The 72,089-nt window shown below is 31.8% G+C and overlaps 7 protein-coding genes across 9 annotated transcripts; 4 read left to right on the top strand and 3 right to left on the bottom strand.

Moving 5' to 3' along the window:
- The first annotated feature begins 15,118 nt into the window (after positions 1-15,118).
- Positions 15,119-18,888, top strand: LOC149488492 (uncharacterized). 2 transcript variants are annotated; one of them, XM_089695614.1, is made up of 4 exons: positions 15,119-15,516; positions 15,603-15,748; positions 15,899-16,475; positions 18,455-18,888. In XM_089695614.1, the coding sequence occupies exons 1-4, from the start codon at positions 15,312-15,314 to the stop codon at positions 18,757-18,759; spliced, it is 1,233 nt and encodes a 410-aa protein (XP_089551740.1). In that variant the 5' UTR covers positions 15,119-15,311; the 3' UTR covers positions 18,760-18,888. The 2 variants fall into 2 exon arrangements, with proteins under 2 accessions (XP_089551740.1, XP_089551739.1); XM_089695613.1 differs by lacking the exon at positions 18,455-18,888 and adding an exon at positions 17,110-18,312.
- Positions 18,889-19,235: 347 nt separating this feature from the next.
- Positions 19,236-22,359, bottom strand: LOC149488491 (putative ATP-dependent RNA helicase pitchoune). Its single transcript, XM_089695612.1, has 9 exons — positions 21,999-22,359; positions 21,768-21,920; positions 21,504-21,665; positions 21,054-21,195; positions 20,809-20,971; positions 20,391-20,543; positions 19,987-20,154; positions 19,730-19,904; positions 19,236-19,454 (listed from the first exon to the last, which is right to left on the bottom strand). The coding sequence occupies exons 1-9, from the start codon at positions 22,234-22,236 to the stop codon at positions 19,363-19,365; spliced, it is 1,446 nt and encodes a 481-aa protein (XP_089551738.1). The 5' UTR covers positions 22,237-22,359; the 3' UTR covers positions 19,236-19,362.
- A 3,592-nt stretch (positions 22,360-25,951) lies between these two features.
- Positions 25,952-31,815, top strand: pit (probable ATP-dependent RNA helicase pitchoune). The gene is made up of 11 exons (XM_089695659.1): positions 25,952-26,091; positions 26,251-26,337; positions 26,572-26,697; positions 26,921-27,181; positions 27,618-27,767; positions 28,026-28,190; positions 28,419-28,560; positions 29,079-29,238; positions 29,543-29,695; positions 30,987-31,157; positions 31,315-31,815. Exons 1-11 carry the CDS (start codon positions 25,992-25,994, stop codon positions 31,636-31,638), a joined length of 1,839 nt encoding a protein of 612 aa, XP_089551785.1. The 5' UTR covers positions 25,952-25,991; the 3' UTR covers positions 31,639-31,815.
- An 81-nt stretch (positions 31,816-31,896) lies between these two features.
- LOC149488489 (ATP-dependent RNA helicase DDX18-like) lies at positions 31,897-35,405 on the bottom strand. Of its 2 annotated transcripts, none has more exons than XM_089695668.1 (9): positions 34,873-35,405; positions 34,646-34,789; positions 34,403-34,567; positions 33,494-33,632; positions 33,073-33,235; positions 32,721-32,873; positions 32,334-32,501; positions 32,085-32,262; positions 31,897-31,987 (listed from the first exon to the last, which is right to left on the bottom strand). In XM_089695668.1, the coding sequence occupies exons 1-9, from the start codon at positions 35,120-35,122 to the stop codon at positions 31,959-31,961; spliced, it is 1,389 nt and encodes a 462-aa protein (XP_089551794.1). In that variant the 5' UTR covers positions 35,123-35,405; the 3' UTR covers positions 31,897-31,958. The 2 variants fall into 2 exon arrangements, with proteins under 2 accessions (XP_089551794.1, XP_089551793.1); XM_089695667.1 differs by having other exon boundaries at positions 34,646-34,795; positions 34,873-35,404.
- Positions 35,406-38,063: 2,658 nt separating this feature from the next.
- Positions 38,064-40,428, top strand: GCS2beta (glucosidase 2 subunit beta). Its single transcript, XM_089695661.1, has one exon. The coding sequence runs from the start codon at positions 38,167-38,169 to the stop codon at positions 39,754-39,756; it is 1,590 nt and encodes a 529-aa protein (XP_089551787.1). The 5' UTR covers positions 38,064-38,166; the 3' UTR covers positions 39,757-40,428.
- A 105-nt stretch (positions 40,429-40,533) lies between these two features.
- Positions 40,534-46,572, bottom strand: noi (splicing factor 3a subunit 3 noi). Its single transcript, XM_089695666.1, has 11 exons — positions 46,332-46,572; positions 46,156-46,203; positions 45,915-46,073; positions 45,588-45,660; positions 45,413-45,504; positions 45,116-45,337; positions 44,718-44,878; positions 44,390-44,518; positions 43,662-43,854; positions 41,912-42,113; positions 40,534-40,710 (listed from the first exon to the last, which is right to left on the bottom strand). Exons 1-11 carry the CDS (start codon positions 46,425-46,427, stop codon positions 40,577-40,579), a joined length of 1,509 nt encoding a protein of 502 aa, XP_089551792.1. The 5' UTR covers positions 46,428-46,572; the 3' UTR covers positions 40,534-40,576.
- A 715-nt stretch (positions 46,573-47,287) lies between these two features.
- LOC149488486 (WD repeat-containing protein 36) lies at positions 47,288-51,675 on the top strand. Its single transcript, XM_089695611.1, has 8 exons — positions 47,288-48,354; positions 48,533-48,702; positions 48,959-49,195; positions 49,517-49,699; positions 49,888-50,083; positions 50,324-50,402; positions 50,664-50,826; positions 50,970-51,675. Exons 1-8 carry the CDS (start codon positions 47,411-47,413, stop codon positions 51,665-51,667), a joined length of 2,670 nt encoding a protein of 889 aa, XP_089551737.1. The 5' UTR covers positions 47,288-47,410; the 3' UTR covers positions 51,668-51,675.
- Positions 51,676-72,089: the final 20,414 nt, after the last annotated feature.

The raw sequence follows: 72,089 nt of genomic DNA, 5'->3' as shown, positions 1-72,089 counted from the left end.
CATCCGGAATATCCGGGCCACTCGTTTGGCGGCACATTAATTACCCGGCCACTTAACCGTATGGTGCCACAGCCCGACTGCTTATAATGGAGGAGAACGCTATTATCAATTTGCTATTTTCATATTTATGTGTGACGAAAATGCACCATGCACGGTTAATCTTTTACGATGCACTTTGTCATCATAATTTATCAAATTAAAAAATTGTTATCACTACTATGATATAATACATTACGTTATACCTATACGCTGTACCTACAATTTTTTCTTATACTCGAGGAATTATAATAATTAACAGACAATTTTACAGCAAAATCGAAGTAAGAATATTTTCAATATGTTGTGTAATAAATAACTTAACAGCAATAACGTGTCATGAAAATATGTTATTTGCCTCTTTATTCGCAGTTATAAAGAATAGCTATTGGTTTTTCATATTTTTATATGCGAACGCAACCGACACTCAAAAACAAACATGCTAATATTGAAAGCGTCAGCTTGGTCTACGCCATGTCTACGCAGCTACGCGGCTACAACACTTCTCACTCCTATTTCTGCAAACAAGAAACGATTAGTTTTCCTTAAACATTTCAGTTTTGATAAAGCGTATATAAGATTATTGATGACTATAGAACCGATGTAGTAGATTATAAAATTGATAGACTAATAATTTTTTATTCAATCTAAAAGTAAAATAAACAATTTTAAGAATTTTAAGAAATTAAGAAATGATTTGGTAACGTTGTTACCAAATCATTTCTTAATTGGTAGAGATTGCTACGATGATATTTTATTATAAAATTATTAATGTTATTAAGTTTGTATACTTAATCATTCCCACGGTAATAAGTCATGAATACAACTATTTAGTTATAATAACACATTTGTGTTATTACTGATTTTCGTCTAACAATGAAACGTGTTCACTTTCATTATTTACTCTGTTTAATGAACCATAGACGATGGAAGATACATGCCATGCATATAAAAGGGGTCCTACACAATCGTGAGTGACTAATAATAAATCACTTTAACCACAACCATCACGGGTCTGCATTCATCACAGTCTAGTACATTTCTGCATGCGTTACTTTTCTACAGCACGTAACAAAGCTTGTTTGGATACATGAGTACTGAGCACCCGTATGCGAGTTTACTAAACCACGCTGTTTGAATAGCGTTCGTATGCCCATAGATTCATAATACCCTCTAAAATATACATTCAAAAATTCAATATCTGTAACTGGCATTGTGCGTCATTTGTGGCATAAATCGTTTATAATCAAGTCTCGTGACGTCATCAACAACTGTCTGCGGCCTGACATGTAATTTCCCGAGCGTCAATTATCAAGATGCCTCGCGGTCGAAGGCCTACTGTCAAGTCTTTGATAACACCTTATTATTACTCTTAGACTTGACGAATAAATTATTTTATCATCTAGAAGTTACAATATTTAAGACAGTATTTATTAAGATATTTTATTGTAACCATTTATAATAAAAGCTTGAACACAATCCTATCGTAGATATATTACAAGCATCTAAGCATACTTGTGACATGCGTAATTTGTGGTCTATAGTTCTATTGTTTGGGAGTTATTCAAGAATGATTAAATGACAATTAAGGCTAGCGCTCAGGGCTAAGGTTAAACAGATGAAATCAATTTAAGAACATCAGAATCAACTGATTAGTTTATTTAAGATGGCAACAGCTATACCCGTTACCCATAATTTACAGGACAAATTCAAAGGAATGTTTTAATTGTGGTTTCAATCGAACTGGATAACATTCGAAGTATGTACCGTAGTTTCACTTACATTCACATTGAAAGTAATTGTTTATTTTATTATGCAATAAATCGGTGCACAATAATGTAGCCATTAATTACATCGTATCAACAAAATTTTGTAATTGAGATTTAAGGCCAAACAGCCGCAACTGCTAGCAACAAGGTACATCGTAGCAATATATAACGGTGTCTACGACTTCCTTTAGTACGATTCCAAAGACGGTTTCCTTGAAATTTAGTTCAGAAATGTAAGAAATTATAGACAATTTTATTTTTTATAGTGCTCTTTAATTTTTCGGAAGTGAAAATAATGTTTGTGGTACTACTTTTTCTTTTTCTACTTCAAAATGTAGCCAGATTCTGATGCGATAGATATCAAATGAGCATTTTTTTACAAATTTATTGGAAAATAATTTAAACACATACGTAATTGCTTTTTCTCAAACTGTTGCTTTCCAATAATATATAAAGTGCATGTGTACGCGTAGACCAAGGGAGATAGGCCTTTAGGTAAATGTTTCTTAACATTTGATCTAACTTCTTCAATTTATCTGTAATCAAATGAAGAAAAACAAATTAGTTGAGCTGCTACACAGGACGTCCAGAACGTCGTTCCTGACAATTATCAACGTAAACCTTATTACAGCGACCAGACAATTTTCCTACTAACCTAACATCGTTTGAGTAAGATGAAAGGCACATCCAAGGTAGCGGTAGCTTTAACCGGTTAACTGGCGGATAATCAATTATCCGTTGACCGGCTGCATCCGGCTGCAACGGAACTATGATGGAACAGATAAATGGCTCGGAAATCTGGTTCTTATATAGTTATGACTATCTTTGTGTTATGACATTTTTATTTGTAATTTCTTGTAAGATAAGTCTTGAATATAGCAGACAATACGTGTTACATATTATGCCTAAATCTTATTATTAACAACGCTTCACACAACTATGTTATTCAGTGTTATTTTGATTTGACATTATCAGCCTTTTAAACTTGTGGTTCAAATGGCGAAAGTCCTAATTGTGAGCTCGTATAAATTAACTATTAAGACGCCAGGACTAATAACAGTTAATCATAATATACACAGAGCCCCAAGCAAAGTTGAATAATATAAAAAGTTACAAAGTTTCGAACTGCTTAATTCCACTCTCGTACTCTACTATACAAATTGTATAAATAAGTATCAAGTTTTATCTCTTAAACTTCAACCACGAGACGTGTTAGAAACTTTCCGACACATCAAGTTTAAATCGCTGGCCGAACCCGAGACACTAATATATCGCCGAACTTATCCTAGGGCTTCTAGCTGAGGCAATCCCGATAAAACAACCACAGAAACTGACACCAACAAATCTCTGGCCCCTTATCTTTCAATCCGAGCCCGTAGGAATTTAACCCAAATAATTTCCGTGTCATTAACCCTCTCCTCGTCCTAAGCAAGACAGACAACATCACATTTAGATCGGTATCGTGTAAATCTTGCAGCTTAAAGATTAACTGATCTCGGCTGCAGAATTGGAGTTATCAACCACGGACGCGAAGAAATCGTGCTATCTCCCAGTAATGCAGGCTTTAGGGGCTCCAATCAAACTAAACAAAGCCTTCTAATCGCGTTTCCATTGCGTATCTACATCTGTGGAGTTTCGTGAGTGGGATTAGTCTACAGACGAGACTAGTTACTGTCTCGTTACCTCAAATGACTCTAAATGTTGTGAGATTGCTGGCTAAGCTCACTGCACTATCATTACCATCTATTTAGCTTTATTATTCATTAATTAATTTAATTCTACCCCTTTTTAAAATACCTTTCAATGCCATTTTACAATTTTTAAAACCTTGTATTTATAATGACGCTGTTGCAGAGCTTTATACCAATCTTAAAAAATAGAAAAAGTTACGAAAGTCTAAATTAAATATTTTAATATAAATCTCAGAAAATAAAGGATAAAGTTGTAATAGTTTTATACCGAACTTTCGTACAACAAAAGCTTGCCAGTGTTATTATACAAATTTCAAGAATAAAAACTTCACTTTGTTTTGTCTCAATCCGTTAAGTAAGCGCCGCGATGTTGATGCTTATTTTTTCTCTTTTTGTCTAGTTCTTCTGAGCTTGATCCATGAAAATGCCAATTCCATTTTTATCTCATTCGCAACATTTTAATAATTCGATTACGATTTTGTAATAAAAAGTAAACAAATAAGCGCATTGTCCCAAGCAGTGTCATACCCTACATCTGACCCTAGGGGACTTTTTGGTCCAGGTCTCGTTATACACATTGGACGAAAAAAATATAATTTTATGTTTTATGGTATGTACTACTTACTGCACGTTTCTTTTTTTTTTCGAAATGTAATGCATCACACATTTTCAGTTCCTTTGTCACTAGAAGTATATTTGTTAATATACGTAGAAAAATAAATAAGGCATTAATTCAATCTTTTATGAGCCGCAATATAGAAGTGGGGTACATTTAAAATATGTATAGAAATAGGAGGAAAAAACATCCCTTTTCATTTTATCTAATCTTTATATTTAATTTATTCGTATAAATCATGAGGATACCTTTTTACATAAAATAAATTAAATCAGTCTAGTGGACGTAAAATTAAATAGTTAATTGCCCTGAACCGTTCCCAAAGGAACTCTGTATTAAAACTAACTTTTTACATTTTATACTTTATCCTATGATAATTATTTTGTTAGCATCAGATTAATACGATGTGCCTATACTTAACGTATGAAATATGATAATTGTTTAAATCGTACACAAATTAAAAGCATCAAGCATCTAAAACAATATAGACAAGTAGCGTTAAGATAATAGCTACATTAAAAGGTTAAATCTTAGAAGTTTGACACAATCCTATAACTTTGAATAAATATTATCTCTCCGATATTTAATTATAAGTTCGCTTAATTACTTACAGTTTGAAAGAGGTTCTACACATTAATTATCCCTGGCCGCCGTTTTAAAACTGACACGAGCTTAACAAATATCGGAAGCGTCCCAACAAGCCTTCAGTGAGGCTGCTTAGTCACCGCCACGGAACAAAAGATAACTTTCGATGAGCACGGGAACAATTAGCCCGCGTTATCGTGTTACCACGTAAAAATACCATTGCTGTCATTTTTATAGAAAGACTTTCCTTAGTATAACATTTAAGAGGCTTATTAATTATAAAAAATTACGTGATTGTTGTGTATCATTTGGTAACTATTATGGACAGCAACAAAGAAGCCGAACAAAATTTTAAATTACATGCCCTATCTTACAAATTGACTTATCAATACTGCGACCGCGATAATTTTTATATAGCTACTCACGCGTACATCTTTGGAAGCTCTCGATGAAAGTTGCTCGTCTTGAAAGTTAAACCGCGGATCAAAGTTTACTCGTGGGACACGAAACTTGACTCGAATGATAAGATTAAAATATTACATCGGCTACAGAAACTACTGCAGATATCCTACTGACATAGTTACAGACACTTTGTATTAAAGTTATATTACGATAGTGGAGTCGAACGAGACGCTGTGTAAATAATAATAATTCTTGCTATTCCTATTGTATCGCACAATACTCAGCTTTGAAACGCTAACTTTTATAACACTGTATAACAGTTGTTATAGTGGTCTTATACTTGATATTTAACAAGATAAAAATAGGTCTTTACAAGTGTGTAACACTAGGAGTAGGAATGTAGAGTATTAACATAATATGAATGTAAGTTATATATATGTACAAATTATTATTTCCTGGTGATATTATATTTGAACATGCATTGTAGCAATTAATTTAGTTAATTACTTTCAGCTGCTTCTTGTCGCATACTAACGGAATTGTTAAAAGTCTCTTTAATTGTCAAAATTTTAGTAGATATAATTTATTTTAATAACATAAAAAATTAAAAGCCTCACAATCACCCGTCACACGCATTGAAATTACAATGTAGAATTTTATACAATGGAAATAATTATAATCTAAATAAGTGAATTCAATTAATTCATTAAATCTTATACCGTTTTATTGCAAGCAGTCTGTCTAAATTACATAGCTAAGCATATTAGAGAGGCATAATAAAACTAATTTGGCCGAGGACTGAGGATAAGAGTGCCTGGTATAGAAGGTAGCTGAGCGGTGACGGCCTCAGGCGTCATCTAATGAGCTTCCGCGTCTCACAATGTACCGAGATGATATTCCTCGGTACCCGACGACTATTATTATATTCCAAGCGAATCGCCCCGGGCGCGCTTGCAAGCCTTTTCAAAACTATGTTTCGCTATATTCGTGGGTAAGAGTTAACCACTAATTCTAAACAAGCCCTCTTAAATCATTCGGGATAAAGAGCCAAATAAACTCTCACGATGTGTTACTCACATAATGGCTTTATTTAGTGCTTCGTTAGTGTACGTATATAATACCTAGCTGTTTAAAGTTTATTTAAACTGGACTAGGAGATTAGAACGAAAGTTTAAAACTTTATTATCTGCTGAGGAAGTAATTCATTTGTTTTCAAATACTAATAAAATATTCAGATGTGATTTATTTAAAACAAATACTTGAATTTTACGTTTAGATATATTTTAATTTTTTTCAAATTTTCAATGCCAAACAATTAGTTATTTTAATTGTGTTTAAAAATATTGCGAATGCAATACTATATTGCTATAGGAACGAAAAGTAAATAATAAATAGTAGCAATAGCAAACTAAATCATATATCTGCATCTCCACACACTGAGTGAATACCGTTGCCTCGCCCAAATCCGACCTAATCTCGGCTTACGAGAGATCACAGGAATAGCTACCTCTACCGTGATAACGCTTTTCAGTTAATACACAAATAAAGTAGCATTTCTACTATTGTGATATAAAGGCGTATGGATTTTTTTAAGCTAAATAACAAGATACTTGGGTGAAACTCAAATATGTACTTTTCCGTATGCCTTTCATTTGCTGTTAATAATTTGTAATTTGGGTACTTATTAAATTATTTAATTTTATGCGATACGCATCCATAATATGAAAAATGCTATCTAATATTAGAAGAGCACGTAAGGCTCACAGTTTCTGTCAGGTTAAATTATGTATAACACACAACAACAAATACATTTGCAATTTATTGACAAAAATGTTCATGCAATAAACACGCTAAGAAAGAAAATTGGCAATTTAAAATGTGAATGTAAAAAGTAATTGTGTTGGAGTATTGGAAATCCAGGATTCGACAACGCTCTACATTTTCCATCTTGCAAGTTGATGGAGAAATAAGCTCTTGAAAGACAAACAACTTCACAGTATTCTTGGAAATATATTTTAAGCTATCTAATATTTACTTTAATATTTAGCATTTGCTGAGTAGTTAATAAATTATTTGTATAAATTGCATTTCATCATGAAGCTCCAGCAAAAACTTGATAGCAAACGCGTAACTTCAAACTTGAAAGGGTTATTCATTTCTAGCGAGCAATATATTTTCTTACTAGGTTTCCGCCCGCGGCTACGCCCGCGCAGTCAAAGAAAAACCTGCATAGTTCCCGTTCCCGTGCGATTTCCGGGATTGCGTCATTTTCCCGGGATAAAAAGTAGCCAATGTCCTTTCTCGGGTATCAAAATATCTCCATACCAAATTTCATGAAAACTGGTTCAGTAGTTTAGGCGTGATCGAGTAACAGATAGACGGACAGAGTTACTTTCGCATTTATAATATTAGTATGGATTATTCGAATAGATGTAATTATAAATATAAATAAAAAAAAATATGGTTACGTAGATACTCAAAAAGCATTTACAAAACTAAATACGTGTGTCATAAAATATCAGTGTAATCTTAAAATTAAAAAGCAAATCGGATAGCAGAATCCAGATTTTCATTTAGTTTACTTCTTTGACTTTTCATTTTTACTTAAATCAATTATTCAATTCATGGATTCCATTGGCACTCTATAAAATTCCGTACGAAGTCAATAAGACTATCGAAAACAAAAAGTTTCCAAACTTTAAGTCAACTAAACTCAACTTCTTGTTGAATAAAAAGGAACAAGGAAAACATTTTCAGTTACGTTATAATGGGAGTTTAAAATCTCCTTATTTATGTATCTGAAAAGTTTAACCGTGCACACCATTGTATTTATTATGTATCCTTTAAGATTATTCAGGATTCCAAATACATTTGTGTAGCCTATATTTCTATAACTTCCCTTCAAATATCAGAACCATATACATCAACAGTTTCGGATTCTTGGAGTAAAGCCGTATATTCAAAGCCGTTCTATTTCGTAATCAGTCCGAGCTAAGTATGTCTCAAACCTGGAAACGGTTGATTGTATTGTTGAATCTGGCTGAGAATCACCGGCAGCTTTCACACTGAGTCTAAGCGCGACCATTTCATGAACTAATCCTCTCCCAGAGAGGCATTAGCGAACCCGAGCCAATGCATTGTCATGCTCTTATTCTAACGCTTTTAGACTTCACTTTACACTTAAAGAGATACTTACCCAACATTTCTAAAAATAACGCTTAAACGGCATTCTTTTAATGAGATTTAGATGAATTTTGTTAAATTATCGCGTCAACATTTCATTGTTAAATTTAAAGTAAATAATGAATATAATATTTAATTAATATTTATACATACTAATCATAATATTATCTCTATCTCTAATATTGAGCATTTGATAATAGTATAATAGTAAATTATTTCTTCGTATTTCAATAAAAATTAAAGATAATATAATTTTAACAACTTCTCAACTTGTCTTATCTATCATCTTTTTACAAATTCTATGATTATATTTAGGTTCAAATTCTAAAGTACAGTAACAAATTCAAAACTTAATTTGTCCGTTAAATACAGATCACTATTTGATGAGGATAAGTTTATCCTGCATAAAGACTGGCAAAAACGGTGCATTTTAACTAAGATTTCAGAATGGCAAGTGACGTTAAATAGACTGGCTGCAGGGAATAATCCTCGGTATGGGAGAGAGTGAAGGGGTATTATCTTACTAGCTTCAACCCGACGTAAGCACCTGCAGAGTGTTCCTGTCTCACACTATTGAATGTACTTTTTACGCCAAGACACTAAGCTTAGATATCAACATTCTACAAGTGCTGTACGAGACGAGTGGACGGCAAAATACTGAGTACAAAAATGATTCTTGTTTATCCTAGTCTGCTGCATTATTTGTAGTTTAGAAATACATTTTATTTTAAAAGTAGGTAATGAAAAATTGTACTGTTTTTTTTTGTACAGTCCTTTGTTGTCTAATTTAAAACGCTGTACAACATTAATTTATTTATTTTATATTCAACATTTTGTGAGTAACAAAAAGATGTATTTGAAATGACCTCTTTATTTGTAAAAATCCACAATGTGCGATATCCAATCATTTACTTTCTGTTATCAAAAAGAAAAAGTCAGATTTTATTACCAAATAAATCTTCAAATACCTACACTAAATGTAACTCGTAAATATATTTCATGCTCAACTTTTAATTTATCGTGGAAAGGAAAATGTATATCTGTTGGAAATAGTAATTAAAAGGAACATAAATTAAGATATATTCAACCGGACGTATTCATTATGAGTGCTTATATTTTGGTTCAATCCCTTAAAAGCTTGCCATTGTCTCGTGTAGATTGATAGCCACTGCCTGTAACAAGCCCGTATTGAAAATATGTTCCTGTTTAATATTAAGAATGGACAGACTTTTGTGATTAAAACAAAACGTACGTGCTTTATAGCGCCGTGAGAATGACTGCAATGACTGCCATGGATGTTTTCCAAAACAGCACTCTAATCTAGACTTTTTACCTGTATTGGAAAACATACATAGAAATAACACTTAGCTCGCACACCAAATATATTAAAGTATGAATAATATAAATACTAAAAATAGATACGTATAGAAACAATTTCTGAAAAATATATATTTTCAAGCATATTATCATTTATATTTTAATCTATAAGTATCGTAGAATATTGCGGGTAAAATTGTCAACATAAATTATTTCCTTAGCAAAATATTAGAGGGCGATGAACATTTATTTTTCAATTTGTTTTTTTCCTCTATTATTGAAAGTGATTAAGCTTTATAGCCCAGAGATTTATGCTCGTGCCCTTTAATTGGAACCCATTCAAAGCAGATATTGGTATCAATGGAGTAGGTCATTTCAATTTTAGTGAAATATTGAGAAATACGGGTTTAATTTACATTTTCTTGAATTGGAGAATTCGTTCTGACATTGCCGGAGTTTATGTGCCTCAATAGTAAATTCGACTAACTTTATTCATTAAAAGAACGTTATTAAACCATTTCCAAATCTAATAATCAAAAACAAGAAGTCATCTCATGGAATTGCATATGGCGGGTAAAATCAAGTCTGCTTAAATGGCGTCTATGAAAGGCTTATGTTAGTAGTCTGAAGACGTGGTATTGAGTTCACAATGGGGCCAATCACGGTGCCAACTTCCAACACCCCTAGAGGCACGTCCTTGTACTTCCGAGTTGAAACGTAGTTGGTTTGTTCCAAAGGTTGTTACAAAGTATGATTTAAGAAACGGGTTGAATAGTTCAATTGTTATCATTTATTTGTCATTCCATTTTTTTTATGAAAAATTATTTTTAGACAAAAACCCGCGCTCACATTCCATGACACAAATTGAAATTAAATTAATTGATTGAATGTCACTTTTATCGATGTAGATAATATTATAGTCAAATTAAAGTGCTTTATATGGGTCAGTTTCAATTGTAGTTTTTACAGGGAAAACAAAAAATATGTAGAAATCCTTGGCAAGAAAGACACCGAGATAAACTAGCTTAATGTAGTGTAATAGACTGACGTCTAGCGCGCTTTACATGCATTTTCAACAATCTTTGCCTTGTTTACACAAGCATGGGTACAGAAATACGTTTACAATATTTATGTAGGTATTATGAAGCTGTGAATTTATGAAGAAAGATGCTTTCCGTCTTTCCGTTAGAATATAAATCTTACCTTAACTTAATTTACAAATCATTAACACTTCTTAATAAACTAATACATATACTTAACTGTAATCCCTACTTTAATGAAAGCGTGTTTATATCAGACGTAGAATGTTATCGATAACTTCCCCTATGAATATACATAATAAATTTTTAGAAATCACAACTAATTCATAAATCAGAATTACTTTTTATTCGTTTCAAATTGCTAGCCAACACATAGTTGACCGTAACATATACTTATTCGGTAGATATAGGTAGACGTGATACTCCGTATCGAATCGCAATTTACATCACGTTATTTGCAAGGTAAGAACTTGGTACTTCGTACATGCTCGTAGTCAAAGTATCTGCTAAATCTCCAAGATAGAGCAAGCACAAAGTTAGTGTATAGCACTCTATTCCAATGTTCCCCTGTAAATAGGTCGGCTACAAGTTCCAATTTAACTTAATATTGACATAAAATACTATACGTTATAATAGAAGATAGGTACGTTTTAACACTGATGCATGTACATAATATTTAGAACATTTTCTAGATAAACTAAATCTTACAAGATTTATTTGCAACACTATTTATAGCGGCAAGGTACACTATTTTTTTAGAAAGGAAAAATCGTAATGGCAGAGTCTTAGCTTCGTAAAAATTATAAATGCGGATTACAGTAGTACATACGTTTAAACTTTAAACATTAAACAACTTCTAATGTTTTAAAAATTGTCCACCGCATTATATTATTATTACGTAATAGTATTTTAAATAGATCTCTGGTTGATATAGTAAGTTCACATCATACCTAAATAGTTTTTACTCATAATATATTAATCTGAGTAAAACCAACATAACACAACCAAAATCATTTTACCCAACATTACGCCCTAATTCACAATCACATCGATTTCGGTTTGACATCGATTATATCGAGTAGATACACAATATGTCCAAAACTAAACCGATATCGATAGCCAAATAAACTAGCAAACCACATCGATTACCTGTCAACGACAGCCCCTGAATGACCGTAGCATCATATCCGTTGGGACCGGCCAATACCAGCTTTAATACATAATATTATTTGCGAATTGCGATAGACATTGATAAAATAATAAGATTACAGTTTTGAGAAAATATTCCTTTTATAAAATCATAAATATATCTTTAAGGCAAACAACAAAGGCTTGAATATACACAAGATATTCAAAAAAGAGCTTTAAGATTTTATTACAATTCTAATATATATTTCTCATACCGCCTACGAGTAAATAATATTTGGCTTGAAAATATTTTTTTCAGGCGGTTTTTAAACTTTCATTCAGCTAGTTTTTCTTTTATTTATCGACATGGCCTGTACATTGATTGATGCGATAAATGTTGTATGACAATAGATAGATAATAGTAAAAAATAGTATCAGGAAAATTCTCAACACTTGTAAATGAATGCGCGTTGTAAACATACTATGTAATCTACATAAATTAATACCTAATCATGTTCGGTAATTTACAATAATTATATCTAGTAATTTTTTTTCTAACATATTTTTATTCGCTTTACATATTTCATCTACCAGTCATGTACAAGTATAAGTAGAAGTAGCTATAACTACCTACTTACTGTAATAATTCTGAATTCTGATCATTTTCCATATTTTATCTTTTCGTTTCAGATTATAATCAAACTATCTTTTGAGTGTAGTATCCATTTACACTCACATACATAATATAATGTGATAATATTACAGCACGAAAAATATTATGTATTTTCAAAGCTGTTATGAAAGTCCAATTCTTTTTTCCGACTTGATGATTAAAGTTCTACGCTTTTTATTAAGAAGGCTATTCACTGCATTCTTTTCGTTCTGAGGGGTGAAAGGGACGCCTTATCGCAATAACTCGTGACACCAGAAAATTAAAAGTGCCCCGTCATGGTTCGGCTATCTTAGGAAACAGGGTGACTGCGCTCTTATAAAGCTTAATTAATTGGCGTTTCGGCACAGATGGACATCTTTTAAAGTAACTATCTATAGGGAGGTTTAATTTAAACTGCGTTTATCACTTGCGTTGACTTCTAAATTGTATCATTTGATAAAGACTGGATGGTGGGTTAGTATGAAATTTTTTTTAAGAATATAATTCTATTCTATAACAATTTTTACATGGTAAACATAAAAACAGATTTTTATGTCTAGGTTTACCTACTTAAATTATTAAGTATTTTTATTTGTTAGTTTGTTATGATTTAAGTAAAAAACAGCTCTCTCGTTTTTTTTATTATTCATTTGCTGTGAGAAACTTAATCTTTAGCGGTTAGCCTATAGTCTATACGATATAACATAATTATATTTGGTTTAAGTATTTCTCACATTATACATCAGATAACACTTTATTTATTTCTCTTAAAGTAGCCTGTAACCATTAAGCTCTGTAGAATCCTAACTATCACCAGCCACAATACATAATCAAACCTTGAAATCGATTTGACGTGAAAGCAACGTGGAAAAAAGACAAACACACCTTCGAAATTATAATTAATAATTATTGTACTAGCTGTGCCGCTCGGCATTTCATTCGCGGACAAACCCGGGGCAAAAGCAAGTATTTCTATAGAAAATGCGATATTGTGGTACACAAGCTAGGTATATCATTGCCCAGTATTATCTGCCTGTTCAGTGGTTTTACATGAAAAAGTAAGAAACATACATCCATACTAACAAGCTATCGATTTTAATAATAGTAGATAATATTTAGCAACCCACAAAAGTGTTTTTTTGCAACACAGAACCGGGCGGTTTTTCAAGGATTATTGGAAGGATTATTGTTAAAATTTAATAAATATCCATGTATCTGGTATCCACCATACACCTAACTTGGCAAGTTGGTGTGAAAGGGATAAAAAAACATACAGGCGTCATTCAACGTCATATTTTCTTGTTACAAGTTAATGGTCATAGTGCAATCTCCAGTGTATTAGATATAAGCTTCTTGCATACGACCAACAACTTTTTTTCTCCAAATTTTACAACGCATACTTTTTGCAAACTCTTTTCACAAAAACCTCATTTTCTCGAAATTGATCCGGTGTGGGTTGGTCCCTGTTTGCATAAATAGGTCCAATTGTGCCACGTGGCACGTTTCTGTAGCTAAATGTGTTGGTTTGCTACAGCTGTTTAAGCTACATTACTGCCAATTTAAAAAAATAAGTACATATATTAAAAAAAATATACCTAATTAAAATCTGTTCCGTTTTTTCCCTTGCAAAAAGAACAAACATGAAAAATGTACTATATTTCTTCTTCTACATATACATCTTTTTTTTTGTTCTTTGCTTTAAACGTTAGTAACATTGTTCTGGGACTGGAAGCACAGTCTGCTGTTCTTACAATATAGTGGTTTGCTTTATAAAAGGGCTGATAGACGTAGGAACTTTAAAACCGCGGTTTTAAAGTTCGCGTACTTACTCGGCTCGACGTCGGTGACACACGCAAGAGCTTGGTCAGTAGCTTCTCGCGTGTCACCGATATCGAATGTCTCTATGTCATCAACAGAGGGAATTTTATGTTATTCAGGAATTAAGTATAGACATTTTTAATTTAATAACCAGCACTTATTTTTAAGTAAATAGCATTCTAACAAAATAAATGTTCAAAAATTGAAGGATATATTTTCGTTTTTACTATTATATTTTGAGGGTACTTTACAAAAAAAGAGCGTGTGCGCCGAGCCCACGCGTCAGGAGTGAAACTTCCTTGGCGTGATTCAAAGATACCTTCGCCAATATTCAATTATATTATATTCATTCATATTAATTATATTAAATTATTTTCATAAAACTAAAAGAAGAAGACGAAATTAATTGAACTTTTGCACTTAGTAACACCTATTATAGCTAGACAGGCTAGGCTCGCGGCTCGCGGCGGTGACAGACGTGCGAGCGAAGGCGGGCTACGAGTAAAATTTCAAACATGTTGGATTGTCAACGAACTTACTCGACGGTTTTTAAGTACGCGTACTTGGGGTGACACACGAGCGAAAAAGGTCGTCGAGCCACAAGTTCGCGTACTTACTCGTACGTTTGTCACCCCTTTAACAATATACTGCATACTGCTGTGGCATACTGTTTCAAAACCTACACATTCAAGTTAGAGTAATAGAACCACAAATAGAACAATACTAAAGTATAGAATAAATTTCACAGGTTAATTTCAATATTTTAAGAGCTATACAAATAGGTAATAATAATATGAACTATTTTTATTTACAAATGGTAACATTATGGACGCGCTTTTGATTTTGACTTTTGCGATCTGTCACAGATTGCGTCAAATTAATTAATTTAATACTTCATACATTTTGTGAGTTCTAAAAGTTTGTTAAACCAATACGTTTTTATTTATTTACAAGGACAACGGTGCAGTAGAATAAAATAAAAGTTATACCTATGGAAATCTGAAAAAATACTCTAAATAATAATAAAGCATACCATGTAATACTCCATACTAAACTGTTCATTAGTAAACAGAAATGGACCAACAATTTTCATTGTCTTGGAACAATTTTCACGGGAATCTTAGCAAAGGATTCGCGGGCTTATTAGGCAATGGTGAATTTGTCGATGTAACGATTGCTGTAGAAGGCCACTTGCTCCAAGCACACAAAGTTATACTTTCAATATGTTCGCCGTACTTCAAGAAAATGTTCCAATTGAATCCCTGTCAGCATCCTATTGGTAATTATTTTATAACCTTTCTGCTTTAACCAAAAATTAATAATAATTCACGTTTGTTGGTAATTTTAAACTGTTTTTTTTTACAGTTGTACTCAGCGATGTTTCTCACAAAGCTATGAGGGATTTGTTACAATTTATGTATCACGGCGAAGTTAGTGTTAAAAGAGAAGATCTCACTAGTTTTATAGGTACAGCTGAAGTATTGCAAATAAAGGGATTAACAAATAAAGAGGTGAGTTATCATCAACAATTTTTTAAATTTAATATCATGTGTTGTAATTAATGGTTTTAATTAATAGTATGTTAACCATGACCATATTAATAATATTAAAACATTTAGATATAATATGATCTTGTTCAACTATTTAGTAACTTATTTCAGACTGAAGAAGAATGTTGTGAGACTGAAAAGGAACCTCAACAAAACTTAGAAACTCATAACGATAATCCTAACACTGAATCCTGTGCCTCCGATACATATGATACCTCACCAAATGAAACTCAAGAAACAAACGACATTGATATATTAAAACACAGGCAATTCATTGAAAAACTTCAACAGATCAGCACACTCAAAAGGAAATCGGAAGAATTTCTCAAAAAAAACTTTTATACAGATGTACTCAACGCAGAGAAGAGGCAAAAGTTCAATGAAAAATTTAACTACAGCAAACAATCTAACCATTCTGTACATAGTGCGTATGAGAATTTGAAGAAAATATATGACGAGAATCCTGTAGATATAACAACATCTTTGAATCCAATTCAGAGTCCCAGTAAAAATACCAATGAAAATAATATGAGTCAAATAGGGCCAGACACTCCGATTGAACTCAAAACTGAATGTGATGATAGTGATATTATTGTAACAGACCCAGCCGTGTGCACAACCCACGATACACAATCAGAAGGAAAGAAAAGCTTGATGATGCCGCTTGATCTGCAAACAACACAAGATAGTGAGTTTTACCTATTATGTTATTGTTTAGAATGTTTTTTAACACTAATTTATGCTATTTTTCATTGCAAGTGCACTCAATTCAGTCTATAATTGATATATTGGAGTGGGGGTTTTTTTGCTTGTTTGTAATATCATTTTATTTTCTCTATAGAATATCTGTTTAATCAGAATCATGAGAAAATTCAATAAGTTGAACCTTAATTAGTTAGTTACTATAGAATTGAACAAATTGTTGAAAATTTTTATTTTATAAATTTTTCAATATTACACTGATTCTGAATAAACCCTTGCTTACTTATACTAAAACCTGTATTATGAAATCAAATGCATTTTTATTATTGATTTAGTGTAAAATTACTTCTGTGCATTCTGATTTCATAAAACTGTGTAGTGTGTTTTATATACTTATTTTTTCTTTATTTTCATTTTGTTTGCTTCTATGGCTTCCGTATCTAGCAGTTTAGATTGTGTTGAAAATGCAATCATTAATTAGTTTTCATCAATCATATTTTGCATACTTTTCTTTTACAAACCTTTCATTCATTGAAAACACGATGGCATTTTCAACATCATCATATAACTGTTCTGTTGTTAATAAAATATGTAATTGAAAATGGCCATCGTGATTTCAGATTGTACCGGGTTGAGTACTCTTTTTTTGGATCTGAAAAATTTAGTGAACGGAAAGATATCAAATAAAGCAATAAGGCCTAGTAATGAAGAATATACGAGACCCGCTTTAGACCATCGCCTCGTCACCATACCACAGAAAGAGGATGGGAAAAAGAAGTATCCGCAGAGATCGTGTCGGCTTTGCTGGCGAATAGGGAAACGACGCGATACTAGATTTATGTGTAGTGCTTGTGAATTACCATTTTGCAAATCACCATGCTTTGAAGTTCATTTTAATGACGTGTTTAAAGTGTCGCACCTCCAAGGAGATTACTACGCTAATTAGTTCTAAGCCAACTTTTTTTCCTCTCAAGAGGAAATTTTTATTATAGAGATGCAAAAATAAGTGATATGATAAAATACACAAAAGAATCAAAGATTCAATAAATTTGGGACCAAATTATGCCACAAATAAAAATATATTTTTTTTAAATAATAATTTTCAAATAACAGTACAATTGTGCAAAGCTCCAAAAAGTTGCAGGGATTAAAAAATAATATTTTAAAATATGTTTTGTAAATCTTATTCTGTAAAGAAGTATGTATAATGCTCATTGTATTTTTAAGACTTAATGAGAGTTGCTTTAGCATGATTGTACTGCATTTCAAAAAATAAAAGATAATATACCATTATACACATAGTAATATACCTATTTTATATATTTTATAATGCATATAATGTACCATTACAATTTCTTCATATAAGCTGTGATATAAACTCGGCTTTTGCGTGCCAATATCTATTTTTAGAATGCAGTATTATGCATACCTTTTTGGTGCCATTATTCTTCTGCCATATTTTCAAGACTTTTTTGCTCATGTTCTAGTCTTATTTTTGTATAATATCTGTGAGTAAATGTAATTTTTACTTTGGAACTTTTTCTCTTTGTGGAAGTATTCTTATCTAATCTTAAGTGTGTTTTGTAACCCAGTGTTTTTGTATTATTGATCTCCAAATTTACACTTTCTTCATAATATGTGACTTTTCTTAGTAATATGAAGAAAAAAAACTAAATTTTACATTCCATTATGAATGTGGATTATTATATAAAATCCAATTTTTATAATTATGAGTACTTTTGAAGTGATTAAAAATTTTGTATTGTGTGATTATTATCTAAGGTTTATACAAATGCGTTTTATATCCATATTTAAATTTAATAAATAAAATTATATAAAAAAATATTATCTTCATTTTATTTCACCACATCTATATAATCATAATCTTTATATATCAAAATAAACCTAAAAACTTATAGTTTACTATTTATTTAATATGAACAGTGTTTTGTATGTTTTTTGCAGGTGCATTATCCCTTGTTATTAATGGATCATCTGACAGCCAGCTTCCAGTGAGATATAAGTATATATACAGCCGAAAAGGACACAAGCAATTAGTCCATATGAATTTTGTTTATACAAAACACTCGACGACTCATGGTAAAACTTCGTGGAGATGTGTGCAATATTTTTCACTCAATAGATGCCCTGCTACTGTCGAAACTATAGACGCAATGATATATGCTGTCAATCATCAACATAACCATGAAGACTGTTATGAAAAACTTGTGAGAAATAATATCTATGAAATGGATAATTCCTCTAAATAACTAAAATTCAAGAACTTGATAATTATTATCATTAAAAGTTTAATGACTTACCTTTATCGTTAAATAAAAATGGTTTAGTTTAAAAACATCATATATTGTGATCCTGCATGTCTTTTGTAAAAACAATTCTTTTGCACCAAAGGGCTATAGATTGATCTGATATCTTGACTATTTTATGAGTGTACAGTGCTTACGTAAATAATATAAAAGTGTAAAGTTCCTACTTTATATAAGAAACTGTAAATACATGTATTAATATTAGGATAACTATGTTAATAAGCAAAATGTAAATAAAAGTTGTACTCATTATTATAGTTTCTGGAAATATTTTGAAGTATTTGATACTTATATTGGATTTTTATGACCCTTCTATGATGACTTAAAATCGATATTATATAATATATTCATGAGTGCATACATTCTGCAAACAATATTTTTTTTATCTAGTCACAAAATCTCTGTATATTTTTATTCATATATTATTTTACTGTACTTACGATTATGAGGGTGTGTACTGTGTATGTAATGATACAACTGGATTATAACCAAAAAATGTTTTATTTACATCCATTTACAAAAATATATACATAATATTATTTCTAACTATGCCTTGGAGATTTTATCTGGGATTGGTTTAGAACCCAACATTGCTGCCTTCCTTTTTCTGGGCCTGTGCTTTTTACTGAAGCCAACCCCTAAAACAATAAAAAACCAATTTTACTAAAAATTAAAAAAATACACACTTTAATATAAGCTAAACCAACTATTTGGTATAGTGGTGAGCATCGGGATTTGAATTCGGATGAATGATAAGTACAAAAAAGGCTCAAATTATCAGGATAAAACAGGCTGATCGCCAGCCTATCCTCATTAATTTATAAGGTACACAAACACTATTTTATATACCTTGTTTTTTTACTTTGATTGATTTGATTGATCAATTATATTTAAAGTAATGTATAACTCTTACTTATATCAACATCAGGTTTTCCTTTTAGGCCAAAAGATTTAGCAACAATATCCATGTCCATGTTGAGCAAATTAAATACATGTTTCAATTTTTTCACCTCAAATGCTCTTATGTAACCCTCAAATGCTTCAACAGCCATTTTATGAAACTCTGGATCTTCCATTGCAACATCTAACTAAAAAAAAATTTTTTTTATTCACATTATAACACATGATATTTACTATTTGACATTGATAAACTTGATAATGAATTCTTACTTTTGGCTGTAAATTATTATATTTATCCCATGTCTCATACTTGTCTAAGAAAATTTTTGCTTCATTTAAATAATTAACAAACTCCTTTTCCTCTGGTCTCAACAATAGTACAGCACAGCCTTCAGCCCCTAGACCTCTTGCTGTTCTTCCAACTCTATGAATATATTCCTGTAAAAATGAACGTTCAAGTTTTTTTTTTTAATTTTCAAATTTGGTGTAAAGCATTTATACAATAAATATAATTTAGGTGATAAAATTATAAGTATATTTTTTAATTTAATATACCAATTATTAAGCATAGAGCATGTGGTCATCAACAAAAAATAAATAATTGAGGGTAGTTAGTTGTAACCACATAATAATTTTTAGTATCTTAAAATTATAATGGATAATTTAAAACTTACATTTGTATCGGAAGGTGGATCAAACTGCACTATCCAATCAACAGCTGGAATATCCAATCCCCTTGCAGCTAAATCAGTACAGAACAGTGCCATTTTATCCGCATTATAAAAGCTTGTCATTACATTTGTTCTATCTGCCTGGTTCAACTTGCCCTATAATGATTATGATCTGTGAATTAGTTACATTTTTAAATATAAAAATTAAATAAGTATTCATTATATGTCATTGTTTATTGATTTGCAATTTATAAATGATTTTATCTAAATATGAAAAAAGGTGGTAAAAAAAAAAGGTGTAATCTATCAAGGTTTTAATTAAATAAACATTTCTATTTTTACCAATTCACAAGTAAAAGGTTTTGTATTATGTGGTTTAATAATATTTAAATACTTTAGTTAATGTAATGATGTAGCTTACATGAATGCAAAGAACTGGCATATTGCAATATTTCGATAGAAACTCATGATGAAATATAACTGATTTACAGCTTGAAAAAAATACCATCACTTTTTGATTTTGAGTTTTTTTCAACAGTTTGTGTAGCCAAAATAGTCTGTATTCTGTTTCACATATAACATATCTGTAACCAAAAAATAAATTATATAAACATTTTATGTCACAAAAAAAACAAGTATGCAATTATAAAAAAATATACAAAATACCCTTGTTTAAGTCCCTCTACAGTTGCCCTGTCATTATCTTCATTAGTATTTATTGTGTGAAAATCATCTTTCATTGCTGATTTTATTAAAGCCTCTGTTGTTTCAGAATGTGTAGCACTAAATAACATTGTCTGTCTGTTCTCTGAAAATTTTCAAAGTTCATTCATTTATTGAAGTATAATGACATCAATTGGTTCACAAGCTGTTGAGATAATTGGTATACTATGTATATATTTAATGTTAAAAACCATTCACTTCAGGCTGATAAGGTATCTGGGCTAGCCACAGAAAATTATCATGTTATTAATTGATGAAGTTTACATGAAAAATTACACATTTTGACTCCTATAGAATGTGTACATAATTATAGAAACACATACAAAAAGTTTTTACATATACTAGTTAATGCATATATTTCACAAACATATAGATTACTATACTAAAACTTACTTGGAAGTCGATTGATTATTTGCTTCAAATCTTCCTCAAAACCATACTGAAATATTTTATCAGCTTCATCCAATACAAGACAACATACATGTTTATAATTAAACTCCTTGGTCCTCATGTGGTCAAAAAGTCTTCCTGGTGTTGCAACTACTACATGAACATCTGTTAAAAATAATTAATGTCTTAGATATTATAATATCTGTAAATCGTGTTTTACAAAAATAACTCTCCTAAATTTGGTCACAAATATTTAAAAGTGTCTACCTTGCGCTAATAAATTGCTCTGTCCTTTTCTACTCTCCCCTCCAATAACCAATGCAGAAGTCATTCCATCATGGAATGAAATTAAGTCTTGAAGTACTGTGTTGGTTTGTATTGCTAATTCTCTCGTAGGTGATACAATAATGCAACGAGTAGCTGAAAATAAGAAATTTTTGAAACTACCGAAAATATAATTAAGGGTTTATAATGTATATGATCCAGGTAAATTCTGACCTGTTGTTTCTTCATCCATTAATTTTTTGACCAATTCTACAACAGGTATTAAAAACGATAGAGTTTTCCCTGAACCTGTTTTTGCTGTAGCCACAATATCATACCCATCTAGGGCTTTGGGCAACACTTCAGATTGTATATCAGTCATGTATTTAAAACCCATGCTTTTGATCGCTTTCAATGTTGATTTTGATACACGTAATTCTCTAAATTTTGGATTTTTATTTTCTGAACTCATTTTTAAAGCTAAATAAATTTGCTATTAATATAATTTTCAATTCAATAAAATATTTTATATTAAAATACAAAATTGGAAAATTTGTTTATCAATTTTTACGTTCACTTCAAGTTCAACATTTCAACAAGCGTGATATTGACAGTAGATGACAGTGACAGTTGCTTTTATTCTTTTTTTTTTATGGCAGGGAGGCTATTTGGTCTTTTAGGCTTTGTACAAACGTGGCTCAAACTGAAGCTAATCCCGTGGGAACGTGGGATCATTAACGTCAAGCCGGATTTACAATAAAATACGAAACAAGAAGTTAGTGAAATACGTACCATACACTGGTTTGCGTACTTTTGTGTGGCTTAATGGCGTCGTTTTAAATATTCGCGGCGAGTTATATAACTCGGATATTTTGAAAGTACAATATAGATTTATTTATTTATTTTTTATTGCTCTGAGAATGTTACAATAAAATTTAACCTAAGAATACATTTAAACAACATATTGTGAGCAAAAGTTATTATTGAGGAAATCTCTGAACGGAGATATTTGATTATGTATTTGTTATTTATTTAGGCCGCCTATCCATCTGCAAGAAAACTTCCGCAAGAAATGTCCGACAGTCTGTCTGACAGAAGCTTGCAAGTCTAATTCCGCGTTTCCACCTGCAAGTAGACTTGCAAGCTGCTGTCGGACAGTCTGTCGGACACTTCTTGCGCAAGTTTTCATGCAGATGGATAGGCGGCCTTATTTACATAGATAATATTATAATTAATTATAATATTCTTCTGGGTTTCTTATGTTTCTGCTTTATTAATTTAAGAATTTTAATCATACCTTGAAATTAAATTATCGTGTTAGCCGCTCGTCTTGCGAATTTGCGATCGTCGTGTGGCCGTGGAAAGATAGGGCTAAGCGTAAGCGAGCGATCTAATCGCAAGGGATGCGGGACGTGAATTTATGCAATTCACCCTAATTTACTTCATGAAATTCATGTTTGAATGAAGCTCTACGCATCTACGCATCTAGTGCATCATCTTGATGATCGTGCGCGCATCAAGCATGGCTAGGGTTGCCAACTTTTATTTGAAGATATAGAGTATATCCTTAGATCATTAAGTAATGGATAACACTCACAGGCGCTTCCCCTTTTGCCGAGGTATAAGATTTTTCAAATCGAAAAATCTTATGCATTCATAAAAACTACTTGCGTAATCGATTACAAACACTGTGCGTATTCGTAAAACATCGAAAGGACGTCTGCGAGTGCTCCGCTAATAATGCCGTTTTATGCTGTCAAGTCTTGCAGAAGCAAGTCAAACACATCAAATATTAAAAAAGATGGAATAACCTTTCATTTGTAAGTATTTTTTTTATTTTTTTACGTAAATATCAATTTAAATGCAATTTCTAATAATCGTCGATGTATCGTTTAGCGATATGATCAAGACAAATAATCGAGTCATGTGTTTACTCTATCATTGATGCGGCCTCACGAGACTATCATGGAAAGAAAATATACAAATTTTATCTTTATGAACTAAGAGATAAAGTTGAATTTAAAACGCGATATTGAACCGCATTCCCCACGAAACTATAAAGCGATGTAGCGAGACTATCTTGAAGAGAAAATATACAAATTTAATCTTTATGAACTAAGCGATAAAGTTGAATTTAGAACGCGATATTGAACCGCACTCCCCACGAGACTATAAAGTGATGTAGCGAGACTATCTTGAAGAGAAATTCAAATTTAATCTTTATGAACTTAGTGATAGAGTTGAATTTAAAAACTCGTCGCTTAAAAGGTCGTAAATTTTTACGACTTTCTTAGTGACGGACTGCTTTTAACTTGAACGTCGATAAAAAAATATTTTTCTAAGTATAATTTGAAATGAGATGAAAATTAATCTTTATTATATTAAAATTTTACACAACTGCATAAAAAGGAGTATAATGTTTATTTTGTAAGTCTTGTATATATTTATTAAAATTTACGCTCGGTTACTTTTAACTGGCAGAACATTTTAATGGTACGGAAGTCGGAACCCTTCGTGCGCGAGTCCGACTCGCATTTAGCCGTTTTTTTTGTAATGTTAATCTTGTAACCTTTCTATTATGTAATCTATACTTAATATTATAAAGCTGAAGAGTTTGTTTGTTTGTTTGTTTGAACGCGCTATTCTCGGGAACTACTGGTCCGATTTGAAAAATTCTTTCGGTGTTAGATAGCCCATTTATCGAGGAAGGTTATAGGCTATATATCATCACGCTACGACCAACAGGAGTGGAGCCACGTGAAACCGCGCGGAGCAGCTACTTTGTTTATATGTATGTGTTAATATTGCGTATATTTCAGATTTACAAAAAATCCTGCTTTAAGGCTAAGGAGGATTGAATGCTGTGGGAGAAAATCAGAATGGACACCTCGGTACAGAAATAATAAAAATTTCTGGACCGATATTTATTTTATTGAATATATTATGTGATGTGTTGAATAAATACATATTCAAATACAAATAAAATGGCGTTTTATTGTTTTTTCGTATGCATATAATAATGATGAAAACGTTACAAATGACCTGTGTAGTATTTTTTATGAATATAATATTAATGTTATTTCTAATTTCAACAAAATTATTATTTTTGTAATATCGATATGGTTACATCCCTTTAGAGCGATTGTATTATTACGTATATGAACAGAGATTTTTCTGTGTAATCGATGTATGTGTGCAAAAACATGCTAGTCTGTCAATTTTGTAATAGTTTGAGTTAGTAAAGACACAAATTATTTTTGTGAATGTGTGATTGTGTTTCAAAGTGTGAGTTACCCTCCCCGCACCAAAATCGGCAGAAAGTTTAGTTAGAACATTTGCCAGCGTGCTCCATCCATTACTTAATGATCTAAGAGTATATCTGATTTTAAAGGAGGTAAATAAAGAGTAAATAAATATTTTTAAAAATGTATTTTTTTGTATTTCACACGCCACTTCACATTCATGACCGAAAAGACTCTTTCAGTAAATGCTGAAGTGGCGGGAACAGAGAGTATATTGCTAATCATTTTTTTTAAACAAACAAATTCGTCAAGACTTTTTTTTTTAAATAAATTGCCATTTTTCTGCAATGGACTTTTGCATAAAATCTGTGTTATTGAACAATTCGCCTTGGAGTTCTTTTAAAATAATAACTTCTGAATATAAACTGCCCATGTGTACTAGGTTGATCCAAAAGTAATGATAATTGGGTATTTCCTGTGTAAATAAAAATATAAAATAACTGTTTCTTGCTTACTCAGTTATCACAAAAAAATCATATCAATAGGCCACATTTCCAAGTATTTACATTAATTTCTGTTGGCAACACTGATCTGCTGTACGTCCGCGCTATTCACTGTACATCTGCACGACGTTCGCGGTGGTGGGGGTGCTCGCTGGATGAAAAATTGGTCGTGCACATATCCAGCAAGATAATAATAATAATTATTGACGTACGTCAACACTATTCACTGTCGTTTTGCGTCGTGCATCGTGTATGACCTTGGCGGGACGTACGTCAAGATGGACCGTGAATAAGACGCTTTAGGCTCTACGCATAGTGCATCATCTATGGATTTTTATTTGACATTGACGGCAAATTAACTTTAGCTGAACTGACATTGACAATTTATTCCAGTGCCCCACGTGAAACTTCGAGTAAACTTCGGTGTAAAATCAAGTGGCGCGTGTTAATAAATGAAAAAGTTTCAATTTTAACTCTTCAAAATGCCCATGCCAGACAAGATATTAATGAGAAAAATTAAAAAGCGGGAGAAGAAAAAGTTGAAATTGATCGCAAAGAAAAGTACCGGAGAAAATGAAGAAGGTAACCTATTAGTATTTCTTTCACGTTGTGTAAATTGCATTCTTGTATATAATTCTTAATTAAAGTTACACTATTTAATTGTCTGTTCATACATCTCTTAAAATGCACGAGAGTTAAAAAATAAGAACAGTTTTGAACATCTCTCTTTTTAAATTTTAGAAAACAATCAAGACAATGTACCGTCCGTTGAATCAACGAAGAGAGCGTCTGAAAATATTGAAAACAATACTGAGGTAGTTCCAAAAAGTAAGTAGCTTGTTTAGTTTTATGTTTTGTTTAAAAATATTATATTTCATAAAACTCATGCGCATCAACAAAATGTGTGAAAATATGACTTGATTTATTTAACTTTAAGTTTGCTTTATATTATTTTTGCTGTAATTTACGCTGTTTGGTATAAAAGCATTTGTTGAAATATGAACATAAGTATCTCAACTTATATCAGAGTTGAAGGTATTCATATTTAATGAATATTATCAGAAAAAAATAAAAAGAAGCCAAAATCTGAGTCAGTGGTGGAAGAAACAGAAATAAAAGAAGAGCCAGTGGAAAACTCAGATGATGATGCTAGCCAAGATGAAGATAAGAAAAATGATGAAAGTCAATGTAAGTTCTAGTCTTGAAATTTAGAAGTTATTAAATAAAATATTTTGTTACTTACAATAATTTTATAACAAACATTATATTTATTTGAAATTTGAATTTTGTGAATATATCTTTAGTTTGGTTGGAGTAGGTTAAATTCCTGATAACATATATTTTATGTGAATTTATTTAAAATTACAGCTATACTTGTTTCTGTATACTTTATTAATGTTAATTATTTCAGTACCTGGATCCAGCCTATGCCTCGGAATATTATCAGATCAGAAGTTTTCATGTTTGGATGGAAAAGTATGTGAAGCTACACTAATGGGTATTAAAGATATGGGATTCACGACTATGACAGAAATTCAGGCAAAGGCAATCCCACCCTTGTTAGAGGGAAGAGACTTGGTGGGCGCAGCTCGAACAGGCTCCGGAAAAACATTAGCATTCCTCATACCAGCTATTGAATTGATATACAAATTGAAGTTTAAACCTAGAAATGGTAAGATTTGTAACAAATAAATTACTTATATGAGTATAAATAAACATTAATGGTCTTACCACAAAACAATTTAAACACAATCTAACTTTAAACCAGGGATCTCTCACTTTACGTTGTCTATGTGAAATACGACAAAACCAGATTAGAGTCTAAAGTTATTGTGGTAAGATTTTGCAACTTTTGATTAACATGATGACAAAAAAGGCGAATGTGAAAATTGAATTCCACATGAAGATAATCAGTTTATTAAAATGAAAATAAATTGAGTCTCCGGTGAAAACTGTTGAGGCACATTTGTTATTATTTTAATAAACTGAAAAGACATGTGTTTAGAGTCATTTCATGAACGAAGAATGGATATCTGATATTTCAATTAAAATTAAAAAAAATACATTATAAAAATATCAATATTACAGTTTAATAAATTTTGTTCAAGGTACTGGTGTTATAATCTTATCACCAACAAGGGAGTTGTCAATGCAAACATTTGGAGTTCTTATGGAGCTCATGAAATACCATCACCATACTTATGGTTTAGTAATGGGAGGTGCTAACAGAAGTACTGAAGCACAGAAACTTTCTAAAGGTAACCAATTCAATTTTTTTTTGTATAATCTAAAAATATAATCTTTAAATGTTAATTTTTTTTTGTATGATTAGATCGTAATTAATTTGTTTGATGTTGACCTGCTTCAAGTGTAAGTATGTTTATGTAGGTACAAAGGTATGAAGATGAATAAATTAATTAAATGAAATAAATAACACAAAAATAAATAGAATAATAATTTTGGTTTAAGGAAAATTTTAAAAAGAAGAAAAAGCATAATTATTGTTAATTTTACAGGAATAAATATACTAGTAGCAACACCAGGAAGGTTACTGGATCATTTGCAAAACACTCCCGACTTCTTGTACAAAAACTTGCAATGTCTGGTAATAGATGAAGCCGATAGAATATTGGAAATTGGGTTTGAAGAGGAAGTCAAACAAATTATTAAGTTATTACCAAGTAAGTGTATTAACAACTTATATTTATTAACTCCTGTGAATATTATCTTTTTTATGTATGATGGGAGTTGGGACTTATCCCATAGAGTTCTTAAACTGAACATTTGATTGTTCACCCTTATTTTATTTACAAAAGAATTTATCCATTTTGATATTTTATGTGATAGATTTTTTTTTCTTCATTATTATGTCCAAATATACTTTTATTCAAACTAACCCACTTTTTTAGAACGGCGGCAAACCATGTTGTTCAGTGCCACTCAAACTAAGAAGACAGAGTCTTTAACAGCTTTGGCAGTGAAACATGAACCAGTGTATGTAGGAGTGGACGATCACAGGGAACAAGCAACAGTTGACTCATTGGAACAAGGGTAAGAATCTGAATGAACTGTGTTTTAAGTGTTGGATATTATAGAAAAAATACGTGTCACTCGGGGACTGCCGCGGTAAAGCTATTGCATAGCATGCCTTCAAGCCGTGCCGTCGGAGTGGAGAGCGTGAGGTTTTTTGTTTTTCGTTACGGAATTTCTCGATTCGGTCCCCGCGCTCAAGGCCCGCGATAGAAGCTATGCAATAGCTTAAAAATAGTCAATCAAAAGCATTGTATAGATTTTAAAATTTTAACAAAAAAGCATACAAAATCCATGTGAATGAATAACAGCCTTTTTATGAATTTTTTGATTTGATATTGAGTTAAAATTCTTTATTGTTCTTTATTTATTTCCGACAACATTTTTTTAAATTTTGTAGTAATAAATTCTCTGACTCCGAATAGGTAAAAACTCGTATGTCAGGATGTTTTTTTAAACTTTTATTGTAGTTATAATATATCATATTATTAATTTATATTATTAATAATATAAATTTAATTAATCATGTATAATTTTAGGTATATAGTATGTCCATCAGAAAGACGCATGATGGTTCTATTCACATTCCTCAAGAAGAATAGAAAGAAGAAAGTGATGGTATTCTTCTCTACCTGCATGTCTGTCAAGTATCACCATGAATTGTTCAATTATATTGATTTGCCAGTTATGTCTATACATGTAAGTTTTTCAATTTTACCCATTTTATTGATGTAAAATGATAGTCGAGTCGCCTCTAACAATGGTATATTATACATCTGTTCTTTTCTGCATACTACTTTTACAAAATAATGTCGATGTTCCATATTAGTCAGATGTTACAGCTCACATTTTTTTTATGAAAAAACCCAGTTGCTGCAAATTATTATAATTTGAGTGTTCAAAATATTATATTCCTAAAATCTCCAACATATTTTTCCTCTATGAGAGCTTTTAACTAACAAAATGTTAAGCAATAAATAATATCATTTATTGTTTCATTCAGGGAAAACAACAACAAGCAAAGCGCACAACAACTTTCTTCCAATTTTGCAATGCAGAAAGTGGAATTTTATTATGTACTGATGTCGCCGCGAGAGGGCTCGACATTCCTGCTGTCGATTGGATAGTTCAGTATGATCCGCCAGATGATCCTAAGGTAAATCTCTTATATATAAAATTCTCGTGTCACAATGTTAGTCTGCATACTCCTCCGAAACGGGTGGACCGATTCTCATGAAATTTTCTGTGCATATCGGGTAAGTCTGAGAATCGGCCAACATCTATTTTTCATATGTACCACGGGCGAAGCCGGGGCGGACCGCTAGTTTAAATATACTATATGGAATAATTTATAATTACACCCTTTTTAAATAATCAACCGAAATAGACATTTACATTTTTGTTGAATATAATATGTATGCCTTAATGTATGCGCATTACGCATAGCTTCCGAAGGTCCAAAATTATAAAATTATTTTGTTTGTTGGACAAAAGGAAAGGCTTGAATAGAATTAAAATGGTTGAGTTGTCATAACCTTTATTGAATTCTCATGAGATGGCCTTGCAATAATTATTATACAGTAGCACCTCGTTAAGTCGAACCTCGATAAGTCAAAAACCTCCAAATCTCGAAAAAATGTCTTGTTCCCTTCCCTTCAAACCCGAAAACCTCTATTACTTGAAATTTTGTCCCTCTGTTAGTCGAAATAATCACCGAGTCCCTCCAAGCCATTTTGGTACATATTTTCACTCTATAACTCGAAAAATCTAATTTGACCTCTGTATCTCGAACATAGCAACGTTTTATTTTTCAACCAGTACACATTCATTGTTTCTTAGAAAACATTTTAGGAGTATACGATAATTAATTTATGACTCACGAAACACGTGTTTGCGTTAAGTATCTGATGACGAAATTATCGATTCAGTAGCTCAGAAAACCGATACTAATGATTAAGATGACATAGAAGACGTGAATAGTACATGCGCTCCATGGGTTTCCATCAAAGAGGCAAGAACCGTATTGAATACCTTACACAATTTTATAAAGCAAACCAGTATCTTTGAAAAAGAAGAATTTTCTGCTCTTTATAGATTATAAAATGCTAGAGAACAACCAAATTATCTAAAGCAAAAAAAATACTGACTTTTTTAATGCCATATTTTTTATTTTAAAATGATTTGAAATAATATTGATATAAATAAAAACATGTTTGTGACCTCTGCAAGTTGAATTTTAATTTATTTTACCTCTGTAACTCAAAATTGATAAGAATAAACCTCAAACTCTTTATGTCGAATCAAAATCCGCCTAAGTCGAAATCCTCCATAAGTTGAAAACTCTATAACTCGAATTTTTTGGCGTCTCCCTTGATATTCGACTTATAGAGGTGCTACTGTATTATGTGTTTTCTTAAGTAAATAATTTATTTTGTATGCATTTATAGGAATACATTCACCGAGTGGGCAGAACAGCCAGAGGTTTAGGCACCAGTGGACATGCTTTATTGTTCTTGCGACCAGAGGAGCTGGGATTCCTTAGATATTTGAAACAATCTAAAGTTACACTCAATGAGTTTGAATTTTCTTGGAATAAAGTTGCTGATATTCAGTTACAGGTAAATATCACAGTATTACATTACATACTTTTATTAAATTTACATTAACTAAACTTATCGATTTTGAAATCTCTTCTGTGATATTTTCAACCAATACAAAACATTGAGCCTAATTTATCCATTATTTTTAATCTTAAATTTCATCTTTATTTTTTAGCTGGAGAAGTTAATATCAAGAAACTACTTTCTCAATCAATCCGCAAAAGAAGCCTTCAAGAGTTATCTACGCGCGTACGACTCGCACCATTTGAAAACTATATTTGATATTGATACAATTGACATGGCTAAAGTATCAAAATCGTTTGGTTTCACTGTTCCACCTGCGGTAGAATTGAAAGTGACTTCTAAAGGCCCTACACAGAAACGTAAGGGTGGTGGCGGATTTGGATACTTCAAGAGTTTAAATAATCCAGGACAAAAGAAAGACGCAAAAACGAAAATTTACAGACAAAAGGGCAACAACAAAAGGCCAGTTAGCTGAAGCTAAATTGGTTCACATTTGTGACTATTTATAATTTTTAGTTTAAAAGCAGTTTATTTCTAGCTGAATTGTTGCTAATGTTGTATAAGCAATGTTTATGATTACAATGATAAATACATTTGTATGTTAATGATGTTGTAAAATATACTATTTTATATTAAGCAGCATTAAAAACTAGCCCGGAATTTATCATTCTTATCAATATTGTTATGAAATGATACACTGTTACTCCATGTCCCATATGATAAATAAAACGAATTTTTCATAAATATTTTTTTTTTTTTTATTTAAACGAATAAGAGAACATATTTCTTCAGGTGTCATCGGGCCTTTTTGGGTTTATTATTTACTGAAATGTGTGTTAAGGAAAATATAAGTGGCAGTGAAGTTTACTAGTCTAAAAAAAATGTATAATAAACCTAAAATAAAACTTTCAAAAAGGATACAAAAATCAACATGTGGCTGTTCTAAAAATCCAAAGGATTTAGCTGCTAATTTTAAATCCAAATTGTTGATGTTAAAAACTTTACTTAGAGGGTGTTTCTTGTAACATCTTAGGAACGACAAATAAGCCTTTCTAGCTAAGAGTCTTATAACACCATTATTTTGTATTAAGTCTTCTAGCTGTAAAAAAAATACAATTAGTTACATTACAATAAATTTATAAATAAACAAAGAATCCTTTAAATACATACCATTTCCTGTACATCCTCTTGAGGTGAGTCAAACGTATATTTATCTAAATATACTTTTTCTTTCTTTAGAAATTCAACAAAGTTTTCCTCTTCAGGTCTCAATACAATAACAGCATTCCCAGTATTATTTAAGCCCCGCGCTGTTCGTCCTACCCTATGGATATATTCCTAAAAATAAAAACACTAATATAAAATTATAAATACTACAACTACACTACAAACATGATAAGGTAATTTGTAAGATTGTCTAGGACCATTCACTTCAATCGTAATTGTTACAAGTTCATAATAACATTAAAATATTGCTGATCACAAATCTTTGTTGATCTAAGTATCAGTTTTCAAACAACATTCGAAAATAATAAGTTGTAATAAAGTCTAAATTACCTTGACATCTGTTGGTGGATCAAACTGCACAACCCAATCAACTGCTGGAATATCTAAACCTCTTGCAGCTACATTAGTACAAAATAGGACTCCACTTTTAGCTTCTACAAAATTTTGGAATGCTTCTTTTCTTTTAGATTGACTTAACTTTCCCTAAAATAGAATTTTTTACTTTACTAATCTATACAAAAACACTTATGTTCAATTAATAACTCAGGCCCCGGAATCACAGACACCATAGAAAATCTATTGTGTCATGGCCCAATCGGGCCGTTCGGGGCTCAATGGGTAAATAATATTAGTACCTATGAAGCTATAAATTTTATATTATAAATAATAATATGTAACTAACATGGATACTCAAGACAGGAGCTTTGCAGTGTACCCTGAAGAATTCATAATGAAAGTCGACTGATTTACATGATGAGAAGAACACTAATAATTTCAATTTTTTCGCCTTTTTTAACATTTTGAAAAGCCATGGTATTCTTTTTTCAACAGGGCATATGAAATAGCTGAAAACAAAAAAAAGTGATCAATTTTATTTTATATTTTTAACATTTTGCATTTCCATAATCAAAAAATTATTTGCAAAAAATATTATCACATATTTTATAACCTATTTTAAAGTAGATATACATAAAATATACAATACATTTTGATAATTAAATAGGTATTTCATTGTTCTAAAAGTATTGATTGTTAAATGATAAATCATTAGATAGTAATCATTTGTATGTATTGATTGTATACATTTTGTAATAAATTATTACCCTTGTTGAAGCCCCCGTACTGTGGACTGTTTTTCATCTGTGACTGATATTAAAATTGGATTTTCTCTCAACACTAATGATGCTAAGTTTCTCACTCTATCATCTATGGTTGCACTGAAGAGCCCTGTCTGCCTTTTTTCTAAAAAGAGAATAAAAAATAACATCAACTAATCAAACATGCAAAAGATACAAGATTCCATACTTAAGATTAAATAAGATGTTAAGTTTGAGCCACTGAACAGGCCTAATATATTGCTTAGATTTATGTTACAATATATAACAATCATGGATTTTATGCACTACCAAACTTAGTAGAATAGTACATTAAAAATAAGCTACAAGTACAAGTGCAGCTTCATACATTGCCTGCATGGACGTATAAAAAAAGACGGACGCCGTATTACGAACAAACAACGTGAAGCCACCATAGTAAGCTAGCGATCGTGTAAAGACAATAAACACGCACACACTCTCACCATAGTAAGCTAGTCGGCCGCCATTACGTCGTGAACTACCGACTGATTAACTGCGTCAATGTTTCACAAAAAATGCCGTCTTGCGTGGTTAAATGGTGTCGCAACAGTACAATTTTAAATAACAAAACACAAGGGATTACATTCCACAGGGAAGCAAGTTATTTCTTTTATGTTTTAATGACAAAATTATTACGGCAAAATTAATAGAAAAAAAATACAGCCGCCATTGTCAACAGGACAGCTGTTGCCATGGCAACATGGCACACATACATGGATGTTTCGCCGCCATTACTAGGCTTCATTCAATGTTTAGGCGATATACCGTCCGTCTTTTTTTATACGTCCATGATTGCCTGGTTCTTTTTCTATTTCAATGCCTATTCAGATGACATTGTTTTATATTTGTATCATACTTCAATAGCAAATAGCTTACTTGGCAATAGTTTTATTATTCCTTTAATATGTTTCTCAAAACCAGCTTCAAGTAATTTGTCAGCTTCGTCCAAAATCAAGCATTTTAGGTTTTTGCAATTAAATTCTTTTGTATTTTCCAAATGATCCAATATTCTGCCTGGTGTTCCAACCACTATGTTTACACCTAAAATATTAAAAGAATCCATTTATTTCCTGATTAAAGATAAAAAATAATTGAAATAATAAATAGTGCTAACCATACCTTGTTGCAGAGATAATAATTCTTTATTTTTCTTAACACCACCAACAATCAATGCATGTGATAAATTAATATTGACTAGTAATTTTTTCAAAATTTCATATGTCTGCAAGGCTAGCTCCCTTGTTGGTGAAATAATGAAACATCCTGTTCCTGGAACAACAGTATAACATTGGTATTAATTAATTATGATGAAGTAATATTTGAATGTTGGTTTGAAATGTACTTACCAAGTTTTTTGTTAAAATTGCATTTCAGTAAACTATTGAACAGTGGAATAAGAAATGCTAGAGTTTTACCACTTCCAGTTTTAGCCGCTGCTATAACGTCTAATCCAAGTAACATGTGAGGTAGCACTTTTGCTTGAATTGCAGTAGGTTTATCAAATCCCATTTTACCTATAGAACTAATGATTCTGCTGTCAATCTTTCCTTCAAGCATTGAAAAAGTGGAGCGACTTATAATGTCGTCAACGTTCATCTTTTTGATGATTTTATATTAGCAAACAACTAGATAACTTCAGTATTCCTATGCTGAATCTTATTTCGTAAGAATAACTCTTATTTCCGAAGGACGTATGAACGATGAATTAAAATTAATTTATTGCCTTCTCAACACACAATACGTGTTATTATAATTTATCAAATTACTTCTGTATGATATTAATTTTAAAAAAATAATCAACATAACCTTAAAAATTATAATTTACAGTCAGCTGTGTTTTGACATTTCTGGTATTTTTTTCGTCTCTTTAGTAGAGAGACGAAAAAAAGAAAAAAGGGATGGGAGTCTCTATTGTTGCCACTGGTAAATAACCGCAAATAAAAGTAGGCAGGAAAATATTATCAGTTCACGAAAGGTTCACGACATCTAAGTTTAGGCCTTAGGGTGTATTCAGAAAGAAAGCTTGAAAGTTGAAACTTATAAGCGCTTGTCGGCGCTTGTCATGTTCATATATATTTTCTTTTGTCTTGCTTGTCAGCCTTAGATCATTAAGTAATGGATGGAGCACGCTGGCAAATGTTCTAACTAAACTTTCTGCCGGTTTTGGTGCGGGGAGGGTAACTCACACTTTGAAACACAATCACACATTCACAAAAATAATTTGTGTCTTTACAAACTCAAACTATTACAAAATGGACAGACTAGCATGTTTTTGCACACATACATCGATTACACAGAAAAATCTCTATACATATACGTAATAATACAATCGCTCTAAAGGGATGTAACCATATCGATATTACAAAAATAATAATTTTGTTGAAATTAGAAATAACATTAATATTATATTCATAAAAAATACTACACAGGTCATTTGTAACGTTTTCATCATTATTATATGCATACGAAAAAACAATAAAACGCCATTTTATTTGTATTTGAATATGTATTTATTCAACACATCACATATTATATTCAATAAAATAAATATCGGTCCAGAAATTTTTATTATTTCTGTACCGAGGTGTCCATTCTGATTTTCTCCCACAGCATTCAATCCACCTTAGCCTTAAAGCAGGATTTTTTGTAAATCTGAAATATACGCAATATTCGTACATACATATAAACAAAGTAGCTGCTCCGCGCGGTTTCACCCCCGTGGCTCCACTCCTGTTGGTCGTAGCGTGATGAAAGAATTTTTCAAATCGGACCAGTAGTTCCCGAGAATAGCGCGTTCAAACAAACAAACAAACTCTTCAGCTTTATAATATGTATTAGTATAGATTACATAATAGAAAGGTTACAAGATTAACATTACCAAAAAAACGGCTAAATGCGAGTCGGACTCGCGCACGAAGGGTTCCGTAGTCCGTACCATTAAAATGTTCTGCCAGTTAAAAGTAACCGAGCGTAAATTTTAATAAATATATACAAGACTTACAAAATAAACATTATACTCCTTTTTATGCAGTTGTGTAAAATTTTAATATAATAAAGATTAATTCTCATCTCATTTCAAATTATACTTAGAAAAATATTTTTTTATCGACGTTCAAGTTAAAAGCAGTCCGTCACTAAGAAAGTCGTAAAAATTTACGACCTTTTAAGCGACGAGTTTTTAAATTCAACTCTATCACTAAGTTCATAAAGATTAAATTTGAATTTCTCTTCAAGATAGTCTCGCTACATCACTTTATAGTCTCGTGGGGAGTGCGGTTCAATATCGCGTTCTAAATTCAACTTTATCGCTTAGTTCATAAAGATTAAATTTGTATATTTTCTCTTCAAGATAGTCTCGCTACATCGCTTTATAGTCTCGTGGGGAATGCGGTTCAATATCGCGTTTTAAATTCAACTTTATCTCTTAGTTCATAAAGATTAAATTTGTATATTTTCTTTCCATGATAGTCTCGTGAGGCCGCATCAATGATCGAGTACACACATGACTCGATTATTTGTCTTGATCATATCGCTAAACGATACATCGACGATTATTAGAAATTGCATTTAATTAGAAATGTACGTAAAAAAAATAAAAAAATATACACAAATGAAAGGTTATTCCATCTTTTTTAATATTGGACATGTTTGAATTGCTTCTGCAAGACTTGACAGTGCAAAACGGCATTTTTAGCGGAGCACTCGCAGACGTCCTTTCGATGTTTTACGAATACGCAGAGTGTTCCTAATCGATTACGCAAGTAGTTTTTATGAAAGCATAAGATTTTTCGATTCGAATAATCTTATACCTCGGCAAAAGGGGAAACGCCTGCGTGTGTTATCCATTACTTAATGATCTAAGTTGTCAGCGCAGGAAAATATATGAACATGACAAGCGCCGATAAGCGCTTATAAGTTTCAAGCTTTCTTTCTGAATACGCCCTTAGGGAAGTCTTTATGGTCTATATAATAATATACAGTGTGTCCCAAGAAGTATGGATATACTGAAGCCAGGAGGTAGAGGAAAGCCAATTACAAGGTGTTAAATTACAAGAAATATTTAAAATGGCCCCCCTGTTGCTTAATGCAAGTGCGAAATAGCCGCAAAAAGTTATTTTTTAAACGTCTGAATGCCCTTTTATTGTTTTTAATGGCTTCTTCTGCTACTCTCAATTTCTAATGTGTGTGCACAACAACAATGCACAGCACAAACTATACGAATATGTATTACATAATTATTAATATTAATACATATTTATTTAGTCGATAAAAATATTGAAATTCTAGTACTTGGTTGAACTTCTAAATGTAACAGAATCATGAAAGGCTTTTATGAAATTATATATTAAAGTTGATGCCTACATAATCACAGAAATAAAAATATTTTTAGATAGAATCACAGATGAATGATCCAAATTCCCAAGAACCTTAGCCAAGAACCCACAAAAAGGATACGTCATTATTTTTTTAGAGACAGGTCACACTTCACCGTAGACACTCTGTCTACGCACTTCACAGAGATAATATTATAATAAGTTCCGTCATTGTCAAATCGTCAGCGGTCGGCTGTCGTTTTCTACACGTTCTATTTATCGAGTGTTATTTCACATTATTTCAGTTGCCGGTATAAGATATTAATCATGGTGTATTCAACTTGGTTAAGCAAGTTGCAATCTTTTATTTTAATATCATCTTCGCTTGTAATATTCGTTCTTTCCGATGTTCCGAGGCCTCGCGGTGTTTCATTATCAAAAGCATCGCTATATTCGCCAACTAAAGATTTTACATGTTTTGATGGTACAAATACAATTCCCTTTAGCTACGTAAATGATGATTATTGCGACTGTTTTGATGGAAGCGATGAGCCTGGAACATCAGCCTGTTTAAACAGTGTGTTCCATTGTACAAATGCAGGACACCGACCACAAAACATTCCAAGTTCTAGAGTAAACGATGGAATTTGTGACTGCTGCGATGGAACAGATGAATATGCCGCACCAGATACGTGTTCCAATAATTGCGAAGAACTCGGTCGGGAAGCTAGAGCACAGGCACAACAGACAGCTGAGCTTCATAAAGCAGGTAACTCTATAAGATTAGAATTAATCGAAAAGGGAAATAAGAAACGAAGTGAAATGGCGGAGCAACTGTCACAATTAGAGAAAGATAAAGTAGATGCTTTAAAAATTAAGGAAGAGAAGGAAGCTTTAAAGAATGAGTTAGAAGCTAAAGAAAATGAAGCACTCCAAGTTTATAGAGAGGCTGAGGAAAAAGAAAAACAAAAGAAAGCAGAAATAGAAAAGGAACAGCTTGTTAAAGAAGCAACAGAACAGTTTGACAAGTTTGATTCTGATAAGGATGGTATACTAACTATTGCTGAAATTAAAGTTGTAAATGTTTTTGATAAGAATAAGGACGGAGAAGTTGATCAGGACGAAGTTCAGTATTTCTTTGGAGATAATGAAAGTATGGATAAGGATTCATTCATTTCGTCCACTTGGTCATTACTAAAACCGTTGCTTATGATGGAGAAAGGTATGTTCCGTCCTGCTGAACCTGAAGAGGCTGAGGCAGATGATACTGATATTCCACATGAAGAAGCCCATGATATGGAGGGTGAAGGCGAGGAAGAAACAGAAGATATTGATCAAAATGAAGATTTAAACATAGATGACCATGATCAAGAACCAGAACAAGATCATGCAACAGAGTATGATGATGAGACTAAAAAGTTAATAGAAGAAGCAACTGAAGCCAGAAAACAGTTTACGGATGCAGAGCGTGCTGTCAGGGAAATTGAATCAAATATAAGAAGCATTCAGCAAAACTTAGAAAAGGATTATGGTCTGAATCAAGAATATGCAACATTAGATGGGCAGTGTCTCGAATATGAAGACAAAGAATATGTTTATAAACTATGTTTATTTGAAAAGGTCACTCAAAAATCTAAATCTGGTGGTGCTGAGGTTGGGCTAGGAAACTGGGGAGAGTGGGCTGGTGAAGGTGATAACAAATACTCTATTATGAAATATACTAATGGAGTGACATGTTGGAATGGCCCTAGCAGAATGACAATTGTTCACATCTCTTGTGGACTAGAAACAAAATTGTTGTCTGTGACAGAGCCATACCGATGTGAATATAAAATAGAACTATCTGCTCCAGTTGCATGTGATGACTCTCACTACTTACAACAACAACAACAAAAAGAATCACATGACGAGTTGTAACATTGTTATTTTAAAAATAGCCTCTGGGTAATACCACTTTAGTTTTAGTATCATTTTAGTTTCTCTTTTTTCAATAAGGTAAAGTGATTCATACAGCCGAGCTGCATTTGTTTATATATTCCAGTTATTTATTACTACAGATAATGTTTTTATGAGATTTCCAAGACCTATTCGATTTATAGGCTATCTCTTGTTTTTCATACTATTTACAAAACAATTTACTACACAAAATATTTTATTTTTCTTTAAAAAATAAATCCATTAAATAATAAGAAATTGCATTTCATTTTGGTTAAAATGTATTTACGTTAATAATAATCTATATCTATAACAAAGACTGATGGTTTAACATGTAGTTCAAGTGGTTTTGTGATAAAGGAAGGAGACAGGCATACAAGATAATGAAGTGATGCTCACTATTATTCTCAGTGCATGTTTTGTTATTGAAAATCACATGTTTATTTTTAAATGATATCAAATTATTATATTAGCCTTATAAAATATATAAAACAATAAAATGAAATAGGTCTGTGACTATTGAAGCTGCCAATTTTCTTATTTTTCACATTCCCTGGATATAAGGCTGTATTAGACAATTTAGTATTTTTTAGGAAATCAAAGAAAGAACAAAAGTTGTAAATTTAGTGATCAATAAATTGTTTTAAATTATTATGATGATTGTTTGATTTAATACTCCCATTGCCCATTGACTTATATTTTATATCTTAGAAAATTAGAAGGTTCTATGAACATTTCTATAGCCAATTAAAAGTCACATTTTTACAAATTAATTATTATATTTTCAGCATATAATGACATCTTAAAGTAAGCCTTGGCGTTTCAAATCTTCATAGGTCTTGCGATTGACAACATTTCCTTGAGAATCTTCAAATTCCTCATCATTCTCAGCAACGAATCTCTCGCCTTCTTTCTGGTTTTTAATTTTTTCCCATACTGAAACATAAAAGTGCAATAATCAATTTCAAAAGAGAAACAAGAAAAAATCTTCAATTTAAATTATAGATTTTTAATATAAAAGAATAAGGTAAGTACATATAAAAACTACTGTGGCTTCACTGCTATTTTATAGACATGCATATAGGTGTTCAATAAGCATGACGACAGTATCCATAAATGATCGTATTAGTATTTTTAAGGGAAAATGTACAATAAATAAATTCAATATAGTGACTTAGAAATCTTAAAACCATTAAGATTAATGAGATTATCAATAAAATAAAACATTGAAATTCTGCAGTTAGCCATTTTGACTAAAACACGCGTGACGTCACGCATAAGTAAACAACTCGCGTCAGATGTGTTTTGTTGTTATGAATATGTTGAGAATACGCATTTTTATTTATTTTCTATTGTTTCACGTATGCTTTATCGACTCAGAACAGAAATACAATTGGGAATTCACGAATACGTGGTTCGGGGTTCTCCGCACCAACTTTATACAATCATTTCTTATTATTTCTCGCTTAAAATAATTACTAACACATTTTTGAGCATTATTTTTATGTGGATTCATACTGCAATACTGCACACCACTCATAAACTTTGAAATTCGTTTATATAACACATATTAAATAAAGATTTTTTTAATTTTCTTCACAATGCGTACAAATAATTACGTATTTACCATTTTGACGTTTGACGTTTTGTTTGACGTCACGCCTACGCCATGACACCTGCGAGCTGTTTTGGCACAGATATTAAATATTTTTTGAAAAATGGCTTTAATCTTCGTTAAATTTAAGTATATTACCGAAATATAGGGTTTTTCTTGTATAGTAAACGTATACACATATTATGGAAGAGGATTTCAAAATCTTTCGTCATGCCTATTGATTTTCCCACTCGATTCCTAATGTAATAATACAGATTATATAAGTGTAATTCTTTATTCTACAAACCTACACATTGAATTGATTGAAGTTGGTGCTTATAAAATTATGTTTTTGATAAGTTTTTTTGAAGTGAATCTTCTTTAGGCGCGTTGAGAGTAAAATTTCGCGGTCGCATCGTGACAATACCGTCACGTCATAAAGTAAGGCGACGATTTTGGTATCTTTGAAATTTGCTAAAGTTTCACTTCTTACACGTGTGCTGCACACACGCTATTTTGTATTATTAATGGGGTTTTACTTACGGGCTAAAGCATCTTCAATTTGTGTGACATTTGCAAAATGCGCCGTATTCGGTATGCCCAAGCACCTCATGCCGTGCGCGTGCCGCCATTCCGCGAAGTGACGTTGGAACGCTTTCGGCCCCTTGTACGTGTAGTTGCCGCAAATCTCGCACGAATAACTTATGTTCAATCCGTGGAGCTTGTACAGCCAGTACGGGATCGGCTATGGAGATAAAAATAATGTTAAAACACAGACCAAAATAGTAGTGACTTTTATCTGTTTTATAGTTTAAATTTGCATCAATTAAATAATATTTCGGTATCGAATGTACCCCAAGATCGGTTGTAAACGCTATACGAAGGTTACAGTATTATCGTAATATACAACAAATGCACTGACCTAGTAAAATATTATATTAAGTACCGAAAGTTATAAAATATTTGTTTGCATATACTTATAATTTGATAAAATATAGTAAACAGATGAGTGGTGGTTGAAAGATAAGCTAGATACGCGCACCTTCAGATTGGGCGGATTTTGTTAATTCATGATCCAGTGTTCTCTGTGATTTTAAAATCCGGAAAGACAATGTTTTGGGTGTACTTGTGTTAGCAAGCTATTAAATTATTCAGGTTAAGATCACGAATAATTACAGGAAATTTCAGAATTGATGATTTTTTATATATTTGGTAGAAGTATGTTATAAACTTAAATATAATCGGCCCTGAGAAATATCTTGCAAAAGCACATAAATTCTCTATTCCTTAATATATTGATATTTGATGCCGATATTTTGCAGTCAATATGTTATCATAACGAACTTTCATCTTAAACAATAAGATAATAACTTAAGATCGTATTTTTATCATCAAGAGAACTGATATAAGTAACAATAACGATAAATTGCATCAATTTCCTTATTATTGTGTATTTATGAATAACAAATAATAATTATCACAATAATTATTTAATTATGCGTATTCCAAGATCGGAAATAAGAATATTATTGGCCTTTATATAAAAGCGTACAATAAATAAGAACGGAATAACGTTTTAAATATATATGTCACAAGAATATGTAGCTATAATAATGTAGAATGTAGATCAATGTATCAACAAATGCACATGTGCATTGTGCGTTATATCTAAGAATAGGTATGTTATATAAACGCAAAAGTTAGTGTAAGGATATGTCTGTTACTCTTTCACGCGAAATCCACCGAACGGATTGTGATGATACTTCTATCATTGTAGTAAAATGTAACCATATAAATGCGAAAGAAAAAAAACGGTTCGTTCAGTCGCTGGCGCGGGCGTAAGGAGCAGGAGTCAGACACAAATATGTAGTAAGGAAAACATCGAAAAGCGCAAAACACCGAGTTGACCGTCGGCCACCAGAGGTATCGCTCTCATCTCTACGCTCGCGGCGGAAAACGTTGCGTTTGTCTAATGTTGCCATATCAACCTATTTTGGACTACTAAGCCTATCTTAATACTATTATAAAGGCGAAAGTTTGTAAGTATGGATTTATGGATGTATGGATGTTTGTTACTCTTTCACGTAAAAACTACTGAACCGATTACAATGAAATTTAGCACTTATAGACGGTAACTTGGATTAACACATAGAATAGGTTATATCCCGGAAATCCCACGGGAACAATGCGGGTTTTCCTTTGAAAACGCGGGAGAAGCCGCGGGCGGAAATCTGGTATTTACATATTATTACCAATGCTCTATTGTTTTCTATGGGTCTATAAGACAACTTACCTTGCCGTCCCATCCCAGCGGCAAGTTCTTAGGGTTATACGGTACTTCATCATCATCGGAATCAAGGTCAGCAGCAACAGAGGTGTCACTTTCATCATCGCTCTCGTCTCTACGCTCGCCGGCCGCGCGCGCCGCGCGACGCGTCACATTCTCTATGGTCGCTGCGCGCGTACTGCTCACTATGCCCGCGAATCTGTAAATGGAAAGCATTGTTTACATTGAGATATACATATGGAGACGACACCGCCTACATCACTTATGTTCCGCTCAACATAAGCCATATGGCTTAACTGCACGCTCATTTTTTATTTGTTTTAAAGTGAAACGCATCAAATATGCCTTCGTGTGTGTTACGATATTGCACAAATAATACAAATAATACGGAAAAGTGACTAACATAACTTTTCATCGGTAAGTACCTAACTAGATAATAATTTTTAAAACTTAGAGCAAAAAATGGCGCACAGATTTTGTTCGTGGTGTCTCCTTCATAGGTAGTAATATTATCACAATGATTGTTTATGGTCATGGTAATGTACAATAATTATAGTTGTAATAAGATTTTTGTTAAATCAATATATTTTCATAATACTCTTAATTATCTACATTTGAACTGTGACAAGGTTATGACCATTATATTTGAAATTTTGATGAATCAAATAATTAGAGAAATGTGTAAGTGTAAGAAAAACAATTTTTTAATTAAATATTTCAATATTAAATATTACCTGTAAACTTGTGCCTCAATGGCGCCAATATCTTTGTGTCTTTGCTGTGTTGAAGCTTTTGCCTTATTTCCTCCCTTTTTAGCCACCAAAGACTTGTCTAGTGCCGTTTGTCCTTTTGTGCTGAACAATCTAAAAATGATTGAATTATAAAATAGGTAAGAATCCTTTCCTTTGTTATATTCTATGGTAAATATTGTAACAATATTATAATTACTGAAAATTGGTAAATACTAAATATGTTTTTTTATTTATATTTTAGACAATTTAATGTAAACATAATATACCTCCCAACCAATAATTATAGTCTCATAATTACGATTTTAGATACCTTTGTGCTCTTTCCTCCAAGGTGCCGCCGCATTTCAAACCTAGGGCCATCAGAGCAGACTTCAATCTATCAAGCCCTAGAGACGCCAGCTCTTCCCATGACGAAAATGCAGACAGATCAAGATGAGCACCTACATTGGTCAGAGCACCACCGGTTTCTTTCTGGTGACCGTAATAATAACCATTTTAGTTATAATTATGGTTAACCATAAAAAATATAAATTTTACACACATGTAAACCAAATTGCATGATTAACCTATATCAGAAAAGTGAGATAATTACCTTTTTCAGTTTTTGTAATTTCAAATATTCTTTAGAAACTATATTATTATGCAATTTTACATTGCATAATATATTATAACAACACAAAACAAGATAAAACATTAAACAATACATACAGGCCATCCAGGAAAGGAGCCAGCTTCCCATTGCTTAACAAAATCCTGATGAGCCGCTGCCATCTCCTGCGCTTGATCAAGCAGAGGCTTAACTCTGCTCACAAAGTCTTTCAAATATGTGAGAAGAGAACGAATGTAGTTTCTATATTCACTGTTCTTACGCTCCCTTGGTATATCAAAGAGATGATCGAAGATACTCAGATATGTTATGTAGTCAACTTTCTAAAATCAAAAATAAATATAATTTCAATTTGTACCATTGCATAGGGGCTTGTTTAAAAGATGAGTAATATTTACCTCAATACCCTTTAAATTGATATATTTATCATAACATTCATGTAAATCTAAATATTTTCCGTAACCCTCTTCATCAGTAAATTCCACAGGAGCTGAAATACATAATTGAATTAAATTAGAATAATTGTTTTTAAATACATTAACTATTCAATAAAACATTTTAATTCATATTTACTTGTGTAGTCTTCAGAAGGATTTTCTCTTATTTTTGCCATTTCTTCAAACTCTACAGACATAGGAACACAAATCTGCAAATATACACATAACATGTAATTAATTTATCACTTTTTTGAATAAAAAAGAGCATTTCAGAAGTTAAACTCCTTTGGCAAGATTCAAATAAACAAAATTGTTGCCTTACTCCATGACGTGACGGTATTGCCATGACACAACCTTGAAATTTTACTCTCAACGCGCTTAAAGAAGTTTCACTTCAAAAAAACGAATATGTAATAATATATATTTGTAGTTGTAAGTTACTACAATAGAAATAAGAATGTACCTCGTTAGGATGTTTACGATGAAACTCCTTGATCTGTTTGAGTCTAGCATAGAATTCTGAAAATTCATTTGGTCCCGATAGTGCAGCGATTTCTTCTTTTCTTAAACCGTCTTTATCTTCATACAGTTCTTTCAGCCTTATGGACGACTCAATATATCTCTAAAATAGAGGATGAATGAATATCACATAAAAAATTATATTACTATCTAGTTAAGTAATGTATAAGTTTAATAATACTTACATCATGTAAATTTTTCATTCGATGATCACTGTTTATTGTTTCTCTGTGCTGAAATTGTAAAAATACAAAATTGTTTATGAACTCGCGAGGTAAGTAATATTTTATTTTTTAATTGAGTTACATATTACACTTATTTTCGCAGAATGATTTACTTAATAAAAATAAATAATACTTACTCCAGTTTTCTTGTGCAAAACCTCTTTAACCATAGCATCCATCGTCCGCTCCCTTTCTTCATGATAACTTCGTTGTTGTTCTAATATTGTTTCCATTTTTGGTAAAAACGAACACAGCTACCTATATTTTTTGTCTAACTATGTTATGCTTATCCTGTAAGTTCAATTCCCTAAATTCAAATTCGAGTTTACGAATATTACACAGGAATATTAAAAATGCACCGTGCACGCACGCAACCCAAACACGATAAAGCTTGGAAATGTCATTTCACGATTGACAATTGACATAAGACATTGACAATTAGAGTCTGGCCAGCCAAAACTGAACCCAGTAAAAGGCGGCAAATTTAAAAACTATGGACCTGGTAACATCGGCTTAGTTAGGAAAAAAAAATTTGTTACTTTTGATATTCTTAGAGGTGATCATAGTATATGGGTAGATTACGTACACAACAATAAAACATTTGACTTACTTTTTTTATTTTTATTTACTAATCATTGTAACTCTTTGTATTTACTAATTATTATAAATAAAAGCTGCCGCACAGCATTGTTTATAGTTTTACCCATATTTCAACACTAAAACGAATAAATTTGCAAATAATTTGAACCTTTTTCAACAAAACTGACAACTAACTACGCAGAAACGCCATGATAACATCCAGATGGTGTGGCCGCTACAAAAAACACTAGGTTCAGCTTTGGCTGGCCAGACTCTAACAAGTGACGACAGTTGAGTTATAACCTCAGTTATAACACAATGTTATAATGATACGTAAAATAGTCAAGAACCTTATATAAAGAATACTGGAGATTGCAATCGAATGTCGTATTTTGTTTCAATCATGTTTAAATCATCTTTAGCATGTCACTTTACATTACCTACTTACTCTGTGGTCACTGTTATTGTCATTTGTCAAGATGTCTCATGTCACGTTGTCACTTGTCAGTGTCAATAACACGCGTATCAGCGGATGGTTATTTACAAAAATAATTTAACTTTTATAATCAATTATAATAATTATTAATTGTCTGTACTTCAAGAATAAAGTTATGCACAAGCCTCCTAAACATTAACGATGGCAGAAGAGAAATCAAGTAGTCAAATATTCGCCGGTGCAAGAGTTTTAGGTTATGTTAGTACACATGTTCCATTTGTTGCTAGATTTATTAAAAGAAGAGGAGAAACATTGTTATGTACGAGCGTCGGGAGGTGGTTTCATACTTACGGATGTAATAAATTTCGTTTACTAAGCGTGAGCGGTGAGCATCCAGGACCTATAACATGTATGAGTGGAGACGGTTTTCATGTATATACAGCCAGTGGAAATAACATTTACGCATGGCGACGAGGCTGTGAACTTAAGCATGTTTACAAAGGCCATAACGCCGATATTCACTTGTTGTTACCATTTGGTGTTCACTTGATTTCTATTGACAGAGAAAATGTTTTGAAACTGTTTGACATAAAAGATGAATCTGAGTTCTTGGAACTAAAGTTCGGTGAAAATTTCACAGTTACTACAATTTGTCACCCTCCAACTTATCTAAATAAGATCTTGCTTGGTAGTAAGCAAGGAGAGTTACAGCTGTGGAATATTAGAACATCAAAACTTATTCATACTTTCAATAAATGGAAATCTGCAGTTGTGGTTACTGAACCAGCTCCTGCAGTTGATGTTGTTGCTATAGCATTAAACAATGGAAAGATATATTTACACAACTTGAGGTATGATGAAACAGTTATGGAATTTCAACATGATTGGGGAAAAGTTACTTCTCTATCATTTAGAATGGATGGTGTACCAATGATGGTCACAGGAAGTAAATATGGTCACATTGTGATGTGGGATTTAGAAGAGAAAACTGTTGTATCTCAGATAAAATCAGCTCATTCAGGAAAAATAGCAGGACTACAGTGTTTAATGTCTGAACCATTAATGATTACTAATTCTGAAGACAACTCATTGAAAATGTGGATTTTTGACATGCCTGATGGTGGAGCAAGACTTTTGAAGAAAAGGTTATTTTAATTATGTTTTTAAAATAATTATTCTTGATAATTTATATTAACTATATTTTTTTCTAGAGTTTTGATGTGCTTTATGCATATAAATCACTAGGCCAAGTTAATTTGATTTATATCCTCTTATAAATCTGATGTATAAATTATACAGCTAATGTTATATATTTTCTTTCAGAGAAGGTCACGCTAAGCCTCCTCATCTAGTGAGATATTGTGAGCCTTCAGGAGAGAATCTACTGGCAGCAGGAGGAGACAGTACTCTACACATTATGAACACTGTTACAGAAACATTCAATAAAAACTTGGGCAAAGCATCTTACAACAGAAATAGTTCGAAGAGGAAAAGTGTGTACTTTAACAGTTATATTTAAAGCATCTTTTCTATTTAAAGTATTTATTCATTCGGCTCAGGAAATTACTTCCTGCACTGCACTGTATTACCTAATAAAATATTTAAAATGAACTTAAAAACAAGAACTTGCAATCATGGTTCAATCATCACAATTTTGGACTTTTGGACTGCAAATTACAAATAAATGAAATATGAATACAGTAGTTATTCAATAGATAATACATAAATTGATGTGATTCTCATTTACAGAGAGATTAGAAGTGGACACTAAAATACTAGCGCCAATATCAAATCTTAGTTCTTGTATGCAGCGAGATAAACAATGGGACAGTATTGCGTCTCTGCATAGAAATATGCGGCTGGTAACAACATGGTCTTATAATAAGATGCGGCAAGGAAAGCATAAACTGTTACCACCTGATTTAGTGAAGGGTGTTCAAGCAACATGTCTTACAGTCACACATTGTGGGAACTTTGTTATTATTGGTAAGTTTTGTTGTGGATTTTGTTTTTAATACGTTTTTTAAATAGTTTTTGTTTATTTGAGTAGAGTTTATGAGAGTAATTATCTTTATAGCTCATAAGTAGTTGTTTCAAAATGTTATAGTTACTTGGTATAGTCAACTATATTAGTTGTATTTTATTTTTAATTTAATTCAATTTACAATAGAATGCACATGTGTACATGTACATTCTATTGTACATGTAAGCTAAACTTAAACTTGTATGTAGAAGATATCAATCATTTAAGGGCACATAAAATGAATATTGTAAGATTACAGGCATTAATTACATGAACTTTTCTAGGTTACAGCAATGGTGAAGTACACAAATTCAACATGCAGTCTGGTATGTACAGAGGGCATTATGGCAACGAGAAAAAAATTGCACATAAAGGCGGAGTTAGAGGTGTCGAAACAGACATTTGCAATCAGAGGGTCATAACAGTGGGCGCTGATGAAAAGTTAAAGTTTTGGTACTTTAAATCAAGTAAGTGTTAATCTTGTTAAAATAATTCAACTTTAAAACAGTATTAGCTTTGGTTAAAAACTAAATTGCTATTCAAGAAAAATTGAATGAATTTTTCGTATTTTGTTAAATGGTTCACCATTCGCTTAGCGTGTATAGTATCTATTTTAGAGGTAATATGATTCTTAAAAAAAACATATTTTTTACAGCGGCATCTCCATACCATGTACTAAGGTTAGAAGAATCAGTATCACACACCAAGTGTCACAGAGAAAGTGGATTGCTAGCATTGGCAAATGAAGACTTCAGTATAACTATAGTTGATATAGATACTATGAACATTGTTAGGAAATTTGAGGGACACATTGCAAAAATTAACGATATTGACTTTGATGCTCAAAGCAGGTAAAATATTATGATTTCATATCAATATTTCACCCAAATAATGTCTTTAAAAACTCCCATTATCATAAAATTCCTATGAAATTGAGTTGGAATTGGAGCCAATACATTTTATTTGTACCAGTATGAATAAATAGCAAGAAGCAGCACTTGAAAATTAATAGAAAAATATATAACTGAATGTAATAATATATAATAATTAATTGATTCTTATCAAAAACTTTATTGATGAATAATTTACAGATGGCTTGTAAGTGCTTCAATGGACTCAACAGTGTGTACTTGGGATATACCTAGTGGAAAATTAGTCGACATATTTTCGGTGAGTTCAATACCTATTTTCGTAACAATAGAAGGTCGTAATGTGAACAGTGTTTTTTTTAAACTTTCTGAAATTAACATTTTGTGAAATATTGTGGCAATGTAATGTACGGTCTACTTAATTGTTTAAATATGTATTAAGAAAATTTATTAAATTCTAAGGTTGTTATGTTTTATAAAAATGTTGGAATGTTGTTTCGGTAATTTAAAAATATTGTAATAATTAGAAAAGTAGTTGAATTTTAATAAAATCTTATTTTAGGTTGAGGACCCATGTACTTCGTTAAGTATGTCGCCTACGGGCGATTTCTTGGCGACAACTCATGTCGGTGAATTGGGAATTTTTCTTTGGGCTAACAAACATTTATATGAGAGAATATTCCTAAAACCTGTAGAGAGAACGGAGGCAAATATTCCGAAATTGAGTAAGTATAACTGGATCTTAATATTATATAGGTTTTGTCTCTCTAAATGTATCTAAATTTGTGCGTGTGCGTGTTATTGTTTAATTTTTTGCTTAAATATCAGCTTTCATTATCAGCTATTGAAACTAAATATTTTTTTTCAGAACTACCCACAACAGCACCTGAAAAGCCAAGTATAGAAGATATAGGAACAATTGACTTAGGCGAAGTTGAATATAAATCACCTGAACAAATAAGCAGTGAGTTGCTAACTCTTTCGGGAGAATCTACTTCCAGGTGGCTTAATTTATTAAATTTAGATATTGTTAAAAAGAGAAACGCACCGAAAACGCCACTAACAGTACCAAAATCTGCTCCGTTCTTCCTACCGACGATACCAAGCTTAGGCTTAGAGTTTAATCTTGAAAAGGACAAAAACACAAACAAAAAGCTTCTCATGCCGGATTCATTGTCAACATTAACACCATTTGCCAAGAAGTTAAACGGGTGTGAAAGTGAAAGTGATTATGAAGTGTGCATTATGAAGCTAAAAGAAATGTCACCCGCGGCCATAGAGGCAGAAGTGTCAAGCATGTCTCCCGAAGTTGGCGGTTCTATCGATGTCATGAAACAATTTATGCACATGATCGATATAATTTTAAAAAGCAATAAGGATTTTGAGCTTGGTCAAGCGTATTTGGGTCTATTTTTGAAGACGCATACAAAAATTGTCTCACAGAATAAGGAACTAATAAGAGAGTTGCAATCAGTGGAGGAATCGTCGGCGGCGGCGTGGTCACGGTTGCAGAATAGTTTGCTGTATAATATATGTGTTGTAAAGGCATTAAAAGAAATGAATTGAATTTATAATTGCAATTTAAGTTTTACTATCCTGTTAGATTAAGTCACATTAGATTTTTTAATTACATATTAAGGAATCGAAAGCACGATTTCTAGTGAGTAGAATCTTTTAAAAATAATTAGGTCAGATTATTCATTAAATCACAACGGGTTGCTTAGCTCATTTAGGTTAGGTTCATTGGATCAAAATGCCATGTTAAATATTGTGTTAAAAATTACCAGCATAGATTCTAAACTTCGACGTTTTTTTTTCTAAATATCTTCAATGAACAAAAATATACTTGACTGATAAATTTATTAAAAACTAGCGGTCCGCCCCAGCTTTGTCCGTTGTACATGTTAACGTTTTCTCTCCATACAAAAAACCAACCTCGTACTTCACGGAATGTAATAATGATCCATTGAAATGTTACATTTTTTAGGCCTAACCTTGCAGTTTTTAGAGGACGCAATTTTATTTTTTTGATGTGTAGGGGGGGTCAGTGTGAAGCTATCACCAAGTTTGTGGGGTCGCCACCCTTGTCCCACGGCCGCCATCTTGAAAATAGCGGTTGAAATGGTTTTTACGATATATCTCTTAAACTATTTATCTGATAATAAAAAAATGTTAACATTATTCGTTGCAAATTAAATTCTCTACAACTTAGGTTCAGTAACTTTTTGTCGTAGAACTATAAACAAAAAAGTTATAAGCGAAAATGTTCAGAAATTAGAGATGTTTATATTTTTCAATAAAACTTTTTTTTATAAGTTTACGAAGAAATTATATCAGACCATTTTTGTAGATTGTTTTTCGTAGAACAACTTTTATTTCCAACATTTTTTCATTAAGTAAATAGCTAAGGTTTTACAGCCATCCGAAGTGAGTACTATTTTAAGTACTCTTTACTATACAGAATACGATATATTATGTGTGTACTAATAATAATTTGTCACCAGTAATTATTATTTTATTTTTGTTATAATAATATTTTTAATAATTAATTTTACAATATTATTAATAATTAATTATTGAATCTTTTCCCCACCACCCAGGAGATAGAGTCTGGAAGCGCGTTTTTTTTACGTCGAAAAGCTGGGCTGAAATGTTCTGCAGTGTGCTTCCATTGTTGTGGAGTCTGGGAAAAGAGCCAATAGCCAATATATTATGTATAGTTACTACTGATAAATAGTACTCACTTCGGATGGCTGTAAAACCTTAGCTATTTACTTAATGAAAAAATGTTGTAAATAAAAGTTGTTCTACGAAAAACTATCTACAAAAATGGTCTGATACAATTTCTTCGTAAACTTATAAAAAAAGTTTTATTGAAAAATATAAACATCTCTAATTTCTGAACATTTTCGCTTATAACTTTTTTGTTTATAGTTCTACGACAAAAAGTTACTGAACCTAAGTTGTAGAGAATTTAATTTGCAACGAATAATGTTAACATTGTTTTATTATCAGATAAATAGTTTAAGAGATATATCGTAAAAACCATTTCAACCGCTATTTTCAAGATGGCGGCCGTGCGACAAGGGTGGCGACCCCACAAACTTGGTGATAGCTTCACACTGACCCCCCCTACACATCAAAAAAATAAAATTGCGTCCTCTAAAAAATGCGACCCCAAATGTAACTTTTCAATGGACCATAAAAAAAGAATTAACGAAATCGGATCAACCGATCTCGAAGTTTGCGCTTGGCAATACATTTGGCGATTCATTTTGCACGCCTCATAAGCGAAGCGTTGAGGTGGGTACTACTGTCACTTCGCGCAAAACATCTGATTTTTCAAACTTAAAATGTCTTTATGTATCATACATTGCACTTGTAAGATAATACATACACACACATATTAAGAAAAAACACTATTTTTAACGTTCATGATATTTTTGATGTCATTTTTGTTATTTAAACTAGTTAAAAAACAGTTTAAAAAAGTTCTGTCTTGGACGTCCGTGTGTCTGTATGTGCGGATCCTTTTTCTTGTTAACACGATAGCGACCGAAATACTTTACTAATCGAGTCTTTTTTTTTCTCTTACGCTTGAGTATGCTCAGGAATAGAACCCTTTCATTTTTCAGGGTCTGATTCGATGTGGTTTAATTGTTATTAAATAAACAAAAATAATAATTAATAAATATTTATTAAAAAGAAATTATAAGGCGTGCACTTTTGGATTTTCCAAATTATTTTTTATATATTATGTACTTAGATATTTATTAACTATAGCTAGCTAATATATAATTATTGTATCTTTACCTCACTAAGATTAAAGTCTCTTTAAGTACCTATTAGTGAATAGGTACTTAAAGGTAGGTATATACCATAGTTTTTTTCGTATAGGTACCTAACATGAGTAACGCGATGATAATATTGTAAAAAGCATTTATGTACTTATAGCTTCGGATTTTTTTTTTAATTTTCATGCAATATTGTCTCCCTTCAGTTTTATATTTTCCATTGTAGGTGCATTTATCCTTTGTAGGATTTGACGATTTACTTGTGTAAATCGTTTTTACACAATCTGTTATTCCTAAATATGAATTTAAATTACCTATGTGATTTCCAATACAAAACAAATAATAGTTTCGGCTGTGGTTTCGGTACCTACGCTGCGCTGTTAAATTGTAGACACAAGAAAAGTAAAATAATAGAACATTTTTCGCCTAAATTTTCGGATTCAGTTGTCCCTGCAAAATATATACTTGCACTATAATTAATATAAGTACCTATGTACAATGATTATACGGAAACGGAGTTTTTACTTTAGAGCAACAGCTAAGAGCAACACTAAACTAATAGGTACATTACCTAATTATAATATTAGGTAATAAGGATTGTACTTAGGTTTCTAAAGGAAGAATAGAACTATGCTAATTACAACTAACTTAGTGAATAGGTAACTACTTAAATAAAAAGCATTTTAGACCCGTAATTGCATCGTTTATATTATAGGCCAAGATAATGTGGCTTTTATTTCGAATAACAATAAAATGAAATTACCTGCCCCTGATCGCATTCTAGCGGAATTCCTTAATGAGGTTTTTTACTTCATTAACTTTTTTACAGGTATTGCTTTCCTAGGAGAATGTTGCATAATTTAAAAATGTATTTTAAAATGCAAGTTCATTTCTAATGTTATTATAGACCTATTGGCTATTTACTAGAAATGGAACAGTAAAGAACTGTTTTCTCAGCTGCACAACTTTCGAGTTATTCTTTCTTTTACAAGTTATAACAAAGTAATCTATATTCGTGTATTTAAGCAAAACTTCGGTAGAAATAGAGTTTAACATTCTCAACATATACCCGACGCTTTGAATATTAAGATTATCGTCAGTTTAGTGTAAAATTCACATATACCGAAGAGCGTCGGCCCCCTTTATTAATTAAAGGTGCGAACGTGATATCTTAGTAAAATTCACCGGTTCGTAGGCATTTGTATTCCGAGCACAGCTACGTGTATCAAGTTATCAGGATAATCAGGTATGAATATTGGATTTACGTCAAATAGCGAACTAAGTACCCCCATGAGCTTTAAGGGAGGTAGAGAAGTAGAGCACAGCTTTTAATTACTTATTCACTGATACCTACGTATTTCCAAAATTAGCTATCTATTTGTTACCTGCGCCGTTTTTTCAAATTGAAAAAATTAAGCAAGGAAAAATAAACATACCTATCTTATAATGAGCTTAAAGCTAAACCCTTATTATTATTAATTGTATACTAAAAGTTAAAACCTTCCTATAGAATCCTTTTTCTCATAGAATTTATTAAAAAAACCGTATTATAATCCGTAGCGTAGTTACCTACTTTTAAAGATTTAATCATACAGACAAAAACACGACTGAAACCTGAAAGCGACTTAGTTTTTTTGGTAGGTACATACTGAAAATACAATGACAGTTAAATGAAATCATGCAATTGTCTATCCTTAGATGTTTAGAATGGTAGTTCATATAGTACCTACGTGTCAGCATCTAGGTTCTAGATCGTTTCAGTTGTGCTATGCGCAATCCATTAACGTGCTACGTTATTGCATACAATCGAAACAGATATCTGGCAACATTTCAAACTATCTTGAAATCTCATTTTGGTTTGAACTATGAAGGTTTTATAGTGAAAATAGAAGAAGAAAATATAATATATAAAGTAAGAATATTGGAATAGTAGGTAGGTAGTAATAGTGTACCTAACACTCATTTAGACCGCATAAATAAAAGTTTTATTTTCAAACTGTTATTCATTTTGCCCTTTTTTACCAACAATGAACTTGTAAAACAACAGTTGGTTCGATGTCAAATCTTTTGAATTTTATCAAGTGTTTAAACAGTACACAATTAACAACTCCTTAACTTTTGCATTGAGAATGAAATTTAAAAATCCATAAAGTAGTTACTTTAAATGTCAGACGGTAGTGGTTGCTATTGCAAATCAAATCACAACTTTTGCATTACGCGGCTTTCTAGATTCATTCAACACATTAACTTCTAAGACTTTTCGCACTTAAAACTTTCCCGTACCCCGTCGGTGTTGTTAGATTATATCGCCGACATTCCGACGTATTGTTGTTACCGGGGACAACTTTAAACAACATATTAAGTGCGGAAAATTGTGCTAAGTCGTGTTTTACAACGATCCCAATTTAACCTCGCAAATTTAATTTTATGATTTAACTTTTATTTTGTGTCATTGTTTACGTTAACTTTTAATAAATGATACCTAAGATTTTTTAGAAAATGCTTATAGGAAGGTAGATAATGTTATGTAAGTAGCAGGATCAAAGGTAAGGTTTACTCGACCACAAATTACAATATGTTTGATTCAAATCTTTAAGGTGGACTTTGGCTGTAATAAAATTTTATTTAAACAATAAGAAGCTTTTTTGAAATGAGAACGGCTATCTTTGATATTCACAAAGGAGTGTAGGTAAGTAAGGTACCGTATTTATAAAATAAAAACAATACTTTCTGGAAATTGTGGAGAGAAAGTTTTCCAATTGATAATAATTTTCATTGTATGCAGCACAAAGAGGAGCAGAAAAGTATGAAGTTGTGAAATAAATTCTTAATTTAAGAGCTGACTGAACGCCGTGCCGCCTGAAAGAAAAGTCGGGATTAGAAGAATAAAGAGTGCGCCCGGCCCACTGCGAGTGTTTTTTCACCCGCATTGCCATAGCTGCTGTTTATACAAATTGGCACTTAAAACTTTAGAAATAAAGATTACTTACTGCTTTATGATCACGAGAACCATAATTTAATTATCAATTGACTTGAATACTTGTTGGAGCTTAAATTTATCATTCAAGTGCTTTCTAAAGAAAGTTTATATTAAGTCATATTATTTAAAAATAATCATGCATCTCAATAACGTGATTATTAGTAGTTTGTTTTTTGTTTTATGAGATTGGAAAATAAAACTACTTTGATTCTGGAATATTTGTTCCCAGGATAGAGACACCTGTGGTGGTTGTCGTCCATAAGCCATAATCTGCTACGCTGGCCAAGTTCGTGAACTTCAGATTTGACTTGTCCTTTAATTAATTATTTGGACGCTTATGCTTCTTGTCTAGGACAACAGATAATATTATATTATGTACTATTCCCAGAACCTTAACCACTGAGCTACAGCTGCTCATCTGGTACTTGGTCTGGTACTAAAAATGTGGGTGTAGGTGGGTGTAGATTATATTTACTTAGTACGTTATAATATTTATTCTGAAATATTGCCTTTATTTACTTATAATTAACCGTAATAAAATTCTTCTGAAGATTCCTTGAATTCTTATGAAACTTTGATAACTTCGTACCGAATTGAGGACAACTGTGTTCCATAGTGTACAGTAGTTTTATACTTTTTAAGGTATGAATTAATTTAATTACAATTTACAACTTAGCAGCCTGTCCCGTTTTGGGTCACAAAATGAAACATTTAAGTATTTAATATTTTCATAGTACATATTTTAATTTCTTAACATATATCTAGGTAATATTTTACCCACTTCTTACAATGTAGTATGAAAATTAAACCATAATCTTTAAAATTTATGTGTTATAAAAAATGAAAGACACCTTGATCATTGTCAATTTATAAAACGAAGGGGTGGCTTTCTCCCAGATAATTACATTTCAGGGCGCTAAGTGTTGTACTCATTACATAAGCATCACGATGCAACACATTCGCACTTAGTTAGTAGCTTCAGGTTTTTAGGAAGTAGGAGGCCAAAAATGCACAAGGCTCCTTCTGCGGCAGCCCCAGGTAATGCAGGAACGCATTATAACAACATTTTTCCGAATGCTAAAAATAAGCTTACCTCTCCATTCAATCGCGTTTCAATTTATGTGGGCGATGTAAGAAGGATGTGGATTGTGGATACTGGATCATCCAGTAACATGTTCATTGTTCATTTTCCTTCAATCCATAAATAATAATATAATTTTAAGTAGGTAGATATGTAAATATGTATCGAAAGTTCAAATAGGATGGCCCAAATAGTGCGCCTTCGCTCGTTGCGGTCAATGCATTCAGTTACAATTTGATTTCGTTGTTTCGGTGACTTACCGTGCGGATTGGGATTACCACGTCGATAATTAAACGCCATTGCAATACATCGCGATTCATACATTTATACGAAAACGTTGGATATTATCGTACGTAAAATTCGGGTTATTTTTGGCATACAATGAAAGAGGCAGTTGAATATGAAACGGTTATAACGTATATCACGAAAATGGTAAAAATATGAGATGTAGAGAATTAAAAGGAAGAAGGTTTTATTCTTTATATTTGCTGCTTACTCAACTAAAATTAGAAATGTTACACACACAACACACATCTTTGACTGATAAGTGGAGGCAAAGCTATCCACCACCAAAAAGAAAATAAACCTTCTTAGTACCTAAATAAGTATAATTAAATTATTATTTCACTCTAATTATATCAAGATTTTCTTAAATGCAACCATTGGTTTCCTTACAACAATTTAGTACCAAATTCTGAACCAAATGAGGAAAAATCTATTTTAATGCACATTTGAAATGGTCAAGTCACAGCATTGAAACCAACATTGAAATGATGTTGACGTTGTACAAGTGAACGCTATTAACGTTCTTTTTACTACTTCGAGTACGGTACGTTTCGAATTTTTGATCTATATCATGATATCTGTTCCAATGAATTTCGTAATGAAAGAGTAAAATAGTTTTAGACTAGTCTATTGTGATGTTGCAAAATAATAGGCTTTCAAATTTCCTACAAATAGCGCGTATAATGTATTATTAATAAAAATCTGTTTCGTCTCATTTCTAATAAATTATTTATCCACGTAAATCCTTATTGTATTACGAATATTACGATTCCGATACAATATAATCCACTTTCTATTCTTCGTTAAGTATCTTTGTTAATTAATTATTTCATATTTTATTAATTAGAGCGTGCCCATGTGCCACTTGGTCGAAGGCAGAATAAGACTAAGATTAACCTACATTGAACTGGAAAATCGGCAAAGGAAATATGCAAAAATGGATTGCTATAAGTGAATGTAGGTCGCAAAAGGCTGAAAATCTCTTATGAGTCATGTATCTTCATAGCAGATGCTGAACTTAATCACCAAATGGATGCGGTTTGAGGGCTATCGCTTGTACTCTAGCCTGACGGTAAATGAGAGAAATGAAATGGGGATTGCAATTACTTAGGATAGGTGTAACTAATATATTTACACTTCTTGTCGCTTTCCTGATACTTGTTCGTATATTTATATAGATATAATTTTATGTAAAAGCTATATATATTTCAACGCAATCACATAGGTATTATCGCTTAATTTACCTAGAATTTAACCTAAGTAGTATCTCTAATCCATGATGTGTACTTTCAATAAAAAAAAACGTGTGGCACTCGGGGACTGCCGCGGTAAAGCTATTGCATAGCATGCCTTCAAGCCACACCTCCGTGTCCGTCGGAGTGGGGAGCGTGAGGTTTTTTCGTTACGGAATTTCTCGATTCGGTCCCCGCGCTCAAGGCCCGCGATAGAAGCTATGCAATAGCTTAAAAATGTAAGCAAGTCACCTGGCAAGGAAAAAATGATCACATTATTAAACGTGAAACACATATTTTCTAAATTTAATTTTATCGCATGACCCTTTGCGAACCTTGATGAAAGTACATAGAATTAATCACAGCGGTCCCTTGTAAATCGAAAAGAAAAAGGTTTCATCAGCGGTATGCTAATTACAAAAAGCAGAATACCTACAACCCTTTTAAAGTCGTCCATTTCAGTACGAATATTTTATTCAGGTTATGGTGCAAGGGTGATTTGCTAAAAGGTTTGTTTTTAGCTACATGCGACAAATGAAAAGGACTGCCAATGGCGGTATCTGAATCTATTTCCCATTTTGTATATTTCATACATTCATTTCTCTCGGTTCAATAAAGTAAGTATTTGGTACATAGTAGAGTCCGAAGCAAGTACCTATTGAGAAGTGAATATTATAGTTTAGGTACTACTCAATACTTGCTTCTAGTCTTCTTCAATTTCAAGAGACGATAAGTATATTTGATTAAATAGTTAAAATTAAAAAAAAAAATACAGTGATTTTACCTTTGAATGGTCATGACGAAGCCTTTGTTTTAGAGGGTTTCCTGCATATCTCCAGGTAATTTGAATATTATCAGACCCATTAATGGGGTGATAATGTATTAAAGGGATTTAAGTTGGTCAATAGTCAGTATTAACTTGCATTATACATTGAGTTAGTGATTATTTGGTTTGGTTTTATTATTTGGTTTGAATAAATCTTTCAATTTATTTTTTATAGTCAGCTTGTGTTTAACGTTTCGAATAGGTCAGTCTTATAATACTAGTACATTCTGCACTTCTTGCAAAGGTCATGTTATTGAATCAATGTTCGTAAAAATAAAATAATATCTATGTAATTGTAAAGATAATATATAAATGGATAGAGGTCTCAAACCCCGTTGCTCATCGTACGAAATGCGATAGGTACCTACCTATAGCACGCCAGAGCAACACCCACACAACAAGCGTGTGTGTGGGTGTGTTGTATTATGACGTCGATACGTGTATTCATTATTTGGTATTGTTTTAAATAATATTGTTTTAAAACTAAATTAAGTTCAAAAATCTGACAAAGAACACACCATCTTTCTTTGCTTAAACCGTGGCTTTTTAACTGAATAATTAATTACTTCTTTCAGATTTAATAATGTGTCAATTGAACACGTTTTATAGATAAATTAAACGTAATTATGTTTGTAATTATTTATCACTTTACGTATTATATTATTTCGTTGATTTTTTCACATTAATTAAAACGTGTGTTTCACAATTTGCTTGTTATTTCTCAGAATGTAGGAAGTTAGCAAACAAATACAATTTAGCTCATTAAAATGAATAATATGCCCAAGCTATGAATTCTAAAGCAATACAAAATATCATCAACAAAATTCAATATTGTTTAATAATAATAATCAGCGTCTCTGTTACAGTTCAGATTTCAGACGTTTATTCAAAAACAAACGGCCCGTATAGCTGGCTAAATTAATGTCAAAGCGAAAACTACTCCGGAATTGCCTCTTGACTCTAGTTCAACTTTGAATTTCCATTTATAATCACCATAAGTCCTTTCTACGAAGTTATTGGAGTATTTTACTTTATCACATCACTGCACATACTCCTCACCTACCGTTTTGCGGATTACTTACTCGTAGTAAGTAATATTAATATAATAAAGATACCTATGTTTTAAACTAATCCTTTCAACGTTACATATAAAGATCTAAAGTTATTGCTAGTTTGTTTGAGATGTTATCTAGGTTACTATGTTATTTGTACTATAATTTCGAAAGTTGGTAGCTTGAATTTAACAATATGGGTTGATTATTCAGCTTTTGTAAACGATGATGTAACAATATTAGCTGAGATTTTGCAAATAATTATATAAAGTGAAATAATATAAAAGCTTCGACTAGAAACTGCAAATTAGTTAGAAAAATATAAAAGATAAAAGTCCCTTCAAAACATATGTACCTACCTATTAGGACCAGAACACAAGCAGAACATGGTTGTATATTTACACCACATAATCGAAATCATACTTTTCGCAGGAAAATTCTATTGTTACCTTCATCAAGATGTTATGATTCTATAATCTTCTTTTTTGCATTTGTAGAGATCACCAAGGTTTTTCTTAGAAAATACTCTCTGAATAACATAAAAATATGTAGGAAAAGAATATTTATTTACTAGGGGTAATTAAAATGGAATGGTCTACAGATTAGCTATAAAAATAGGTTCAGGGTCCTCTAAGTAATGAGGTAGTCACAAGAAATAGTCACTTAGTATTCCGTAAAACAGGCCACTAAGAGAATATTACTCTATCTAAAACACATTTCTAATTCTAAACGTAATTGCAAAAGCCGGGAGTTTCTCCTTTATTCCAATTTGTTTCCTGAACTTATTGACAAAGAGGCTCCATTGTTGATTTATACAGTACTTATTAAAATGCTAATTGGTTCTCTTAATTATTGTAAAGGTTTATAGAGCATAAAATTAATTATTTTGATTTTTATTAAGATCCTAAAATTACAAACAATGCCTTTGTTCATAAATTTAATTATTATATAAATAGTATACATATCTCGTCTTTAGATAATTGCGAGCAAAATTACATAATTAATTATTACGTTCGTCGCTATTATAAGCGCTGTACAAAATATAAGTAATTTACTTTTCCACTTATGAAGTTCTCGACTGTAAAAGCTAAATGGCCTGAAATAAAACATCGGTAATGTAAGTATGACCAATTTAATTTCCTTGTTATGATTTATGAGGGCTAATAATTTTCAATATTTTTATAAAAAGGTCTGGATTGTCGACCTACGAAAATAATTTGTAAAGGTAAGGATAATTGGTTATAAATTAAAGGTAGAAACACATTTACGACTTGGTGGGAGATTAATGAAAATGTTATTCTTGAGAATCTGAGAATGTGTATTGAATGAATGAATATTTTGTTTTCCTTTTGTAATATACACTATATCAAAAGAATTTATGACATTCTATTCTTCATCTTCTTCGTGATAGTATTTGTCCAGCTTGACGGCGTCTTTGTCCTTATTTTTTTACAGAAAAAAACTTTAAACATACACGTTATTAAATCAGTAATAAAGGAATGTTTCATCTGAAAGGAAATTGGTAGCTAGCGATAGATATTCATAAAACGAAGAAAGCACAATCAGATTTTCATTGCAAGCGTCTCTCGTCGGCAGCGAAGAAATGAATACTTATTGCGAAGCGACCGATTAATGAACGTTTGCTCCGTTAAAGCGATCGGCCACGATTTAATTCACTTCGAAAAATATTCAATAAACGCTTCAAAGACACTCGTGGATCATCAGCAAATAGACTTCGGTACTCAAGGATGAAGCTTGGAGTTATTAAAATTATTGCTTTTCGGCTACGCATTTGTAAGCTGAAAGCAAAATAGAGCATTGTATAATGTTTTAATAAATCTCCGTTGAAACATGGAAAACCTTTCCATGTTACACAGCATTGCGGCTACACAAATTGTTTGCCTCACAATAAATATATTTTCGGATAATTGGAATCTTTGTTCACATTTGTAGTATTTACAGTTTAATATTTAGGTCCACCTTCACGATATTTATCAAATATCGTATCGTATAAGCCCAAACCTGAAATTCAAAACAAAGATAAATATATATTCATACCTATTTATTCATATTTTTTTTTCATATCATGCTATCTATGAATTCGTAAAAAAAAATAAAAGTAGTTGAGCTGCTGGCACAACCAATTCCTTACTGAAGATATATCACAGTAATATGTAAAGTACCTCGTGAGAGCAGATGTGACTCCTGAATTAGTCGTATAGAACCGCTGAATAAAAGTTGCTACTAGTAAGTATGTATATATGGAAATAGTGTTGTGGGAAATACGAATGAAAAAAGTGTTAATTCCCTCGTACTTAAGAGACAAAAAAAATAAAGAAAATTGTTATATTTGTTGTTCTTAAATATTTTTTAAATGTGTCTTTTCCCTTACCTTGTTGACTGTAGTCGCTAGTATATTTTTATCAATAATTAGGTAACTTAATATGTATTAGTAAATCCATAATTTATATCTCAGATATAGGTAATAATCCATTTGTATCGAAATCATTGTTAACAAAAATAATTAATTAAGTTTCTACTCCATTAATATTTAGTACAGAAAGGACATAGGTAAATTCAAGTTTGCATTTATGAAGTTTACATAGTTTCTAGATATGTAGATTGTTGATGCAGTATTGATTATTATATTCATTGAAAGAGCTTTGAGTTCCTCTCTACACGGTACCATATTAAGTACATATTTGTAATTACTACTTCGTATATAATATGTTCATTTATGATTCCCGAATTGGTTTATGGCGTGGGCGAGTTTAAAAATGATTCTGGACAAGCCAACGGAAATAAAAAAGTCTCGGTCTGGCAGGTAGCTAGTTACTGGTCCGTGGAGCATCGATCAGTGAAACAGATGTTCAATGTTTCTGTTCAAGGAAGGGAATTTACTTTTAGTAATTATCTTACAATTATTTATAAGCTTTAACATTCATAATGCTGAAATAAATCTATTAATCAACGACAAACGTCCATACAATTAATATTAATCCATAAAATATAAAAGTATTTTAGAAAATGTTATATTGCAGGCCACTCCAGGAATTCATAACTACCTATTTTGTAACAGCTAAATATTTTTTTTTATTTCAGGGTTAATTTGGTTTTTCATAACATACCTATAAATAAACTTGAAATTATGTAGTCAAAATTAAAGCACGTCTATTGTATACGTTTTTGTTATCCATAAGTATGTTTGAAGGCCTTTATATCTACGTTTGACAAACGAAAACAATAGCTGAAAATTCGCAGTCACAGTTAAAAAAAGGTATTTGCTTTCATTGTAGTGTAAGATAAAAATTAGGATCCCCGAGGTGGTGCAGAGGGTTTTTATCAAAGCCTAAAAACAAAGGGTTGTTGAATGGGGGTATTAGTGGGAAGTCAGGATAAATTCGAGATCGTTAGAGCGGTCTTTGTCGCCGCTGTATTGTCCCGTGACCGTCAGTCAACTGTTCCAAACTTTCATTGAATAGCACCTCAGTATTTATTTCATTAAGTCTCTTGAGGATAACAATGACTGTCCGAATCGTCAATTTGATGCTTTTAACTGAATTATAAGATACTAGCGGTCCGCCCCGGCTTCGCCCGTGGTACATATTTCGAAATAAAAGGATAGGCTACCTTTTCTTCGTTCTTTCTCAGGGTCTAAAGATTATCTGTGCCAAATTTCATCAAAATCGGTCCAGTAGTTTATGCGTGAAAACCATACATACAAACATACAAACCTTTCCTCTTTATAATATTAGTATAGAAGTATAGATAAATTAAATATTTTTTGAGCGCTGCGTGATTTATAGTTTTGACTATTAATTCATTTGTAAAATGCAATTTATATCAAAGATCATGCTTTTGTTTAAATGTGTTTAGGAATAGATTATGGTTATCGGCCAGAATTCATCATCAATTTGATAATGGATGTGGAAATCACGGTGACTGCTTACATGTTATTGTCTCCGAACATAGCCAACATTCAGGTCTACTCCAATTCAAGCATGGTCGTGTGTTTGTATATTATTGTAAAGGCATTTAATAATCGATACACAATTCTGGTTAGACCTCTATGCTATTAAATGCCTTGTCATATTTGAATTCATATGAGAAATGTATACGTAATCATGTGAGAATTATTTGTAATTTGTCATAAATTAATAAATTTTGCGGAAAGTTGATACTTTTGGCAACATGATATACCCACTTTAAATATTATCAAAAATATTTAATCAGTTTGTTTGCAATATATGTATAGATAATAAAATTTAAAATCTATAAGTGCATTTCATAATAACATGTTAGTTTTGATACACGATACACAATAGATCTGATTTGTTAAATATAAATTATTTAAAATGAAGAATCCAGAGTATTCTATCAAGATTTCAGTGTTGCATTCTAGTATACATATTTACTTCCTGAAGTTAGAAGAATGTCCTGACGATCCATCAATAATTCCAGATATCTGTCGCTTCGGAAGCCTCCATTCTTCGATTGAGATAGAGATAAATAAACTAATAATTTAAGGAAATATTGCGAAGTAAGAATACCTGGTAAAAATTATAAATTATCACGAGTGAAAATTTCCTACAAATGGAAACAAATATTTTGTTACATTGTTTCGTATTGTAATGAAATAATGTACTATTGTTTTACCTTTTTAAAATACTGTTCAAAAGTTAGCCATATCACATAATATGTTGAGTGAAATGAATTTATTACAGTCCGTACAATTTTTACAAAAGCTCTCTGAAGTTGTATGGAACGTTTTGAGAAGCCTGCGATGCAAAAGTTGTAATTTGATTTGCAACAAAACCACTTACTGCGCTCATATCTGTGTCTGAGTAAATGTTATTTAGATTACTATTTTCCATTTTTGTTTGTAAAAAATTTTTGAAAATTGCTATTAGTTATGAATAGATAAATCATTATTTTATCAAAAATTTCAAAGTTACAGTAATACAAACGCTTCTAATCTTATGCCATAAATATTGTTTAAGATTGTTTCAGTCTGACGGTATTCCTTATCTGGGTGTAGAAATTTAGTCGTCGCAACGTCTGCAATCCAAAGACCAAAGTTTCCACGATTTAAACATTAAACCCCCGATGCACAATAAATATCTTTGTGTTTGATACTCTTGAAAATTCTATCCCTATAAAATACATTTAGAAGTTTAAACCTTCCGTAGCTTTCTCATTGTTGCAAATAATAGCGGCTTTCAGTGACCATACAATAAAATCTGTTCTACATTTTCGTATTTGTGTATACTGTGGCCTGTGGTTTTGTGTATGTATGAACAACGGATTTCTAAGAATTGTACCTACATATTGTGCTTATATTAGATATAAGTGCTTAGATTAGGGCCTTCTGGTTTCATAGGATTCATGTAGGTATACCTACGTATAGTCGATCTGGTTATAAAAGAAAAGCCAGTTCAGTAAATTAATAATAACAATTCAATTAGTAGTTTCTGATATAACAGTGTAGATATAGGTAATATAGAAAAATATAGTTTAACAATGATTAATATAACTTAATTAAGGGCATCCAAATATACATATAACAGTAACTTTGATGTCTCGGATCTGTACTTACAAAAGTTGAAATTTCCTACCCTGAAAGAAGGGTTGAAGAAAATAAAAATCTAGAAAATAATCAAATTGTACTTTAAATACTAATGGTGTACTTGAGTCCGATATCAGTAATTACATAAGCAGACTTCAAATAGCAGAAGTACTGAACACATTACGTCGCTTGCGTAAAAAGCATGATGTTGCTTTAATCTTTCGGGCTTTTAAAGGCGAGAATATGAAGGGTATCCAATGGTAAAGTGTTTGTGTCGGGAAAGTAATAACAGGGCCCTAATGGATTGTGCATCGCGTCATAGACACGATTTGCACATTAGCTTGCTCTACGTAGGTAGCATGAACACGATAATATTAAATGTAATGATAATATGATACGAAAGGAACTCCTAAACAATGAATTCTATCACATACGTAATCTGAGAGAACTCCTTTCAAACAGAATATCTTCATTTTAAAATATAAAGGGATATATTAAGAACATCAAAGAAATTGTAAGAAAACAATTAAATTTCCATAAATGCCTTCTCAAGATACGACGTTATTACGTTGTAAACGCTTAGAAATTACATCACATCAGTGATTATTAGATTTTATTTGACCATATTGTAAAATATTTATACAGATGCGGGATGTTCTTTTGTTACTATTGCGAGTCAAGTGCTTTTACTTACACGTGTATTAATAATGCTTATATTAATAATAAGCTTTATAAAATAATACCCTCAGTTTAAAATGCCCCAGGGCTAGAAAAACAATCAGAGTTTTCATACCGAGAGCTCCTGTTTTTTATTAGTTAAACTGTCATTACTGAGAATAAGACGGTATTTACTTGCAACTTAACTTTAATTTCAAACATAACGACTGACATCAAGGAAAGCTGATGTAATGAGTTAATCTTACTTTACGATAAATTACATTAACGTTTCCCATCTTGTCATTTAATGTGCTTGTTGACTAAAAATATCTTAAATGATCCATTCAGTTACGTAAGCGTATCTTTAAAACTATTGAAATACGGTTCCATAAATACTAATGCGAATAGAGTTTATGAGAAATAGTACCTACGAATATTATCATACAACGTATGCTTTTACGGTTATTGTGGTAAATCAAGTTGAATATGAAACAGGGCACAGACTTCGTCCGGCACACAATGCTGGGTTTTAGCATTTATATTTTGATTGCTCTACGTCACTTAGTACGTAGCTTCTACGAATTTTATGAATGGTACAGAAAGGAGTCAGAGTCCATGGAACTCAGAAAATAAACTATAACATCCATACTATCCATACTAATATTATAAATGCGAAAGTAACTCTGTCTGTCTGTCTGTTACTCAATCACGCCTGAACTACTGAACCAATTTGTATGAAATTTTGTATAGGTAGAGATATTTTGATACCCGAGAAAGGACATAGGATAGGTTTTATCCCGGAAACCCTACGGGAACGGGTTTTTCTTTGAAAACGCGGGCGAAGCCGCGGGCGGAAAGCTAGTATACATATTATAAATGCGAAAGTAACTATGTCTGTCTGTCTGTTACTTAATCACGCCTAAACTACTGAACCAATTTTCATGAAATTTGGTATGGAGATATTTTGATACCCGAGAAAGGACATAGGCTACTTTTTATCCCGGGAAAATGACGCAATCCCGGAAATCCCACGGGAACGGGAAATATGCGGGTTTTTCCTTGAAAACGCGGGCGAAGCCGCGGGCGGAAAGCTAGTGTTTTTATAAAGCAATCTCATAATATGTTCATATTTATTTTTAAGCAAATATGAATGTATAGAGCTTAGTGGTAGAATCTACGTTAATCTCAATTTATATATATGTATAATGTATATAACCAAGTTTTCCTGGAAATTAACGCTTGTAATATTCTAGGAAGTTATATTCTGTAGTGATATTAGAAATGTATGAAGAAGTATATACATATTACTAAATAGTTACTACGTAAATAATACGTAGGTATATGAGCTACATGCTTCATAGGCGATGCTAAAGTCATGTAACTTGTACTCGTACGGTGTTATTGATATTTTGCTCCGTAAATGCTGCTGGCTAGCTTTTAAAGGGCTTCCACGAAACGTTGCAATCTAGCTTGGCTCTTAGTTCAGAAGTTACAACAATAGCCACAACAAACAATACAATTTTTTTATGTTTAAACTGTACACGTAATTTATAGTGGGGTGTTATAAAACCAATACATTCACAATTTCGTTTTATGTTTTTAAATTGTTATGTACGGAATCGGTGCAGTACTGCGCGAACCTCGAAAACGGAAGCTTTTTCGCTCGTAAATTCAGACGAGCGAGGCTCTTCCGCTTCCACGCCCGCTCACTGATTAAATTCTCCAACATTAGCGCGATGGAAGGTATCAGATAATACGTTCAATCAGCCCGAATCACAATGTCGTTATTGATTTCAAATGTTCCCTGTTTATTAATATTTTCCACTATTCACTCGGGGATATTTTCCCAGTTTTTATTGCGTCCTGAAATTTAATTATCATCCATTGTCATAAAGGCTTTGTGATTTTATTTCAGTACCGTTTAAATCTTTCAATCCGACGCAGATTTTCAAAAATTATTTTTTCTATCAGACTAATTATTAATTTATTTTACGGGATTTTAAACAGACTATTACAAAGAGTCATATGTAACGTATTAATAATTATTAAATAAGAATAGAATTCAAGAAATGTAAATAAAGATTAATTATGTATATCGATAATACAGATAGTTACTATATTTTTTATATTTTAGAAATCGCAATTTATATCAAAGATTAGATAAATTTGACATGCCTATTATTATTTTTTTCACTTTACTTTATGCACACGAGTGTTATTTTTATTTTTAACCAGTCAACCTTCGTAGAGTGGATACCTCATAATTGTAGCTGAAATATCTACTCAATGGGCTTTTCATGTAAACTCACTAGATCAATCAATTCATCACTCCAAAAAATGTATAAATATTACATTGATTAAAACGCGAAGTTAATCCTGAGAAAGTTAAATAAATCGACCCAAGAAGCAGGTAATAGTATGTATATTTCTTAAGTTGTAGTAAAATTCATTAGCTTTAAATATACTACTAAGTTTTTAGACAAGGGTTGCGTATATTTTTCACATGTCAGTTCATTCTTCTTTTAATAAGTTAAGCGATTCTTTAAAATATTAAAGACGAAATCTGGAATAAATCTGAAATAAATAACTGAATTCTATTTAAATAGTTTTTACAACAGCAATTAGCAGCGAGCGAGCGGGTTGTGGGTTTCGGTTGGATTAACATCTTTTAAAGATTTATTTAGTTTTCTTGCTTCTTTAAAAATATATAATATGACATAGCTTTCTTTAGATTTTACAGAAAATTCTAGATAGATTTATTTCGTTTAAAAATGAATAAATACCTTAGTAAGATTAACAACCCTGGGTGACCGGGTAACTTTCAGCGCCGCCCTAAACTTGTGAAATAAGATTGGGCCTTGCATTCCCTGGTAATGGCTTTGTTGTGTACCATTTACAGTTTGACGGTAACTTAAATTTAAATCTAGGAAGTATGCAGTTACGGGGACATGTGTAGCAGTCAATTTGTTACTTGGAAAGTGCTGTTTGTTTGTATGAAACGAAATTTGTTATTTTTACGTCATGATAAAATAGTTACGAATATGAATTTTATATTCTAAGTAAATGGTGTTTGTGTAGATAGTTTTTGTATTTTTTAATGAAAACTGTAAAACTAAAACGTACCTACCTAATGTATTTATTATTCTACGTTGAGTAGATACATACCTACACTAAGCGCCTTATCAGTGTACATAATGAATTTTCTAGGTATGAAGATGTGGCTGATTGTAAATATTTCCATATAAAAATAAATAATATGGGCATATCTGTTAAGAATGCCTGTAAAGAGTATGCAAAGCTAAATCAATTATTAAAAACTTGATCAATAATAATTTAAATACTTTTCTATGTTATGTAGCGTTACATAACCACTCTTACCGTTTCAAATAATATTGCCATATTATTGTTTAGTATAAAAGCTTACATTTTCCTATTGCTCGCAACACATTTGCGGCGTAACCGTGCGGGTACTTATGGGCGGCGAGAGTCATTAACTTTAAATCCGTTTGCTACCTCAGTGTCTACGATAACGGTACGATTAAACAGAAATGAGATAAATTAAAAATACAGACTAAAAAGTTTATAGAATAAAAGCTATTAATTTATGAAGATTTAACTTTTAATTGATTTATAAGTAAAATTATATGTACATAATAGTAATATGTTGATGATAACTTAGGGGTAGCAATAAAGAAAAAGTAGAAAAAAGTAAAAATATTATATAAATTATTTCCACCGCATTTTTTCGTCCTGACATAAAAGTGGAATACGAAGGATATGCACTGTAAAATGTAAAACTATACGCTGTAAAATCATGCACAAGACAGCAGACGGTCGGTGCCGACCACAAATCAGAGGTAAATCAGATTTCGACCGTGCTCGTGATTGCAAACGAATCGTGTTGTGCCGCCCCATCCACTAACAATGTAAACGTGCACCTTAAATCGCCTGGCTCTATGCATTTTGGTTGATACGGGAAGATAAAATTTTATTTTATCACTATTTTGATGTTGGCATTTTTAAGTGTTATTTTTATAGCTGCTTTTTGCATATCACAACATGGTCTAAAATATTCCATACAATACAGCTAATACGGTAAATACGGTAGGGAAACAGGATAACAGAAACCTTGGATAATACAGGAAAGCAACTTAGTTCTCATGAGAATTATAATATCCTGATTTAGGGTACGTACTTCATTGTATAGTTACTAAGCTGACCGGGCAAACGTTGTTCTACCTAACTCTTTCCTTTTAGGAGTATGAAAAATAGATTGGCTGATACACAGCTCTACCATAGGCATAAAAATTTCATGAGAATCGGCCCAGCCAGCATGGAGGAGTATGGTAACTAGCAGTGACACGAGAATGTTATATACATAATATTTATAATAGTTAGAACTTTTTAGGGCACACCACCCATAAATAAAGCAAACCTTTATTAAATGAATGGTACATTTATTAAGTATTACTATAAATTTAAGTGCTGAAAATATTGCATTTAATGACACTTACG

Source organism: Colias philodice, chromosome 5 (assembly GCF_061535455.1).
Source record: "Colias philodice isolate Cphi_HAF_F1 chromosome 5, ilColPhil1 Martin Lab GWU primary, whole genome shotgun sequence".
NCBI classification, from domain to species: Eukaryota; Metazoa; Arthropoda; class Insecta; order Lepidoptera; family Pieridae; genus Colias; species Colias philodice.
This window is presented reverse-complemented; position numbering and strand designations above follow the sequence as displayed.

Excerpts from the sequence above, each read along its gene's own strand:
- pit (XM_089695659.1), top strand. The coding sequence starts at position 25,992 with ATGCCCATGCCAGACAAGATATTAATGAGAAAAATTAAAAAGCGGGAG. Across the intron at positions 28,561-29,078 it reads GTTGACTCATTGGAACAAGG|GTATATAGTATGTCCATCAG; the intron begins GTAAGAATCTGA and ends GTATAATTTTAG. Across the intron at positions 29,239-29,542 it reads TGCCAGTTATGTCTATACAT|GGAAAACAACAACAAGCAAA; the intron begins GTAAGTTTTTCA and ends TGTTTCATTCAG.
- LOC149488489 (XM_089695667.1), bottom strand. The coding sequence starts at position 35,122 with ATGAACGTTGACGACATTATAAGTCGCTCCACTTTTTCAATGCTTGAA. Across the intron at positions 34,796-34,872 it reads CAATTTTAACAAAAAACTTG|GAACAGGATGTTTCATTATT; the intron begins GTAAGTACATTT and ends CTGTTGTTCCAG. Across the intron at positions 32,874-33,072 it reads CTCCTGTCTTGAGTATCCAT|GGAAAGTTAAGTCAATCTAA; the intron begins GTTAGTTACATA and ends ATTCTATTTTAG.
- GCS2beta (XM_089695661.1), top strand. The coding sequence starts at position 38,167 with ATGGTGTATTCAACTTGGTTAAGCAAGTTGCAATCTTTTATTTTAATA.
- noi (XM_089695666.1), bottom strand. The coding sequence starts at position 46,427 with ATGGAAACAATATTAGAACAACAACGAAGTTATCATGAAGAAAGGGAG. Across the intron at positions 46,074-46,155 it reads GAATGAAAAATTTACATGAT|AGATATATTGAGTCGTCCAT; the intron begins GTAAGTATTATT and ends CCTCTATTTTAG. Across the intron at positions 44,879-45,115 it reads GCTCCTTTCCTGGATGGCCT|AAAGAAACCGGTGGTGCTCT; the intron begins GTATGTATTGTT and ends TACGGTCACCAG.
- LOC149488492 (XM_089695613.1), top strand. The coding sequence starts at position 15,312 with ATGGACCAACAATTTTCATTGTCTTGGAACAATTTTCACGGGAATCTT. Across the intron at positions 15,517-15,602 it reads TCCCTGTCAGCATCCTATTG|TTGTACTCAGCGATGTTTCT; the intron begins GTAATTATTTTA and ends TTTTTTTTACAG. Across the intron at positions 16,476-17,109 it reads TCTGCAAACAACACAAGATA|ATTGTACCGGGTTGAGTACT; the intron begins GTGAGTTTTACC and ends TCGTGATTTCAG.
- LOC149488486 (XM_089695611.1), top strand. The coding sequence starts at position 47,411 with ATGGCAGAAGAGAAATCAAGTAGTCAAATATTCGCCGGTGCAAGAGTT. Across the intron at positions 48,703-48,958 it reads AAATAGTTCGAAGAGGAAAA|AGAGATTAGAAGTGGACACT; the intron begins GTGTGTACTTTA and ends TCTCATTTACAG. Across the intron at positions 49,700-49,887 it reads GTTTTGGTACTTTAAATCAA|CGGCATCTCCATACCATGTA; the intron begins GTAAGTGTTAAT and ends TATTTTTTACAG.
- LOC149488491 (XM_089695612.1), bottom strand. The coding sequence starts at position 22,236 with ATGAGTTCAGAAAATAAAAATCCAAAATTTAGAGAATTACGTGTATCA. Across the intron at positions 21,196-21,503 it reads AATAATCAATCGACTTCCAA|AGAACAGACAGACAATGTTA; the intron begins GTAAGTTTTAGT and ends GAAAATTTTCAG. Across the intron at positions 20,544-20,808 it reads TGCCAGTTCTTTGCATTCAT|GGCAAGTTGAACCAGGCAGA; the intron begins GTAAGCTACATC and ends TAATCATTATAG.